This window comes from Phaseolus vulgaris, chromosome 5 (genome assembly GCF_051622355.1).
Source record: "Phaseolus vulgaris cultivar YP4 chromosome 5, ASM5162235v1, whole genome shotgun sequence".
Classification (NCBI taxonomy): Eukaryota; Viridiplantae; Streptophyta; class Magnoliopsida; order Fabales; family Fabaceae; genus Phaseolus; species Phaseolus vulgaris.
The window spans coordinates 10,407,133-10,479,221 of record NC_143502.1 but is presented as its reverse complement, the minus strand read 5'-3'; the positions used below and the strand labels follow the sequence as shown (position 1 = coordinate 10,479,221).

The 72,089-nt window shown below is 32.5% G+C and overlaps 2 protein-coding genes, 2 long non-coding RNA genes and 1 pseudogene across 5 annotated transcripts; all 5 read right to left on the bottom strand.

Annotated features, from left to right (window-relative positions):
* Positions 1-14,569: 14,569 nt before the first annotated feature.
* On the bottom strand, positions 14,570-16,841 carry LOC137835134 (protein LIGHT-DEPENDENT SHORT HYPOCOTYLS 10). The gene is made up of 2 exons (XM_068643491.1): positions 16,047-16,841; positions 14,570-14,859 (listed from the first exon to the last, which is right to left on the bottom strand). The coding sequence occupies exon 1, from the start codon at positions 16,814-16,816 to the stop codon at positions 16,091-16,093; it is 726 nt and encodes a 241-aa protein (XP_068499592.1). The 5' UTR covers positions 16,817-16,841; the 3' UTR covers positions 14,570-14,859; positions 16,047-16,090.
* A 26,482-nt stretch (positions 16,842-43,323) lies between these two features.
* Positions 43,324-44,357, bottom strand: LOC150027476 (uncharacterized). Its single transcript, XM_090302862.1, has 2 exons — positions 43,884-44,357; positions 43,324-43,410 (listed from the first exon to the last, which is right to left on the bottom strand). Exons 1-2 carry the CDS (start codon positions 44,355-44,357, stop codon positions 43,324-43,326), a joined length of 561 nt encoding a protein of 186 aa, XP_090158988.1.
* A 1,107-nt stretch (positions 44,358-45,464) lies between these two features.
* LOC150027475 (uncharacterized) lies at positions 45,465-46,765 on the bottom strand. Its single transcript, XR_016520726.1, has 3 exons — positions 46,608-46,765; positions 46,382-46,456; positions 45,465-45,604 (listed from the first exon to the last, which is right to left on the bottom strand). It is a non-coding gene; the product is annotated as an uncharacterized LOC150027475 (long non-coding RNA).
* Positions 46,766-60,445: 13,680 nt separating this feature from the next.
* Positions 60,446-65,016, bottom strand: LOC137835133 (uncharacterized). Its single transcript, XR_011085019.2, has 4 exons — positions 64,892-65,016; positions 64,704-64,815; positions 60,632-60,733; positions 60,446-60,474 (listed from the first exon to the last, which is right to left on the bottom strand). It is a non-coding gene; the product is annotated as an uncharacterized LOC137835133 (long non-coding RNA).
* On the bottom strand, positions 60,999-63,600 carry LOC150027474 (uncharacterized; annotated as a pseudogene). The gene is made up of 4 exons (XR_016520728.1): positions 62,246-63,600; positions 61,976-62,163; positions 61,518-61,892; positions 60,999-61,424 (listed from the first exon to the last, which is right to left on the bottom strand). The product of XR_016520728.1 is annotated as an uncharacterized LOC150027474 (transcript).
* Positions 65,017-72,089: the final 7,073 nt, after the last annotated feature.

Sequence of the window (72,089 nt, the reverse complement as noted above, 5' to 3'; positions counted from 1 at the left end):
GGTTCACTCAATCCCAGAGCTACATCCAGTCCTCAGTCAAACCACTGAGTATTTCACTATGTAATCAATCACAAATTACAACAAAACACACCACAAAGAGGTGACTTTGAATCCCACAAAGCCTACTCACCCCCTTTGCACCAACACACACCGCAAGCCAGAATCACACTGACTTTACAGGATTTTACAACAACGTTTACAGAATGTAATTTGAACAATTACAAGAAACCCTATGATTAGTTCTTGAATCACAACAAAGCTTAAAAGCAATCTTGCTAAACTTGGAAAAACTTCTTTTCACAAACAGTTGGAAATCTCTCTTTTTGATCTCAAATCAGAGTGTAAAACTTCTCTCTTTCATATATCAAACATTTGAAGGAAGGCTATATTTATAACCTTTGAAAAGCTACCGTTAAAGGCAGATTTGAACAACTGAATCAGTTAAAACAGGTTTTCAAAATACTGTTATGAAAACTTACTTTTAATCGGTTGAAACCAAGATTTAACCAGTTGAATGGTTTCAGCAGTAATACAACTGATTCAAGAAACAGTTTCAAAAACTCCTTTGCCAGCTAAGTGACAAACAATCGATTGTCTCGAAACTTTAATCGGTTGTTTTTTCCTTTGCATGGAAAAACACTTAGTTCTTTAAAATAGATTAAAACAGGCTTTGTGTAGGAAGCAACACTGATCTTACATAAGTTCTAAACACTCTAAACTACACCCAAACCAAAAGCAGCAAGGCTTCAAGCTTCATCTTGAATTTGGAACATCAAAGCTCCTATCTTCAACAATCTCCCCCTATTTGATGGAGACAAATCCTTAGTTGCTTTGAGGAGTTGTGTTTAGAATTTAATCATCACCTGCAGTCACAGATAGAAGCAGAAAAACACAGAATATTCTTTGCCAAAGGTTAGAGCACCATAAAACAGTTTTCACAGCCAAACCAGAGTGAAAAACAAACCATAGGTGCAACAGCAGAAGAACAACCGATTAAAACGTAGGATTAACCGGTTAAATTTATCATAGCAACAAACAAGCTTATATCTAATGCAGTGATTAAAAGCAATTAAAAGTGCAGATTATAAACGATTACATCTCAAAGCACCAACTAATTCTCCCCCTATTTGTCTTATCAAATAGACAAAAGGAAGAAATTAAACAACAACATATAAGAAACAAAGATAAAGCGTTCATGAAAGAAAGCTAGTGCACTTAAAAAGAAGGACTATGGTCCCTGCCAAACTGTAGATTTGAAATCTGGTTTTGTATGACCTCAATCTGTTCATCCAGATTTCCAAAACGTGCATCTAGACGCCGGAAGTTATGATCGAATTGCTGAAATCAGTTTTGGTACATCTCATAGACATTGTTTTGTTGTTCAACAAAGTTATCCATTCGGTTGAGCATAAGTCTTTCAAAGGATGTCATTGAGGTGATTCTTTCTCCCCCAACATCAGTGCTAGGTCCAACATAATCAGTAGCAGCAGGTTCAACAACTTCATCTTCATTATTGATTCCACTTGGGCCAGCTTGGTCACCATCCTTGCTCACCCATCTCCTACCAATATTGGTAAATGCCATTTTGCTTAGGGATCCATTATTGATCTCACTTGAAGGCTTGATTATTTCAGTTAGTTCTCCCTCAACGTCTACCTCAAAAAAATGTAGCAGTTTAGATATCAAAAATTGCATAAGGGTAGTGAAAGTCACTTAACCTTGTAGCTTTTAGCGTATGTTCTTTGATGGTATGGATCCAATTGATCTTCACTTTATTCATGAAGCAATATATCATCAATAAATCCTCTTCTGAAAGAGTGGAGTGATTGCTCCCCCTTGGTGTGATGATCCAAGACACAATGAAAGTTATGAGCCTCTCATCAAGCTTTAGCCCACCAACTGAAAAAATTCCTCACTTTGGAGTGGGGATCCTTGAGACAACTTTTGTAAAACTAGATTTTGTTGAAATCTTCCACTACTCCAAGATTTCCTCTGTTGATTATGATTCTAGAGAACTTCAATCCAGCCACAACAGTCCATACATCATTTGTAATGACCATGTCTACACCTTTCACACGAGACACAAGAGCGTCACCACTAAATTGAAGATTAGTGCAAAATACCTTCACCAAATCTGGATATATGTTTCCAGTAAGCTCAAGGAATCTCTTCAATCTTTGCTCTTTGAGGAGAATTCACACAGTGGACAGATTTTGTTGCTTTGTCCATATGAAGGAGACAAGCTTGGGTGTGTTGATAGTTTTCCTACTTGTTTCAAGTAGAAATTTGTTGATTTTTTCTGATTCTCCTGAGAACCACCCTTCAATCTTTCCACCACTTCTAACAGCCCTAGTTTTCATTATTTTTGCAAATGGAGGAGTTCCAGCCATTGCTCAAATCAGTGAGGGATGTTGGCACGCTGCAGAGAGAGCTTAGAGCAGAGAAAAAGAAGAACAACAGGTTGTTTGAGAAAAACAGCAGGTTAAAATCTTTATTAATATAGCCAGAACCCTTGATCAAAGATGACATAACGTGGGTTGTTTTCAATACTGAAAAACGAATCAAATCATAGCCATAAAGTCGTTTGTGTCAGTCAAAACAAAAAGTGCAGAAAATCACATGTTGATTTGACCAAACTTTAAAGCAGTTTTGATTTCCAAGATTTGAAGGAATCTGAATTGTAAAGAGCAGATACAATAGGTGTAAATTGTATTCAAACAAGCAATTAATGCAATATTGACCAAAAATATCAATGGGTTTGAATAGAAACACAAATTAGATCTCAAAGATTAAATGTAGATTCCCAGTGCTGACAGAGAGCAAATAGTCGGTTGTTTTGAGGAAATAATTGATTAAAATTATGGGACAATAAGGAACAACCAGACATCTTTCAAAAGGGTAAGAAGTACTAAAAACATTCATACATTTGCCTTACCTCAACATTTCTAGAAGCTCATAAGGCCAAGCGAAGGCAAAACATAGAATGATCATGTACTACTTACTTTCCATAGGACATGAGCTTGAGTAAGGTGGAAGTTTTTGAACCATAGACATTGCTTTGATCAGTTTTCAACATAGCATCTGTTATTTTGAAAAGATCCTGCAAAACAGTCTTTATGCATGTACAAGACAAATATGGCAGCAGGATAACAAGTTACACAAAAACTAGTGAAATCAGTGTTATAAATCAGTGCAGAGATATTACAAATCAGTGTGTGCACAAATTATGACAGCAGCAGATATAATCAGAGAAAAGCATCATTTTTAAAGCTATTAAGATAACCAAAACACATATAAACTTCTCCCTGTATATGACCAAAAACATGATTCAAAGGAAAAAAGGTTTAACCATGCATAAGCAAACTTGACAACATTATACAAAGATGTCAGAGGAAATAAAACAATCGGTTGTTTTGAAGAAACAATCAGTTGAAATTCTGTGACAGCAAACAGAAGATAGAAAACCCAAATCCTTCACCAGAATCTAAGAAACACATATACATGTTAAGGCACACATCATTTGGATGATAATAGAGCAAATATTAACCAGAAAACTTTATGGACATACAGAATTGAACTTAAGAAAGATTGTCCAAGCAAAGAAGAAAGATAAGAACATATCTTGTTAAGAACATATGTGCAGATTTGACAAACAATTATACAATCCATAACACCAGTTCTAACACAAGAACCTGCATCCATGAAAGCAAGTTTCAACATATTCTTCATTATGAAAACAAAGTCTCTTGTTGTTTTTCCTTTTAGCAGTCATTCTTCAAGCACAAAAGTAATTCTTGTCTGCCAAGGATACCTACAAGAAAAGATTAAGAAGCAAGATTTGGTCCCCTTATGAATTTGGGTCCATGAGTGTTAGTAGCAACCTTAGGAACCTTCAAAATCTTAGGCACCCATTTTAAAATACCTTTGGGAACATAAACTTTTCTTATTTTACAGAATCTAACAGAGTGACCCTTTTTCATGCAGTAGAAATAACAAAGAACCGGTTGTTTTGTACTTTTAACCGATTATTTTTTCGTAAGGTTTGAAAAAGATTCTAAAAAGCTAAAGTTTTTACTTTGTGAGTTAAAACCCAAACCTGATTTCCCAAAAACACACTGTTGAGAAGCTAAAACATTCTCAAAATTTGATTTCCCTTTAGAAATAATATCAATAGTTTTCACAAGGTATAAAACTTTTTCTTGAAGGGTTTTACAATTTTTACAGCAACTTGAATCACAATTGCAAGAAAAGTTTTTATAAATCAATTCAAGATTATTGAAATCAACATTTGTATTACTCAAATTATTTTCCAAAACTGTGATTTTCTCTTTCAACTTGTTGTTTTCACTTTTCAATCGGTTATTTAAAAGGGCTAATCTTTTAGCTTCTTCATGAGTTTCTTGAAAAACATTTAGAAGTTGAAAATAATTTTCACAATTGTTGGAAGAAGATGCACTTACTTGATTTGATCCAGATTCTTCTTTTGTCATAAGACAAACCTCCTTTCTAGATTTTGAAGAGAAAGATTCAGCAGTAGATTCGTCTTTGTCCATCAAGGCACTCCTTGGATTCTTGTGATACTCTTCAAGGGTATTCCACATTTCTTTGGCAGAACTGCATTTTGAAACCTTGAGCAATTCATTAGAGTCAAGTGGAGATACAATGATGTTCATAGCTACACAATCAAGATGTTATCTTTCAAAAGAAACGGTTTCAGATATAGACATGAGATAGTTATTTGTAATCACATTCTAGATTTTCTTATCTATAGATTCAATAAAGAATTTCATTCTTATGCACCACAGTTCATAATTCATACCACAGAACAAAGGTGGTTTTTTTAAACAAGCACCTTCCCTAAAAGAAAATTTTCAGCCATTAAAAAAGATTTAGGATCAAAACTTGAATAACTTTCAAGAACCTTGATCTGATACCAATTGTTAGGATTGATGGCTAAAACAAGAGGGGGGGTGAATTGTTTCTAAAACGTTTTCACAAATATATGATTAAGAATGAAACTTTATCAATCAAACACAGATAAACAATTAAGAAGGACAGTTAAACAAAGATTCAGAAAACTGTTTCATTATTTTAATCGGTTAAAAACACGATATAACCGGTTGTTTATGTTACAGAGACAAAAGCAGTTTTTAAGGTAGGAATATCAATCGGTTGAAAATACGAAATAACCTGTTCTTTATGACAACATATCAAACAGTTATGAAGAGAAGAGATAGAGAGATTTACACACAAGGTTTATACTGGTTCACCCAATCCCAGAGCTACATCTAGTCCTCAGGCAAACCACTGAGTATTTCACTATGTAATCAATCACAAATTACAACAACACATTACAACAACACACACAACAAAGAGGTGACTTTGAATCCCACAAAACCTACTCACCCCCTTTGCACCACACTGACTTTATGAGAGTGTGTGTTCTTGAGTGGTCAAGATCACCTCTTTGTGGTGTTGTGTGATTGTAATCTATTGTTGGTTACTTAGTGAAATACCCAGTGGTTTTCTGGGGATTGGATGTAGCTCTAGTAAAGAGTGAACCAATATAATTGATTGTGTGATCTTCTCTCTCTCTCTAACTCATTTAAAATCTGGTTGAATTGTGATTTTATTTTTGTTGCCTTAAACAATCGGTTAAAACGCATTTCCAACCGGTTGCTTTTCTGATAACTGATTTAACAATTCTATTTTCTTGGCTGATCTGATTCTTTGATCTGTAAATCAATATCAATCTTCATTCTTAACCAGTATTTGCGAAAAATTTCCCTTAAACAATTCACCCCCCTCTTGTTAAGACCATTAATTCTTACAGGTAAGTCGACCTAGCTCGACGTAAGTGCGACTATCCAAGCTTAGGCGCCTTATGAGGTTAATTTGTTTGACTATTTACTTGATTTAGTACATGGTGAGTCGACCTAGCTCGGCGTATGTGCGACTACCCGAGCATAGGCGCTCTGTGAGATAAATTCGTTTGTTGAGTTAGCTAATTTGGCACATGGTAAGACATCCTAGCTCGGAGTGAGTAGAGTCATCCAAGTATAGGCGCCCTGTGGAGTGGGTTTATTAGATTTAGTTTAGCGTGGGTTTATTAGATTTAGTTTAGCACAAGCTAAGACGACCTAACTCAGAATGAATGGAGCCATTCAAGTTTAGGCACCCTGTGATAAGGAGTTTACTTGATCTGGTATATGGTGAAGATGATCAAGCATGGGATAGGTGTAACTACCAAAATAGGCACCCTATGAAGTAAGACATCATGAAGTGGATGCAATAATCATACCAAGGGCTGCCCAGTAAGGGGGCCGGAGTTATTCGTGAGATTCAAGTTGAAGTGAAGGTTGTCGTAACCTCAAATGCATCACTTACTTAAGGGTAGACCTTCTACCAAGGTAAATAAATTATTACTTTACGCTTAAGTTAGCATAAATTTGTTATACTAGTTGTGTTAGGTATTGAGGCATACATTTGTATAAGTAAGAAGGTCTACAAACGCTAAAAAAAACATCCATAATGTCAAGTAAGTGTGGCAAGCCAATAAATATTACAGTCCATAGCTATTATAAAAGTTAAGTTAGTCCTCTTAGTTGGTCGTCGACCACGATTTTGCCCGAGTCCAGTGCGAAAAGGTCCATGGTAGGATGGACCACTGTTGCCTGTTCCAAGGCAGTTCCAAAGTTGGCCAAGAAGGATCGGGTAGCGTCATCTTTGAGAGACTTAATCATCTTGTTCGAGTCTTCTTCTTTATGAGCCCTTTCTTTCTTTAGGTTCTCTATCTCGCCCAGAAGCTTGTCCTTTTTTTCGGATAGGGCCAATGCCTCTTGGATCTTCTCGGTATAGAGATGCTCAGCTTTTTGGTGCAGACTGTTAAGTCAACTGATCTCCACCTAAAGGTGGTCCATTCCTTGGCGGAGTTCCATGATCTCTTTATTTTTGTGTTCTTCAAACACTTTGTGCCCTTGCGCTTCGTCATCGGCCAGGAAAGTCAAGGAAAATGCTTGGCTGAATAACTTCAAGGAGTCACAACGAAGAGAGTCTTCGTCATGGACTGATAACCTATTTTTGTCTTCGTGGGGGCAGGAAGAAAGTCTTACCATGAGCAAGGACGTCGAAGTCAGCATCCCATAAGATTTTTCTGTGTGAACTTTTAGCCTCACACTCTTGGATGGTAACTACCTCTTGATATGGAACTCAACCATCCGAGTTGGAGTGTTCAGGGAGGGGAGTTGCCTCTCGCCTTTTTCTCTTGAAAACAAGGCCCGAGTTGGTTTGCTCATCCTGATCAGATTGGACAGGAGCAACCTCGGCAGGGGCCTTCCTTTTTGGTGCGAACGAATCGTTGCTCATGCTAGCAGCTTCTTTCATCTTTCTAACGCGTTCAGCCATCTCTGCTTTGCCAATGTTGGACAACATCCTTTTTGCAAAAAAGAAAAGACAACTAAGTGGTTAATGACAGTGATATAGGTACCTTTACAAGGGTAGGAAATGAAGAGTACCAGTATAGACCTTCAAGGCACCGGGGAGATACTTTTTGCTCAGTAGAAAAGAGGTGTCAAAGACAACCTTGAATGATGTGATTCCACTAGCACAATTAGAATGATTCTTGACATTCTTAGGAATCATCTTGAGTTGGTTATGAGATAGACACTTTATCATAGAAATGGATCAAGGTTCTATGAACAAGAACTCACCAAAACTAGTGCCAAAACACAAACTCATATAGAAGTTCCAATTATAGTCAAATTGAACCGAACAAAAAGGCACAAAAGCTAAGCAAACTGAAATAGAATGCTGGAAGTTAAATTGTACCGAACTAAAAGCTGGAAAATGAAGAAGAAAGATGAAGAACAGCAAAGAACAACAAAATAACCGAAGCAACACAATTAAAACTGAAACTGTCGAACCAAAATCAACAAGGAAACAAGCTAAGATAAGGAAATAACAAAAGAAGAAAGGAAGGAGAAGAGAGTGCTCATGAAGATGGATGTATGGTTGGATGATCACGCCACTAGAAGGATGGTTGCTCCTAGATGAGTGTGCTGCCGCCACTTGAGGACACCATGGATCCTTCAAGATAAGACTAGAGAAGAAGGCTCAAAAGCTCTCCAATGATCACTCAAAATTTAAGTATAGTTTCTTTTCTCTAAAATTCAAATCTGCATTTTACAAAGGGAGCACCTCTATTTATAGCCTAAGGTGCTGAAATGCAAGCTACACAAATTCAAATTTCTCCCCTAAACATATTCTAGAACCGGCGCCTATTTACAAGGCATGAGGAAGGTGTGACCTCTTCCTTCACTTTGGCACCTCCTATTCTACTCCTACACCTATCTACTAACGCACCCCCCCCCCTCCTAAAGCTCCTAACTAAAGCCTAAAAGATGCTATAACAAAAGAGGTTTCTAATGTTTCCCTCTAAGCACCTTCAACCAAAGAAATTACAAAAACAGAAAATAAATGTCCCCTAGCTCCTAAAGCTTTGAACATGCTTCTTGTAAGCCTTTGAGGTGGGCTTTGACCTCCATGGGCGTCCTCCATTTGTGCCTCTACCTCTTCTTGATCTTGTTGATTGGCCTCCATGTCCTCTTGAGCTTGATCTCCATCATTGAAGCTTGTCAAAAATTCACATATACCCTAGTCTTTCGGAGATAAATCTTCCAAGCATCAAGCACCTTTGAATTTGGGTTTAGGGGTCCAATATAGGGGAAATCCGTCCAGTAGGGTCCGATCTCCTATTAAAGCTTGAACTTTAACAAATTTACCTTTGAAATTTTTGTATGACGACTGGAAGAGGGTAAGCAAACCTCTTCCGAGGGCACCATTTAAGGACACTCATAGTTTACTACTCGTATGTTTAGCCTCGAAGAAATAAAGAAAAACTTTCATAGTTGGCAAGATGCCAAGCTGTGAACACAAAATAATAAAAGCTCAGATGAATGCCCAGCTATTTGGATGTAGTTGGGAAGGAGCTACATTGAGCTCGGTCAGTAGCTCCTTTTAAAAAATGGATAGGGAAAGACGAAGGAGAACCTTCTTGAAAAAGGTGGCGTAAATGTAGCGAAATGGACCATTAGGGTCCGATGACTCATCACAAAAAATAGGTTCTCCCTCTCTACACTCCACAGTTTTAACACACCCCTCGTATTTTTTACTCATGGTACACCCGTTTTCTCTCAATTCCTTGAGACGTAAATGGGTTGTGTAATAAGAAACCTTTTTTAAAATCTCTTTTTTGGCCCAGGGATACATTGAACCATAATCCATTGCAGATATAGCTAAAACACAAGCATAAACACAAACAAAATACAAGCACAGTTCAGGCCAGGCAGAGAAAGCGAATCAAAGTAAGATTACAGTTTAGGCAATGCAATCGATAAGATGAACAGATTAGTGGAGGAAGATACCTAGTGCGATGGAGGTGTGTGATAGCTCGACGGTGAGAAGAAGTGCGAAGAAAGCTTTCTGAGTAAGAAAAGTTTTGAGAATAAGAAAGGTTGTGTAATGGGTGAAGGAAGAAGAAATGGGTTTTTAATTATTTGAAAGAAGGAGATGAAGCAGCAGTGCTTCCTCGTCGTTGATACACATGCCACATGGACGCTTCAAATTTAGTGTAGTCGGATGTCTCATCAGGAAATGCTTCGGTAATCGCGCCTCACCTACCCCCTGTGAAAGCGTCACGTCAGTTGCTAACACTGGAAAGACTCTTCGCCTAGCCAAGCTTGACTCGAGCTTGGGGGGCTTGTGTATTGGCCAGAAGTGCTCGACTCCAAGCGTTTAGGTCAGCTCGGTCATTGGGCAAGTATGGTCCCAAAGAGTGGGTCGTGAGCTTGGCCCAGATGCTGGTAGACAACTCAAAAAGGATAATTAAAATAGAAAGAATATTCTGATTGTTTATAATACATACGCTAAGTAAATACCAATAAAATTTGTTGGGAATAAAGTAGTTAGCACCCAAGAATAAAGGTACACGAGGACAAAATGTTTTATTGTTGCTAAGCACCCGAGAATAAAGGTGCACGTAAGCAGTATGTTTTTCTGTTATGATTATATGCTTTCTAATGAAATTATATTTTCATTAGTGAAAAATGTTGAAGGGATATCTATAAAAGGAGCTTGAGACCCCAAGTAAAGGTAGTTGTTTCTGAATAGTTATGACTAAAATTGATTTGATATCTTGAATGCTCTCACTAACTTGATAATGTGATCAACAGGTATAGCCCTCTTTGTCCCAACGAAGCAGCATCACGGAGCAACAATTGGAGACAAAGTAGAATAGGAGCTTGCCCATTCAGTCCATTGGAGGTCAACCAGCGTGAACAGTATCTAAAATTAGCGACCATGATTTTAGTCACTTACTGCTATTAGATTCTAAATTAGTCTCTAATTAAAATATGGACTAATTTTATCATTTTAGAGACCAAAAATTTAGTTTCTAAAACCAATTTTTCTTATAGTAAAACGCCTTTTAAAGACAAAACAAAACTTCAGATTATAATCTGAACAATAACTTGAATATAATAATTGACCTTAATAATAATAATAATGTTATCTCAATATACTTATACTTAATATCGAAATACGAAACACTTACAAACATAAAACACTTACAAACAAAGAACACATGCTTATCTTTTCAACACAATTGTAATACATAAGCGAAAGCACGAGGTCTTTGTACCTGAACATGGGCTCTGAAAATGATATTATTAAAGTTCTCGTGTTGCAACATGGAAGCATTCTCCTTAGGAGAATGTTTTGTTTCATGACTCAAATTAAATTATAGAGTAATTACATACAAGTTCTCAAGGTCCTAGCTAGTGAGCATGAAGAAAGAAAGCTTGATTCTTGCTGCATTTTTATGAACACACAACATGACTTCTTTTTTTGGGTTCAAGTCCCCATTACTACGGTAATTATAGCATATTGATTTTTATAATATTAATTAAGCTTTCCAAAATCTTTTCTCATGTTATTTTTATAATTTAAATCTTGATAATCAACTAGTAGCAAAGTATACATGATCAATTTAGCTATTTTTTTTTATGAATAATGAACAAATAGATGTTCAAGCTTATGAATTAACCCTACAAACCTATAAATGTAATTTGAAATTAATCTTCATTGGGGTGAATCTGATTTCTCTAAAACTCTTGTCTTCCGCAAACATATTTGTAATACTACTAGCTACAAGTAGGACGAATATTAATTAACAATTACTACATTAGTAGACAGCTAGATCACCATTTTGATCATCCCCTAGTGATGAGAACTAGCATTATTTCTTTCTATTTTCGATATAAACATACCCAAAGTCTCTTGCATTTGCTATAAAAGAAGTATATTTTTAAAGTAAAACATCACAATAAACCAAGGGCTTTTTTCTATATTTTTTATTTGTTTTGTGCTACTATAGGCTAAGGTTTTTAATTAAAATATTGTGGTTTTAGGACCCACTCTAACTGCATTTTTCGAAATTGCCGCACCACAACGGCACAACACCTAATGGACCTACTTTAATATTAATAGAATTGCAATTAATGCATTAAATCATGGATCGGATCTTTCAACAGAAACCCAAGCTTAAGGTCCCATCAACAACTAATTCACTAGTCATTTGCCAAATTCCTATGCTCATAAAATTTTCTATCATTATATCAAAAACTTCCTCCTATGTAGTATTTCTCTTCATCCCACAAACACAAAAATCACTATCAACTGAACCACAACTAAAGGTTATTGGATTTAAACTTTATATATATATATATATATATATATATATATATATATATATATTGACTCACACGTATATAGGTATAATATCTCCCAAATTCCAAATATATAATATAAAAAACTAGTTCTTAATTTTTATTACAAAAATTATTAAATAACAAATAGATTTAAAAACTATAAATAATTAATCAGTATATTACTAAATATTATTTTAGAGATTAAAATATTATTGACATTTAAAGTAGTTTTATTATTAATAAAAAATTTTAATGTAGTTTCTGAATTTGTATCTAAATTAGTAATCAAATATTTTAATTATTAATTACTTTAGATTTTAAATTAGTTAATATTTAAAACTATACCATGTATAAATTTTTATTAATAATATAAATTATTTTATATATTAATATTTTTTTAGTTTATAAAATGATATTTAATTTAATCAATAATAATTAATTATTTTAGCTTTTAAAATTAATTTTTATTTAATGATTTTATTTTTAACCAAGTGCAAAAGTAAGTTTTGAAAATATAATATAGAAACAATTGGTACTTCTTTGTTTAATCGATTAAGCTTTTGAAATTTACAACAATCAATAAGATGAGTATGTCTACTATAAATAGAAACCTCACTTAAGGCTTACAAATAAGTAGTAAGAGTTTAGAAACTTTAGCAAAATGACAGACCTATATCAATTTCAGTCATGTCACAAAATATATATATAACATTGCAACACGAACACACTATATAATTTATTTTTTTGTCGGCAACACACTATATAATTTGATTACACATTTGCTAATTAGTTATAACTTGTTTAAAGATTGATGTGGAGAAAGTGTTTCATATGACTCATGACTCAATTAAAGACATGGAGTTGATTGAAATCAAAATTGTTAAAATTTGTTTTTTCTTTTTCGATTGGATCATGAACCCACATGTATGTTTGAAAATTTGTTATAAATATGCAAACAGCGTCCACATGCTTGGCTTAGTCATGTATATTCTCTGGACGCTTCTCTACAAATTTATGTTATGTTGTTGCTCTTGGTATGTGCTTATGGGTTGAAAAGGCATATGAGATTTTGTATGTAGGAACTTTGCTGGAATTGGCATGAAATTTATGTAGTTTCATTTGGGTCTGATGTTGATTTCTTTATTCCGTTTTTATATGTGTTGTAATCACTGGTCTGTGCTAAAAGAAGATGAAAGGTATTTGTTTGGCTATTATGCAGGAATATAGGAACTGTTATCTTGTAGCTAAGGAATCCTTGTTGTAAGCAAACCAAGGATTCCGTTTGGTGGTATCGGTATATATGCAGCTGAAACAGTCTTGGGAAGGAACATATTGGCAACTTGAAGGGTTGGCATATAAGTATTCCCTTGTCGGCGACTGAAGGTTCTTTAAGGGTTTGAGTTTTTTGTTTGTGGAGTTCTGCACGGCTGAAATGGAAGCTAGGTTGCTATGCATAAACTGGGGAGAATGAGGAGATAGCTCTGCAGATTTCAGAAAATCGGACTGGGTTGATGGTTCTGCATAATTTAGTGTGGATGTTGATGGTTCAGGGTTATGAAACAAATTGGTTCTGGGACATTCAGGGAGAAATATGAGGCATGATTTTTTGCTAGCATCCTTGAGCCAAGGACAGTAATATTTGATGCAGATTGTGGATACCAGCAGCACCTGTGATCCATGTTTAGCTGGGATAATATTTTGTTTAATATCTGTATGTTTTGATGAGAATTAGTACTAACGTAGAGTTTGTTTAGCAATTTTGGTTACCAAGAATGTAGGTAATCTTACCTCTCTTTTGTATATAGAGTTTTGATAATGTGCTCATTAATTTTGTTTTCTGATAAAAAAAAAACTTGCTTAAGGATTTAGCTAGCCTAATGTCTCATATCCCCACCATTAAAGCTACATGTTATCATAGCAATATTTCAATTTCGAAGATATAAAAAAGTAAATGTGAGTGGACAAACCATATAATTGATAAATAATCATACACATTTAGAATGCATATTTAATTTTTCATGGCTAGAACCATTTATATAGGATTCAGATGTATAGGTTTTCTAGGCAATACACTTTAGGCCTAATCTAGTTTTTGTGCACCTACATAGGTAGGAACCTGAGTGGACATATTTCCTCATTCCAGGGATATTGGTAACAACAGTCTTTGTAACGTATATATAGTTATGTGATTTTTTCTTCCATCGGGTTAAAAAAAGTACCCAGAAATATGCCTAATATAGATATTAGGAGCACGGCAGTATTTAGCATAAATCGATCTATATAATTGAAAGAAATAGTCTTAATGATTTAGTTAAGTAAATGAAAAAACAGGGAGGGATCAAGTCAAAGATATTGATTAATTAAACGGAAGAGGACCAAGAAGGTATCCAATGTTTTTTAAGGTTTACTTGACTTATTGTGGGACATCATCTTACATATTTGTGGTGATACCATGCTTCATGGATTGTGAAATAGTTTAGTCTCTATATATATATCTCTCATTTCCTTTTAGTATCAATGTTCATCTCACTGCTAATTAACCAACTTATTTGAGGTCTGTCTCTTAATTTACTCAAATATACCATTGCTGACCAAAAAATAAAATAAAATAAAATATTCAATATACGTCTTATTATATTGCATAAATACGGAAAAAAATATATATTATGTATGCATTTGTAGATGCAGGTATGATCGCGTGAAAGATTCTATCTGTGCTTACACATATTTAAACACCAGCAAAATCTGCCAAAGTTCCAAGAGAATCAAAGGATACCAGTACCATGCAATATCAAACACCCTACTTGAGAGAAAATTCAAGATTATTTTCATGACTATATATATATATATATGCTTGATAGTGTATATATATAAGTGAATACAATACAGGGATTTACCCCAATGTTAAACTCTTCGTCAACTTCATTCTAAATTCTCATTCGAAATAACAAAATACACTTCTTGACTTATAAAGACCATGGAAGGGTTAATGTTGCAGGGATATGTCTAGATAGTGGATTGTGTTCCAAGACTGCAGCTGAAGTTATATCCAAGACCTAGCCACAGATTCAGGATTTTGAAACAACTTTGGGATCTGAAATCAATTGAAAGTGAAACCCAAAATTAAATTCATGCAATATATATATAGATCAGTTACACAAATCCCTTTAGGGATACAACAAATATATATATATATATATATATATATATATATATATTTCCCTTAAGATAAACAAAATGTAAAAATGCAAGAAGATAGAGAATGTCCATGGTGATTGTCAAATGAGTTTGCAGTGTTAGCAGGTAGTGAAAAGACGATGCGATTTATGTACGAATAATGTCACATACATATAACAGCACGAAAGAAAAGGACATTCGTATGATGGGAAATGAGAAAAGAAGAAACAAAATTCGTTAGAATAAGACAAAACTTTATGAAGGCAAGAGATTTTGGGTTCTAGCTAGTACGCCAATGAAATTTCTAAACCACGAGCAGACAAGACTCTAGAAACAGCATCTAATTTTTCCCACAACCATGGATCTTGAACCTTTTCCCCCAAGATATTTTTATAATCAAGATAATCTGTTCATAAATCTAATTTTAAATTCTCAAATTTCGTATATTGCAGTGCTTACATCGTTTGTGGAAGCCACAACAAGAGAGTACCAACAAGGAAGGAAGTAAGATCGTGCGGAAAAGCAATCTTGTATGCAAGTAAAAACATATTATATCATAATTTATATCACAAAAGACATAATTACGAAATGCAGAAACTATGATAGCATTGTCTTGTTGCATGTGAGAGCCACAAAGAGACAATGGATGATGAGAGTGCATTTACCCATTCTTCTACTGTATGCTCATTCAGTGCAGATGTTCAGAAGAAACAAGAAAGTAAGGTAAAGTACGTATTTACTATTAGTACACAATTTATAACATGTAACTACATATAAGATACATACAATTTAGGGTTTTGAACTCCGTGAATTAGGGTTTAATGTAGAATGAAATGCAGATGAACTTATTATGCTCTTAATAAAACTGTGTGCTGATGGGATATATATGATTGATGAATTTTCTTTTTCGCAGTGCTGAAAATTGAACCAGCAAACATTAACTACAGAGTGTATTATCCAAAAACTATAGCACCCAATTGTTGAATTGTGTCTTTTCTATGCATATAACAATGCGAATGCTTCAAGTACCATCCTTAATTCCCCATGTGAAACACAGCAGCAAGCAAATCTAGAAATTAAACAGTAGTGAGCAAGAAAATTTACCACATGTTCCTCATGAAGGGTAATTTATATATATAAAACTTATATTACTGCAAAGGAAAGTTTGAGGAGGTGTCTCCGTTGGGCTTGATAATATTCCTCTTCTTCTTTTTCTTCTTATAAGGGATTCCTCTAGCTTTAGCTTGAGAATCCCTGACCTCTCTAAGATAGACTCTTATGGCACCACTTGCAAAGGGATTGGTCTCAGGAAGGCCTCCATTTTCTTCATATGCAGCTCTCAACCTTCCAATGAGTGCATCAAGGCTTCCCCAAGCTTGTCTAAGAGGGCAAGTGCAGGGTCCAGGTGGCTCACTTTGCCCAAAAAACAAGCACCCTTGTAAGTGCACTTTGGTTTTCCCAAACTGATCCAAGTAACGAAGGAACTCAAGCACATGGCTGGAACTACACTGAGAAAGTGCCACAGGAGGCCTCTGATTCCTCAAGTACTGTCCAAAAGTGTTCCAATCCCTTCTCTTCTGAGACTCATAGCGACTCAGTGGTAACTGCTGCTGTTGCTGATTCTGATCATCACCCCCTCCAGAGGGTCTTGATGACCCTTCTGCTACCTCCTTTCCCTTGCTGGACATGCCTGCTACTGACAAATCATTTAGTATTTCTTTTTGTGAAGTGTGAAAGGGAAATTTTGGTGGGGAAGAAAAGAAGACAAACAGAAACACACACACAATACAATAGCAGTGGAAGAAATTTTTATAAAACATCATTAGATATATAAAAAATTTGGAGATCACATCAAAGGGGTAGTGAGGGGACATGGCATGGGACCAATGAAAGTGCTTTAGCCCTTCTTTTTCTTCCTTGCCTACATTATTTCTTGCTTTAATGGTACTATTAGTATTAATCATGCTTTATTTTTTCCCTTATTTTTTTATTATTGTGCTTCCATCATCAAAGCAATTATTATTGGGTAATTAGCACTACGGTTAATAACTTGGTGACCATTTAGTCACACTCTAGGTCATCTACATTCAAGGCATTGTTTGCCACGCATTGGCAATTTTTGGAGATTAAAAGTTAAACTCAATGGCTTCCGTAACCTATTCTATAACACATTTTGACATGGTAGGGAGTATGGTATCACATCTCTTTCACTCCCCACAACTTTTTCAATCACGTCGCCTCGTGCATTTTGCTAATATAAGCAAATTAATGGTGTTCATTCAAGAGTTTGAACTCAAACACATCAACCATTCTTTTAGGATATATATTATTTACAGAATCTAATTTTAGTTAGACTTGTAGATAGGGTATTTCACCCTAATAACTCTTTCAATAATAAATTTCAAATAGTCAATTAAAATTATAATTTTTTAGCATAAATTATAAAAAGAATTATAGTTTCGTATGTGGTACTTTCTTTGTAAGACTGAAACTTGCATGTTCTCTGAGTGCTTGCTTAGGGGAAGAAAAAAAAAGAAACAAAATAATGATTTTAAGTGGAAGAATGGTGTTAACTTGAACAATTGTTTATAGTATTCGTCAACCACGCGCTGTCACATAAACGTACGCGCATACAGAGAAGAAGTTCTAGTATATTTTCACTTTCTTTTAATTAGAAAATCGAAGTGTACCTAATTTTGGATTTATCAAAATAGTTTCAAATATTCATGTTAGTATAATATCTCCTTAAAAAATAAGAGTATTTTTTTCAAGATTTAAAAGTGTTTCAGTAAATTACAACTTTGAAATTTGGAAATATTTTCAAAAATGTGTTTTACTAAAGTAGTTCTCAATAGAAAGCGTATTAGTTAATGAGAACGTGACAAGATTTTAACTATAAAATTATTATATATTAATAGTAAAATGAAATTATTTTACTTAAATATAACATTCACATTTTATTCAGATATATATATTGTAAAGAATAAGTTTTTTAATAATCACCTCTCTTAGCACAAACACAGACAGATAAAATAAAAAGATAGGCAGATCCTCTTAGGTTAAAATCTAACCAATCCATCTTTGGAATTAATTATATTTTTTTAGTAAAAACAAATTCAATATTTTAACAACTACGTATGATGTAATCATGTGATCATTCACAGGTGAGATCTCTCAACAAACACTTACATGGAGATATTTTTTATATGAGAGTGAAAAAAATAAGTATTAATTAGTGAAGTTAATCATAAATTATATTGTTCAGATTAAATTAAACACAGAATGTACCTTTTTAAATAATGATGTGACTTTAAGTAATATTTAAATTTAGTCATTATAGGTAGTCAAGATTTGTTCCTCTAACTTTCACATTAAATAATCTCTCACTTGTAATCCCAAAAACACAAATATATTGAAATTTATCTATGGAATCATTTATATATTGATTATTCTCATTAAATAGACTAGATTTTCAAAATATTCCTATATAATTTATTGATTATAGTTGTTATTTCATCAATCAACTTCAATTTAACATATATACAGTTAAAAACATAAATAGATGTATAGGCCAAATATTATATTGTAAGTATTTGTTTTATTTAAGAATTGATAGTGAGCATCATTAGATGAAATTATCTTTAATGATCATACTTATTAAATGTGTATTTCTTAATAATTATTTTTGTGAAGTAAAAATAGATAAATAGTGACTAGAGACTTCTTTTTAATATTTATGACATATAATGTTATTTCTAATTATTTAGTTATTTTTTGAAAAAAATATTTTTAATTATAGTTTGATTATTGACTATTTATTAATTCGTAAAATGACAAAACCATTTTTTAAGTACTTATACAATAATTTATCAATCATACCATTATGAAAAAATACTAAATTTCTTTGATTTCACCGTATCCATAGAACAAACTCAAGTATTTTCTTATTAAGTTATCATTTTCTTTTAATTGTGGAATACAAAATTGATTAAAAATGTGTCTTTGCTTGGCAATGTAAGATATTGTTGGTGCTCACCCATCTATTACACTTATATCATACATAATATGCTATTTTACACATAAAAAAAAAATTAGTTGTTTTTATGTGCTCTCCATGCATAGGGCATCTATTATCTTCTTGAATTTTAGGTAGATTATTTTTAGTGACAACCCTCTTGATAAGAATAAGCCAATCAAAGTGTTTCGAACTTGGAGGTGTATTAGTTTTCATGAGAGGAGGTGAATAAATCATTCATCTCCTCTATGTGTGTAGTTTGGTTCAGTTGCATGCGGTGTAGCGACTTTTGTAGGAGTAACTCCTAGTTTTAGATACAAATTTTATGTTTTTGCTTGAGTCATAAATAGCTTGATCCTGAGTTTTTTTTTCTGTTGGTTTGTATCTAAGTAGCTGAGTTTTGTACAAGGGTTGGAACACCCCTAAAGTTTCCAATTTTATTTATTAATTCATTGCTGATAAAAAAAATCTCCTCTATAATCTTATTATCTAATAACTTATACGTTTTTACTGTAAATTTAGAAGTTTTACTAACTTTTCATACTAATTATCTTCCTTGTCCATGTCTAGGGAGCTCCCCTTAGGTTCCTCCATCATTTTATAGGTATCAGGTTTTTTTCATTCAAATTATTCTCTCTTCCATATAATTTTGTCATTTCCATTGATCATTATTTCAGTAGTCAACTTCACTAAACATTTATGAGTTATTGATTGAATTCTCATACATTATAAGGAATAATTTCATAAGTGGTGTCTCACAAAGCCATTTGTCTCCCCGAAAACTTATCTTTTTCTCATTTCTTACTACTCAAGCTATGTTATCATCAAACCACTCATTATCATTAGTTGGTTTACATACCTCTTTTATATCATTCTACCATCTAGATTCTTTCCTATTACTCATATCCTTCATGTTTCTCCAATTGCCATATTTGGATTCGATTACCTCATTTTCATAATCCTTTTGTTTTTTAACCAAATCTCAATTTTCACTTAATTAACAATGTCACATTAAACAATTTTTAAGTCTTTTTTTATCTCAAGGTCTCTCACATTACGATATCATCCCACTTGCTTGACTCACTATCTTTCGTGTATCACTCCTCCAATTAAAAAAAAAATAGTTTGTGGAATTTAAGTTTAACTAAGTACTTAAAATTATGATTAAAATAATATTTTGTTAGTTAATTGATTTTAAGATTTTTTAAAATTAAAAAAAAAACAAGAACTGTATTTTTCTATTTTAATGGATAAAACATACCTATTATATCCACTTTTTTTCAATCATAAATAAATTAAATATTTTTTCCAATAAAAATCTTGTGAATAGTAATTATTAAGTTTAACCATTAATGAAAATTTATTTTCATTATTAATATTATTTTCAATAACATTTAAGGTTTCACATTACTGATATATATATATATATATATATATATATATATATATTATTAAATACTTTGTATATTATCAAAGTGAAACTCTAAATCTAATTGGTACACAATTTTTTTTATTCAGTGCATATATGCATTTCAAAAACACAAAAGTAAAGAAGTTCATGCAATTTTCAACAATTTATTTAATGGTATAATCCTATGGCCGGAGATTCACATATATAGCCAGCTACGAAGTTGCTAAAATCTTAACCAATTATAATCATACTTTATTAACATCTCCCTCTCTTAAAAAAAACAGTACATTTCCTTAAATAGAGGGCATTTTTCAATGACAATGCATCCATCGTTATAAGAAGTATAAAGAATATCAATAGTTAGAATCAATTGCTAAATTAGTTTTCCTTATGTGCATTAAGTTTAAAATCGATTAATATGTATAAATTGAAAAAAAAAATGTTGATGTTATTACTGTTAACATTTTACTTTTTACTTTTAAATTAATTTTTTGAAAATAACTTGAGTTAAAACATTCCAGCAATCTTAATTTTAAGTAATTTAAAAAAAATTATCTACCACGCGCTAAGATTTCAAATCATCGACCCAGCAAATATTATTTAGTTTCTTAGACTCACGAACTCAAAATTATTTGATTTTGACTCTTGCAGCAGAGAGGATGTGGACACATAATGTTTTAAAATTGGTCAATTGACCTAAAAGCATTTTTTTTCACAATATAGATTATAATAAACTAGCCAGTAATCATTAATTAAAAACTTAGTGAAAGTTAAAAATTCCCATGCCCACTAACAACTGTTTAAGACTAATACCATAATATATATATCTTTCCACCAGCATCACCAAATTGTCCATTCATGTGTCTTAACGATAGCTCCTTCACTGAAGAATTGTATTGCTATATGATTTGTCGCACTTTCACTAGCTAGCACTAATTAATTCACCACTCTAATAAATGAGTCCAATACTAAATAATAATAATATCTATAAGATTGCATCCATGGTGGTTTTGTTGTTTCCCTCGAGTTTTTTCCAGCATCTTTCCTACACTTGGACTTTACATGGAAACGTGTAAACCAACCATAGCATTTGGAAAATACACTTTTCCAACCTGTTTCCATTATTCTAGCAACAAGTCAAATTGTCCAGAGTCTAGTATATATGGTACACACTAGTCCCTGCCTGTGACCATCACGAACCTTCATCTATGTGTTTATTCCTTTCCCTTTTAATCTTTATATTTATCAACTTAATTATTCCATAAATTTCCTTCTCATTACTGGAGAAGAGGCATGTCGATTGAACAAACATTTTTCTTCACTGTGTATCCATGTTTATTGAATAGGGTTTTCAGAAAAAAGGAGTGAAAGGTGTATTTGAATGGTGCAACTTAAGTGTAAACCAGTTCACCTAACTAGCTAGTAACATCAAACACAATACACATATATTACACCAATTATTATATAATTATTAAATAAAAATTAATTTTTTTTAAAATAATTAATTATTATATTCATTAAATTATATACTATTTTAAAGACTAAAAATATTATTAATATCTAAAATAATTTTTATTATTCATAAAATTTATAAATTAGTTTTTAAATTAATATCTAATTTATTTTAGATTTTAAAATTTATAGTTAAGATTGATAACTAATTAGATACCAATTTAAAAATTAGTTTATAAATTTAAAAATTATTTATCAATAATTTTTTAGTTTATAAAATAGTATTTAATTTAATTAATATAATAATTAATTATTTTTTGTCTTTAAAATTAGTTTTTATTTAATGATTTTTTAATAATAAATACTTAATAATTTTATATGAAAAATGGATTAAAGTTTTTTGTTAATAAAAATAAAATGAAATATATATATATATATATATATATGTGTGTGTGGAAAACATAGGATTCCTCAACTCATATACATAGTTATGTACATAAGAAGGGTAAGGGTAAGTATTACAATACAATATGCACTACATTAACCTCAATAAAAAAGGAAACTTACAAAATTTGCTATAACTCTCTTCCCAAAAAAACTCTAGAAGAAATTAATATCCACAAAACAACATCTTATGTGTTGAACTATGAAAGTATGAATGACTTCCAAGCGCACTATGATGGTATGATCATCAAACCTGAGCACCTCCCAAAGTTGTACCAGCCAAATGAAAAACTTGTTAGGTCCCAAAAACAAGATTTCCACCTCAGAGAGCTCTTCATAAAGTCAATCTTTTTATTTTACAATATCCCTTCATGCCAGCTTTTCTTGCTTTAACCCCGATAATTTTAGTGCACTTGTTAATCCATACTCTATTAACATATCCAAAGGCAAAGGCTAGCAGAATATATACTCACAGTAATCACAGTAACAGCAATGAACCAAAATCATGACATATGAAGACATGTTATAGGACTCAAGCACCAGACAAGATAGAAGAAATCAGATTTTTTTATTTAAATTAGTGATCCATACCCATTTTTTTAATTGTGTTATGATAAATATTTCCTTCCCCACTGTTAAACATTATTCTGTTTTTATGTGATTAAATTTCAAATATATTGTTGTCCACATACTCCTCTAATAAGATTTTCCTTTTACTTAAACCTGGATCAATAAACTGGTAAATTTTTTCATAGACAGAGAGGAAGAAACAATATTGATAAACTGAAAACAATAATTCTGTATGAAAGTATACCACCAAGGTATATTTATAGAATACAACAATATTGTATATTCAGTAAACTAAATACAACTTATGAATACTCCTAAATACCCCTGTATGAGGCAAGCATTAGATGGGTTCACATACATATTTAACATCCTTCCTTAAATTTGTGGTGGGATTAATGACTACCATAAGTTTATCTCTTAAATGAGTAAAAGCTGACTTAGAGAGCGGTTTGGTAAGCACATCAGCTACTTGATATCATGCAGGAAGGTGAACCAAAGACACTTTCTTCTTTTGAACATAGTCTCGAACACAATGCATATCCAATTGAAAGTGTTTGGTCCTAGAGTGCATAATTGGGTTAGCACTTAAGAGAACAACTCCCAAATTATCAGAAAAAATCTTAGGCAAAGAAGGGTGAATGTGTAGCTCATTGAGTAAAGCCAGAAGCCATATAATATCTGCTAAAACTGCTACAATACTTCTATACTCAGCTTATGTACTGCTTCGTGACACACCTTTTTGTTTATGAGAACTCCATGATATAATGTTTGAACCAAGGAAAACCGCATAACCTGTCGTTGATTTTCTATCATCCAGATCTGTTCCCCAATCATCATCAGCAAAACCAAGGATGGAGGAATGAGAATTGCGTTTGATAAGAAGGCCATGATTTGTGGTACCAGCAAGGTAGCGAAGAATTCTTTTGACTGTTTTCCAATGATGATCTTGTGGGTTATGCTTGAACTGACATGCTTTGTTCACTACATAAGATAAATCAGGTCGAGTGATGAGAATATATTGTAAAGCTCCTACCACAGATTGATATAGAGTAGCATCTGAAACAGCAGTGGAGCCATCCTATTGAAGGCGAAGAGTAGACAACATAGGGGTTGGTTGAGCTTTTGCAGTGGTCATATCCAAAACCAGATGACAATTTATTACTACAAAACTAGCAACACCATGCAGTTAATATTGAGAAACATTGATTATACTATTCTACATTTATTTTGTTGCCATATTAATGCATGTTAAAGGATAACATCCAATCGGAAAAAGAGAACTTCACTTTTCTTACTTTATGTTTCATCCATACCCATGATTGGACTTGTGTCATAGTAAAAATTTCCTCTGCATATATTTGTGCTTGGTTAAAAATAACCTTGTTTCTAAGCTTCAAAATGCACCAAACCACTGAGACCCATAGGATTTTCCATAATCTGTTGCCTTCTTGATTAAAACATATACAAGAGAATTGTTCAAAATGATGAATCAAGTCATTGTGGTTAACTGAACTAATCCTTATCCAGCTAAAGCACATATTCCATACTTCAATTGATACCTTACATGAAACAAGAATGTGTGAAGTTGACTCCTCCTCCCTTCCACATAAGACACATAGAGTATCCCCCAATATCGCACCCCTTTTATGCGGATTTTGCTTAGTTGCTATCTTATCCGAGAGGGCCCTCCACATGTAAAACTGAGCTGAGGGCATAACCTTTAAATTCCAAAGATATTCAAACACCACCGATACCCCCCCAGATCTCTGATTAACTAACTTATTCTAAGCAGATTTTACCGAGAATGTGTATGATGGAGGATCGTTCCATAACCGTAAGTCCTCTTTATCTGTGCGTAGTGACGCCTGTGATATACTTTCCATAAAATTCTCTACCATAGTTCTTTCCTGCTCAAACCATTCTCTTCTCCAACTAAATTTTCACTCCCACCCTTCTGTAGACCATCTTCCAAAACTACCAATAGTCTTGTCTTTAAGCTCAGAGTTATTATATATTCTTTCATACATTCCTTTGAGTTGACCATTGGCTAGCCACTCATCTTCCCAGAATTTGATCTTCTCCCCGATCCCAATTGTCAAACCATATTTGAATTGAACCAGTTGTCCCCTTGATCTGAAAGGTTGACTTTGGATAAATCATTCCACCATCTAGATTTATACCTAAATGAGTTTGTCGGACTCCACAATCCGTTGTAAATGTGTATAAAAGTATTTATGTTATGTTTGTAAAATTTTATATTGAATTCTAAGTTTTTTGAAAAAAATAGACAGTCTAATATCAAATAGACAATTTAGTTTTAATTGATTAGATAGTTTAGTTTGTGTTTCATGTTGACCGTCTAAGTGTTTTCAGAGTAGACCATATGTAATTTGTTTTTTCTTTTCAGTATTTTCTGATTTGGTGATTAACTAATTTTCAGTATCTCTTTCTCTCTTTTTATATATTGTTCTCAAACAGGTTTGTCGTCCGGTCGTACTAATATATATATATATATATATATATATATATAATTTTTTTTATAGTGTGTTATACATTAATACTGCTTTCATCTCATTAAGTTTGTTATAAAGATTGATTTTTAAATTTTTTGCAACTAAATCGAATTCTAGTAAGTGATGTATTAGAATGAAAAGAAGTTTTCAATTATTTGAAAAACTAAAATTAACTATATCTTGACAGATTAAGAATGCTTTTTAACCATTATAAAGCATGAATGGACTTTTGTATATGAAAAGACGTATATTAAAAAAAATCTTAATTTACTTTCTTTAGTCGATCCATTCGATTTGATTCAGTTCGCATTAGTCAAATATTAAACTAACTTTTAAATACTATGTTCATAAAAAGCAATTATTGCGAAAGGCATGTTCCAGTTATTTAAGTATATATGTATGAGTCCTCTCTAAATAAAGTATATGTATAAGTTGTCAATTTAGGTTAGCATGACCCTTAGACTTCACACCAATGTGTTAGATTGTTAATTAAGTTATGGGCTAAAATATTGTTGATCCAACTCATTATAAGATACAGATCAGCCCATTACCCTACTTTTTCGTTCTTTCTTTTTGGTAAATTAACATGTGCATCACCTTTATATATTAACTGTTCATTTCCCATCTTATTATAATATTTCTATATGTATGTCCTTCATTAAGTTTATATATATATGAGGAGGGACTTTGCTAATTTACACCTTATTTTTTTAGAAAAAAAAAGTAAGATATTAAGTTTTACCTTTTTATATATTAAAAAAAAACACTTATAACTATTATATCTCAGTGAATTACTTAGTCTTTTTTATACAGCATGAGACATCTTTCAAATTTCCTCCTTTACTTAGATTTATTCTTTATTGATAAAAAAATATTCATACAAATTATCTTTTTTTATATACTGTAAAATGTATTAACTTAAAAGAAAATTTGGAACAAAACAACATTATATAATAGAAAGCTTTTGACCAAACAATGAAACAAAACAATCTTGATGAAACTCTTTAAGATAAAAAAATATGAAAGGAAGTTTCATATTCTCAATATACGTAAAATTCTTACAAATATAATTTATTTTTTTTCAAAGTGTAAGTGATACATGATGGAAAATATATTATTTATAGATGGAAAGGTTCAACACTCTACTACCATAAATAAGTAAAAAAAAAATACAATCTTCATGAAAGTGATATATAGGAGTTTTTTTAAAAGTGATATGTAAGAAAGTTACACTTTTCACATATATATTTTGTAACATTTTAGAAATTTTCTCAAAATTATAATTTATTTTCCTAATTTCCTTTTTAAATTGTCTAAGCTTCTTTTTATATTTATTCTTTATTAGACACCAAAATTATTTTTTAGGAAGATATTTGGGTTTCAATATGTGATAAATTGCTATCTTATAGTCATTTTATCATTCAAGGACTCATTTTTTTTAAAAGTATACTTTGATAGGCTCATTCCTTTTGCATATTTGTAATTTTCATCTTCGAATGGAGCAATGAATAATACTGATAGTATTCAATGATTGAAGTGGAGAAATAGTAAGAAGGAGTCTAGTCCTAGAGAGAGCTCAAGAATAAGTTGTATGATCAAAATTGGACAGCATAACATTACTCATTCAAGGTTAAAAATATGAGCTAAAAACAATTATTTATAATTAAAAATTAGGTCAAGAGGGGTAGAAAATGAGAGGGAAATTCAAACTTGAAATCTCACTCACACTTTAGTGCCAAGTTTCCTTCACATGGAACACGTGAATAAGTGTGGAATGCAATGAATTAACCTTAGGCGCACTCTCTCTTCCTCAATGACTAGCCTAAGATTTTCTTTAGGCCTATGGAAGCCATTAGAAATCCTAGGTTAAAAACCCTAATTTTAACCCTAACCTACTTTAGACATAAATACAAGTATAAAAACCCTATTTTACTTGATCCAAATACAAGGCACAAATTATTTAAACAAATACAAATTTAAAAAAAAATTATTCTACTATATACATTTATACAAACTAAAACTTGACTTAATATGATAAGGGTTTAGTCCTACTAAGTTGAATTGAGCCCTACCCTTCTTGTATTCTTCTGAGTATGATTCTAGTTGTTGGCCATTTGCTTAGGGTCTTCCATCATTTGTTTTACCAAATCCACCAAATCCAGAATATGACCTGATAAAATAGTTTGGAGTAGGCCCTTAGTGGTGAATTTGTGATTCATAGTAGTATATCTGTATTGCAAATTCTTCCAACGAGTTATTTAAACTGATTGATCCCCTTCTCCAAATTTTAAAATTTTTGAAATTTCAAAAGTCCAATGAATCCATCAATTTAAAAACAATATTGCATTAAGTCCAACACGTCCATAACATCGAAACAAACCTAAGTCAGGATCTTTTCATTAAAAGTTACCAATCAAAAGAAAATGTAAAGGAATTTTTTTGAAGTTAAAATACTTATATACATTCGTATGATAGTCATAGAAACATGCAATCAACTAGATCACAAGATCATATTATACCTATAAAGATAGAATAGTGGTCAAATAACTAAGAGTAATTTAAAAATAATTATTTTAAACTCTAATATTTTTTATTTTAATATAATAATTAAATATAATTTATTCAAAGAACTATTATACTAAAAAAGAATGAAAGTTGAAGATAAAAAATGAATAACTTAAATTTATTTTTGAAATAATTTAATTCGTCTTTAATAGCATTTTATTGTGATTAAGCCTTATTAGTCCTATGTGTTATGTGTGCAAAGGATACCGAGTCAATTCAACACCTATTCTTTAAATGTACTATAACCAGGAGGATTTGGAAGCTTTGTGATAAGTGGGTTAGAATAAATTTAGTACATAAGAACTCTAGTATGAAACATTTTTAACCCGTTTCTCTATACCAAATTAGACTAAGGCAAGCAACATCACCTAGAAAAACATGTGGGTAGCTATTGTCTAGTCAATCTAGAAGCATAAGAACAATATTTTCTTTAGAAGTTTAGTCTTGAACCACGAGGAGGTTTTCAACGTAGCCCAAGTAAAGGTATGGATCTGGATCACAAATAAGATACTAAAAGCATAATTCTCCTACTCAAATTGGTGTCTCTACCCTTAACAATTTATAACATCTCTAGCACGCTAGAATCTTCTCTTCGGTTATGCAAGGGAGGCTACGTGACTATCTATGAAGGTTTCTATTATGATTTGGGATAATCAATACAATGCCTTGTGTTTTTATTGTGTAACTTAACACTCTTTCTTTTGTATATGCTTTATTGTGGTATAGTGCAAGGTGGCATGACTAAACAACAAAATATGTTAGGAATATAAGGGTAGAGGGGTTGTGCACTCTGTTTATCTTAAAATCCCAAATTTCGTCATCCTACTATGTTTTTCTGCTATGTCACACGGATTATAGTTTCTTGCTTTGTCTTTACATATTTTGTACTTGTCTGCACTAATAATTGTGCATTTATCCATCATATTTGTCATGCCTCTTGCAGTGTGGCTTGGGTATTGTTATGTTGTTTTTTTTTGCAATGTAGGGAAATATGCCAATTGTACAAATATCATACAGGTGTCCTATGGTACATGGGTTTCGTGTTCACTCCTTCTCAACATCTACATTTGAGCTCCTTTGTTCTACTATCATGACTGCACATCTCTACATTGATGGCACAAGTACCAAAAGACGTTAGAAGATGACTATTCATACTAACTCATTAGCACCTACATTTTGACTTCCTCAAGGTAGGCATCTTTCTGCTTTGGACTCTGTCTGTTTAATGGTACAATGAAGGTATAATGTTGAAGGATAGTGAAACAACTAACTTGGTAGCTAAACAAAATGGAAGAGAGGTTGTCATTGATCACCATTAAAATTATCAAAGATACTATGATCTTATATATTTACCCTTCATACTAGAATTTGTGAGTTTTATTTTGATTCATTGATACTCTTGTAGTGAAGCTAAATTTGTTTATCTTTTGACAAGAGACATATCATGGTCTTTTGTTGGGACATGTTTTCTGGGTCGACTAAGTTCCAAACTAATTAGATTATAATTATATTTTCTCCTCTAGTTTTTTTTTCTTTTACTTTTTTATTTTTTGAGTGTGTATACGGGCTGGAGAATCCCTATCATTATTCAATATATTTTTTTATTGTTGATAAAAGAATTGCTAGTAATTACAATTATAATATCAGTAGTGAATATAACTATAACAATCATTATTATTATAGTAATAATGATCAAAGTGAGATAAGTTAATGATAATTTTTGAAGTTTTGAAACATGATAATTAAACATTTTCACTACAAGAAAAAAATTATTTAGTGTTGGGTAAAAGTCCATGCTAACAATTAATCAATAGCATAAGATTTGCATCACATGTGTGTGCGACTAAAAATCATTTACACCAATTTATTAATGTCGCCTTTGAAAAACCGACTCAAACCAACACTAATTTGTAACTTATTTTTAGATTGAATTTTTAATTAAAGTAATTTAATGTTCGCTTAACTCACGCTAATATTTTTTATTTTAATATTTATTTAATTTAGCGTTAGCTTGACCTACGTTAATGTTTTTATTTTAAAATTTATTTAATTTAACGTTCACTTAACTCATACTAATATTTTTTATTTTTAAATTTATTTAATTTAGCGTCTGCTTATCCCACACTAATATTTTTTGTTTTTAAATTTATTTAATTTAGCTTCCGCTTATCCCACGCTAAATATAATTTCTTTTTAAAATTAATTTAAATTGTGTCGGTTTGACCGATGCAAATGAAAGTAATTTTTTAAAAAAATTGTAAAATGCAGCATATTTAACAATATATATAAAAGAAAAAATAAAAAAAAAATGTAGTGGATGAAAGAGATTAGTGTTGATGAAAGAGATAAATGTGAATGAAAGAATTAGGGAAAAAGTGTGGATGAAGGTGATGTCGATGGATGAAGGAGATTAGTAAGTGAATGAAGGAGAAGATTGTAGATAAAGGAGATGAATGTTTATGAGAAAATAAGTGTAAGGAGATTGAGTGTGAATGAGGAGATTTATATAGAAAGTAAGAGAGAGAAATTGTGGGTAAAGAGATTTATCAACTTTAAATTTGGGTCTTTAAATTAAAAATAATCTATGATTCTTGTTTGTTCCACCAAGGCGAACAGATTCATAACATATAAATTAGTGTCGGCTCGACCTACACTAACTTTTTCATTTTAAAATTTATTTAATTTAATGTTCGTTTGACTCATGCTAATGATTTTTTATTTTAAAATGTATTTAGCATCCGCACAATAATATTTTTTATTTTAAAATATATTTAACTTAGCATCTGTTTGGTCCACACTAATATTTTTTTTATTTTAAAATTATTTAATTTAGTATCCGTTTGATCATGGTAATGTTTTTTATTTTAAAATTCATTTAATTTAGCATTTGTTTGATCCATGCTAATTTTTTTAAAATTTTAAAATAATATTTAATTTAGTTTGTGATTGACCCATGTTAATGTTTTTTATATTAAAAAATATTTTATTTGACGTTCGTCTTACACTAATATTTTACGTTCTAAATTTTTTTTAAAACATTCTCACGTCCCATGTTAATGTTCAACATTAAGTGGATTTGTGTGGGTATTTTCTTGTAATGTTTTAGAAGATGCAAATATTTTTAAGAAGTGATGGTTATTTGATGAAAACTTTGAAAAGTTAATAACTACATGAAGTTTTAATATAAATTTAAAGTATTTTAATACAACTCTTCCATTTTAAGTTAACAATTGAGCTTGATTTATTTTCATTCTTAAATAAAAATACCATCCCAGTATATGTTTAGATGAGAATGAAAATAATGAATATCTATTTTTTTTTAATTAAATAAAGAAAATTACGATTAAAAGATTAAACTAAAATTACTACTAGTAGTAGCTCAAGTATCGTAACCAACACCACCATTACTTTTATATAGTCACCGACACCACCAGCACATGATGACAATGACATAGTTATTGTCTGCATTATGAACATGGTTTTAAGTGTATCTTTTAATTTTAGGGATGAACATAAATCATTTTCACTTTCATATAAATGGCGTCCAACACTGTGTTTTATTCCTTTAATTTATTTACATTATCAACCTTTTTATTCTCGTACTTTTTGCTTTGCTATAATGATGCAAGATCATGCATCAACATCAGTATCTTTTTTATTTTGGGCCATTGAGAATCAATTAGTTGAACTTTGATAAGGAAAGAGCACTCTTTTCCCTGGTGTTTTACGTTAATCATTTTTCGCTTTAGGCCTACAAGAATCAAGGTTATTTATCTTCTTTAATTTACCTTGGAATAAGTTGTTTCAAATGATGCTTCTCTCATGCTATTTGTCTTAATCGAATGCTTTCCGCCAAAGATTATGAACAACTATTTATGCCAATCATCATATCAATGAAATATTTCTCCTTCAAAGGACAAAAGTCTTCATCATACATCTTTTTATTTTAATAATCAAAGATTTAGGAGAGAAGATATAATAGTCTCTTTTGTCAAAGTAATTCAACAAACTCTCAAATATATATATCATAATAGTTCAATTTGAGAATCTTTTCCTTAATTCGGTTTCTTTTTTTTCCTTTTCAGACCATTAATATCTTTTCTTGTGGGTGATTTTTTTTCTTAATGCAGTTTAATATTATTAGTTAATTATGTAATCAAGACAATTTGGAATTCTTAGCTATTTGTCTTGTGCTTGGAGTAAAATAAAATTATGCGTATCCCTTTTTCAAAATTCTTAGTAAGATTGCCAAAGGATGATGTGTACTATCTATCGTATTTTTCAAGCAACTCCAAGTTTTTAAAATTTTTCTATAAAGCAAAAAGCATACCAAATTAAAGATTGCATATTTTGACAAGTATATTGCAATGAGCAAATAACTAATCAAGGACATTGACTATATATATAATTTTTGCTTTTGTTTGAAGTCATTAATTGATTCAGTCCTTTTTAATTACGTTTCATTCTTCTTTTACTACAAATTTAGTAAGCTGTCCTATATAATAAAAATGAAAGATGCAAAACAAATCTATGCCTGTGGTGTAAATTGAGAAAATAATCTGATCAGATAATATTTCCTATATATAATTTAAAGTAAATTAAATTTTAAATTATACTAATTTTAGAAGAGTTAAAATCAATTTAGATAGATGAGCTACACTGTTTTGCTTCTTGAATCCTAGAATACCCACAAACCTAATATTTGGAAGGTTTAGGTGAAACTTTGATTTGTTTGTGTTTCGGACTAAGGTATGTATGATTTGGTGGTTTACTTGATGTTTTCTCTTGTGTGTTGATTTAGATGAAGTGGTTTGTGTAAAGTATAAGGATGATTCACTAGTGTAAAAAGAACTATTTTCGACACCACATTTAAGGTGCTTTTATAGTTAGACGATGTCTTTCAAAATGCAGTGGTAGTTTTTGTAATGAAAAGACTCTGAGAGGGCGACTATTGGGTAAATTCGCCTTCTTACAACAAAGCGCTTCATGTAAGAAGAAGGTTGTGAGGTAAGGTCACCCTCTTAGAAGAAAGCGTTTCTTCTAAGAGGACGACTTTACCTCATAGTCGCCTTCTTACACGAAGTGCTTTGTTGTAAGAAGGCAACTATAGCCGCCCTTTTAGAGTCTTTTTTATTACCCTAACTCAGCACGCCAGATACGCTTTCATATTTCTTTTGTTTTTTGGCGCTTTGTTTTCCTCTTCTTCTTTGTGCTTCTTCTTCATTTTCCTTGAGTTAGTGTCCTCTCCATGCCCCTGGGTAAGTTGCTTTTGAGTTCTCTACTTCTTCTTCACCATTGCTTTTTTTTTTTGTTTCTCTTATTTGTTTCTTTTCTGCTAAGCAAGCAAACAAATGCCTCTGCCTCCGTGCGCCAACCCTTCACCTTCGCACGCCGACAAAACCTTTCACACACCGCCAACACCTTCACCACACGCTGCCACTGCGGACTTGGCTACACCCGCAACTCCACTATAGAAGGTTAGTATTTTTAAGGTTTAGGGTTTTAAATTTTTTAATAAATATTTGAATGTATGTGTTGATTACATAATATTATGTGTTCTAACATGAAATCTTATTATTTCAGTGTTTGTAGTGGGAGGGGAAGTGCAAATGCAAAAAAAAAAATCACTTTAATGCACCTTAAGGCATTTAAAGTATATTTGTTTACTCGCTTTAATGTGTCTAATTCATTGTTTATCAATATTAACTTTTACTTTCTATTGAGTTATAGTGTAATAGACAACCATGAAGTTATGAGCAAACACTACCTTTGGCTGCCATAGGATATGTGAGAGATGCTTGGGCCAAATTCCTAAATTTTTATAACTCTAGGATAGTTAATCAATAGTGTAAGAATTAGATAGATAGATAGAAATATAGGTAAATATATATGTTATTAGTGTTTGTAATACATTTTTATCAATATATATAATTTGATTCTCTAAATTTATGTATTTTTCTGGCTGGGTTAAATTGAACAGGTCAATTTATATGAGAATTAACATTAAATAGAATGTACTAAAAAAAATTATCATCTACAAGGACGACTATTTACCATAGCCACCTTCTTAGATGTTCCACAATGGTTTATAAGGGCAGCTAAGGCAAATAACCGCCTTCTTAGATGTTTCGCAATGGTTTATAAGGGTTGCTAAGGCAAATAGCTGGCCTCTTTGTTTGAATCTAAGCCGTCTTCTTTGCTTTGGGACATAAGACTACGCGCTGATCAAAGGCAACTAGAAAGCCACTATTTTATAGTTAAAATAACCGTCATTTTTAACCTTTTCTGCACCAGTGATTGTTGTTCCTTGAGTTGTGTTGGACAACAACATGTTATCTAGGAATTTATTTAGGTTTTAATAATAATAATTCAATGGGTAGATTCCTCATTTCTACAATAAATATTGTGTGTAAGTGAGCTTGGTAGGACACTATTGATTTTACTTTTGAGTTCATGGATTACTAATGTCACAAAATTTTGTATTAAAATTAATGTAATCTAGTTGAGAAAATTAATTTAATCTAATTAAAGAGTAAGCATAATTTAGTGTATCACTATGTCAACACTCATGTATATGCTCTTACAAAAATTTTTAATTATATATCCTAATGCATAATTTTTTCCTATAGTTTGTCTATTTGATATCTCAGCCAAAAAAAATCCTATAAGAGGCAAATGAAGAATATCAATGAGAGTAAGAGCGAATCCAAGAAGATGCCAAGGCCGAGCAGGAGGGGCTACAAGTAGAAGCCCGAACTGAGCAAGAGCTCCTGCAAGATCGTCTGATGGCAGAAATTGAGGCCTCCCGGATAGCTACGGAGGAACATGCGTAAACCAATGAGGAGTTGTGAAAAACCAACAAGGAATTGCGGACGAGCCTGCACCGACATGGTCGACGTTCCACAAGGGATCGATCTTCGAACTTGTCATTGAGAGATGACCCCAAGCCATTCTCGCAGGAAATCATGGATGAGCCCTTGCCACCTCATTATATCACACCTAAAATCGCCTTTTTCTTGGGAGTAGAAGACCCTGAAAATCATCTCACGAAATTCATGGCTCAAATGATCATCTCTGGAGGATTGGATGCCATCTGAAGTAAGATGCTCATGGTTACTTTTACAGGTACAACCCTACAATGGTTTAGTGAAATTTCGGATGGTCACATCACCTTCCCTCAGTTCTCCAGGATGTTTAGAGAACATTTCTCAGCCAACAAGGTCAAACCCTCGAGGTTGTACGACCTTTTCAACGTCAGACAAAGGGAAGGAGAGGCACTGAGAGGTTATCTGAATAGGTCTTTTGCGGTCATGGTAAGGCTTCAAACACAGGATGAAGAGATGATAGTCGCTGCTTTTGTACAAGGGATGTCAACAGGTCCGTTTAATGAACGTGTTGTGAATGTGTTGTCACCCACATTAAGGCGGAAAAGGCCGTACTCAGGAAGAATTGCAGCTCGTGCATGTAAACAAAATGTTTTACTATTGTTAGCACCTGAGAATAAAGGTACATGTAAGTATAATGTTTTATCTATAAAAGGGGCTTCAAACCCCGAGTAAAGGTATGTTTTTTTCTGAATACTTGACACTAAAACTGAATTGATATGTTGAATGTTCTCACTGATTTGATCGTCGGAGTCTGATCAATAGGTAGAGTCCCCTCTGTCCTAGTGTAGCAGCATCTCAGAGCACCAATTGGAGACAAGTCAGAAGAGGAGTTCGCCCATTCAGTCCATCCGAGGTCAACCAACGAGAACATTTATTAATGTTATAAATAAACTACAACAAATGGGACTCAAAACCAATTCCTTTGAATGGCCCAAGAAACTTTAATCATTACACCAGTAAAGTTTTGTTGTCATGCAATGATCATTATTATACTTATTGGTATGATTATCAATATTAATATAATTAATAATATAAAAATTATTAATATTATTCATATATTTATTATCATTCATATTATTAATTTCATTAATATTATTATTATTCAAATTAATAACATTATTATTTATTATAATAATATTATTCATAATACTAATTTTATTATTAATATTAATATTAGTGTTAATATTGCTAATATTATTAATATTATTAAATATTATTTGTATTATTAAATATTTAAAATATTATTAATATTATAAATAACATTAATATTATTAATAGTATTAACATTACTAATAGTATTACTATGATAAATAATATTATAATTATTTTTATTAATATTAATTAAAAAACTAATATAATTAATATTATTTTTATTATTTTTATTAATATTATTCATATTATCAATATCAGTAATATTATTAATAATAATATTATTATTGTTAGTATTATTTTATTAATATTATTAATTTTATAATGTTAAAAGTATGCATACATATTAGTTATGATTATTATTTATAGTTATTATTATTTATTATTATTATTATTATTATTTTTATTATTTATAAATAATATTTATGATTTTTTAATTATTCATATTATAATAATAATTTTAATATTACGTATAATTATTATGATTAATATTATTTATATTATTAAAATTATTAAGATTATTTATATTATCAATATTATTAATATTTTTAATAAATTATTTATATTAATAATTAATAATAATATTGAATTTATTTTGGATATAGATTCGTGAGTAAAATTAGTGGATAATATAAAATTTACATACGAATAGAGATCTGTGGGTAATAATTTGTATGTAAAGCTGAATTTACCTACAGATTCAGATCCGTGTGTAATATCCGTAGGTAATGCTGTATTTACATACGGATTCAGATCAGTAGATAATATCCGTAGGCAATGTTGAATTTGTTTTTGTAAATTTGTTTTTTTTTTTGTAGTGACGTCTATCTAGGAACAAATATTCTACACCTCTCTAGGTAATCAATTATAATCTCCCTTTGAGATTAAAATCTCTCAAAGAATAGAGGAAAATACTCTCTACAAAGAGAATAATGTAAGCTACATAATGAAGAATTTACAAGGTGTATCACAACCCAAATCTTTAGATGCTCAATGAAGCAAATAGAATATGTACAAAGCAAAATTTTCACAAAAACTTGTATTTTTCTTTGAAATCTTTTTAGCATTCTTTTTCATATTTCTTCTTTGTTCTCCAGGTTTTTATATAGTACCCAGAATATGATTGTTGAAGCTTTAATTCCTCGACTCAAATACCAGTTCAAATTTGCATAACTTTCCTTTCTTCATGTAGTAGATGCTCAAAGACAAATTTCACTTTGATGTAATATGTGCATCTTAATCACGTATTTTAACTTTCAAAATGTTTCTTCAATTGTATAAATTTGAACATTGAAGCTTTATCATACTTGAATCTTCATCGTATTGTATTATTCATCATCTTATTCATATTAGACGCTTGAAAAGGAATGTTCTGATATTGAAATTTTAATGTGTTTTGATCACTCGTTGTACTTTGAATTCTTTTTTCTATTTCAATATCTAGATTTGTATCAGCTTGATATTGCTTTATTCATCATTCGGGCAAATCTTGTATTATAACATCATCATTTTCCCATCAGACATTTAATAAGGAAACTTCAACTATGATAATATTCTTCATGTCTTAAACAAATAATATCACATGGTTTTGGATTTTGAACTCTTTCCATAATCAGAATTTTTCAACTTTGAAGGTTGATACTTCTATATCTGAACTTTGTTCAAATCTCAAGTTTCTCTTTCATCACTTTCGTGATAGACACTTGAAATGGAAACTTTGTCTTTGATTCCTTTTGCACGTCTTAAGTATTATAATCGCTTGTGGAAACAATTTGAACATGATTGACAATAATAATCTGCATTAGAAGACTTCGATATGCACAAATCTCATTCTGCACTTCATCTTTTTGCCATGAGTGTGGAGTAGGAAACTCCTGATTTTATCTTTTTGCCATGAGTGTGTAATAGAAAACTCATAATTTTATCTTAATATGTGCCTTGAAGTGTTGAAAATATTTTCTGGAATCATTTGAAATATTAATATCAATAATAATGATCATAGGAATGCATGGGTATCGTTGAAATATAACCTTTGATTTTTGAATTATCTAAGTCTTCTATTTCAGAATTCTACTATTAAAAATATTTTCGAAATACTTTCTAATTATGTACAATATTTAAATGTTGAGAAATATTCATACTTTAACACAAAGATATTTCTCAATATATTTTTCAAAAAAATGTTTTAATAAAAATCAATGTGTTATATTTTGAAAACTTTCTAATTAAGAATTACTTATTCAAAAACTTTCTAATATTGTAATAATCATAATCTTTAAAGCATAGCAATATTCGAAACAATTTGTAATATAAAAAATAATAATTGGAAGATAAAACACTCAATATTTATCTACCAATTTTTGTATAACTATTATGTATTATAGTATACCTTTTGCTTTACCTCATTGCATTACAAGACATATGGCCTGGATAACTTACCCAACATTTCATAGAATAAACTTATTTATATGTTTCATGCTTTATAATAAACATACTAGTTATACATCCCCAACTATCTATACTATATCCCATGACCCCTTCATTAATGTATAAATTTTATTCAATATTTTGGAGCTAGGCTTTATTTGAAATATGAAAAAACTACCTTCTGCTGCTAATCTAATTGTTTCTAATTGATGAAGGGCGGCCTGATGTTGTTGTGCCATAGTAGCACTCTGTTGTTGCAAGGCTGTTGCCATCATCTCTATTGCCCGAGCTAAGTTGGGCATATCTACTGGTGGAGGAGGAGTAGGTGGTCTACGTGCCATCTACTAAGCACATAAAGAATTGGATTAGAAATTACTAAAAATTTTCAACTACATCTTTAAGACAAATTAACTTCAAAGAAATAATCATACGAAACAAGTAAAAAACCAATCAAAACTTATCCCTAAAATGTACTCTAGCTACTTAGAATTAAGATAGAAAATAATCTTGATCTAGTCATGAGTGTGCACCCTCACCACTCTATCAAGATTCTTTTCATTCTTAATACTTTCATCTTTATTCATAACAATTAACTTGACTCGAACACAACAAGATTTCAAGAAAAACAACTTTGTCAAACATCTTATTAGAAACTTTTAACTAAGTCTTGAGGCTAGACGTAACCAAAAATCTACACGCAGAAGAAACAAAATAAACCCACTACCCTCAGGTTATCCTAAGGATGAACCGCTCTGATACCATTAAATGTAACACCCCATAATTCTATTACAATACCGGTTCTACATAATTCTATACAAGCTTACAGTTTTTCAAAATATTCCTAATACATGATTAGGATTTATAGAAATACAAATATTTACATATCCACAACTCAAAATAAAACTCTGTAACCTCTAAGGTTCTCCTGCACCTGTATGGTCATCTGCTCGTGTACATAGTACAGTCATCGCAGTTCAAACACAGCAAGAAAAGCAAGGGTAAGCGACTAAAAATAGAATTTTATAATATACACACTTAAATCCAAAGAGAAAACCAAATTACATGATCAATTTATCAAATTATTCAATTTTCTTCAAATCTCAACAATAAACAATCACATAGATCTCACATGGATCTACACATCCAGAATATTCAACAAACAACGTCTTCCGGAAGACCCGTATTAAGTAAGTCCTACCAGAGACTATCACCTGATCCAAAGATTACCAGCGAATCCAACATAGAGGATCAAGGTAAGTTCAATACAACCCAAGCCGTGCATCTCATATGTCACGGTGTGCATGAACTCCCCCATCAGCTTCTCACCACCTGATATCTTAGTCTATGTGACTTAGATCATCAGTGAAGCTCGGAGATCTCTGTTACCACATAGGCATCAATACTTAATACACAGCAAACATCAGTCCATACATTATCCCAAATGTATGAATTCAATTCCATACCATTCCGTCAATACAATATCATTCCAAACACGATCCACAACATTAAAAAACGTAATTAAAATAAAAAAACAATACTAAAATATTAAACCATCAAAATATAATATTTTTTACAAATTTAAATAACATATAAACAAACAACCCAATATATATAACACACAACATGCCTGCAAGAAAAATTGAATATTGGGACCACGTCCCTTCCGCATTCAGATCTTCTATCCTAGGGTGCTATTAAAAATTAAATTTAGCTTCCCTTACCTCAATTGCTTGTTTTCCAAGCAACTTTTAGAATTTTATTCCCCGCCGTTTGGATAAGCTTCAAGATTTACGGGCCTAATGCAAATTATCCAAACAGAACAAAATTTCAGTATATAGTAGAATAAGTTGAGAGGATTAAACTTCTCAACTAACCCCACCAAGATTGATGACTAAATCCTAAGGAAAAACAGAGAACAAAGGATATTTAGAGTAAAAATGAACTTACTCTGTTTGAAAATCTGATTGGGTAGAAATGTTCCTTAACTCCTCTGCTACAGCGTGGTATGATTAGATTCTAAAATAGATGAGGTATAGAGTGAGAAATTTAGAGAGAAGGTAGAAGGGAGAGATGGAGAGAGAAAGAGAAAGAGGTTTCGTGTGTGTGGGGGCAGGGGTTTGACTTTTTCTTCTTTATCTTTTTTTTTTTTTTGTTTACGCTGTTACATTATCTCCAACTACAAAAATTTTCGTCCTCGAAAATGAACTTACCAAGAAAGAGATTAGGGTATGATGCTCGTATCACCTCTTCAAGTTCCCAAGTGGAGTCTCCAAATATGAGATCCCACAATACTTTCACCATGGGAATACTTCTTCCACGAAGTCGTTTCACTTGTGAATCTATAATTCTGATTGGCTTCACTTCAAATGACAGATTTTCTTTCACCTGGATGGAATCAGACTCTAGAATGTGGCTAGGATCAGGCACATACTTTCGTAGCTGGGATACATGGAAAATATTGTGAATGTTAGCTAAAGGAGGAGGCAAAGCAATTTCATAAGCCACAGGGCCTATTCTCCTGAGAATTTGATAAGGTCCTATGAACTTAGGAGTCAATTTCTTGGATTTGAGTGCTCTTCCTACACCAGTGAACGGTGTAACTCTCAAAAAGACATGCTCACCCGCAGAGAATTCTAAAGGTCTTCTTCTTTGATCTGCATAAGATTTTTGCCTGCTGAGAGATGTTTTCAATCTTTCCTGAATCATTTTGACTTTCTCATTGGTTTGTTGTATTAATTCTGGTCCAATTAACACACTTTCACCATCCTGAAACCAACACAAAGGTGTCCTGCACTTTCTTCCATACAATGCCTCGAAAGGAGCCATTCCTATGCTAGCTTGGTAACTGTTATTGTAAGTGAACTCTACCAATGGTAGAATTTCATCCCAACTGCCCAAATGATCTAACACACAAGTCCTAAGCAAATCCTCTAAGGACTGGATAGTTCTCTCTGATTGTCCATCAGTCTGAGGATGATATGCTGAACTAAGTCTGAGTTTAGTCCCCAAAGCTTCTTGAAGTGTTTGCCAGAATCTGGAGGTGAATCTGGGATCTCTATCTGAAACTATGCTGGAAGGTACACCATGCAATCTGACTATTTCATCTATGTAAATCTGGGCCAACTTCCGCATAGAGATTCTCAAGTCTATAGGTAGGAAGTGTGCCGTCTTTGTTAGCCTGTCCACTATGACCCAAACAGAGTCATGCTTCCTCAAAGTACGTGGTAAGTGGGTAACAAAATCCATTGAGATACTATCCCACTTCCACACTGGAATGTCTAACTGAGTTAACATGCCTCCAGGTCGTTGATGTTCCATCTTTGATTTCTGACAAGTCAAGCAAGCAGCTACAAACTTGGCCACATCATTCTTCATGCCATGCCACCAATAAGACTTCTTGAGATCTTGATACATCTTGGTCATCCCTGGGTGTAAACTGAGTTTGCTTTTATGACCTTCAGATAACACTGTTTGCTTTAGTTCATTATCCTCTGGTATACATATTCTATTTTTGAATCTCAAAATACCATCCACTCCTAAAGAGAAGTCTTTAGCTTTTTCAGTATTTAATAAGCCCATGAAGTTCTTCAATTTTGAATCTTCCAACTGCTTCTCCTTCACCTTCTCCAGAAATTCATTAGTTATAACAAGTGTATTACAACTAATGCAATTTGAAGACATGGAAACCTTCAAATTCATACTCCTGAAATCTTCAATCAATGCTAACTCTCTAATCATAAGCGAAGACATTTGTATCTTTTTACGACTCAACGCATCTGCAACAACATTTGCCTTCCCAGGATGGTATATTAGCTGGAAATCATAGTCTTTTAAAAATTCAATTCATCTCCTCTGCCTCATATTTAACTCCTTCTGATCAAACAAATACTTCAAGCTTTTATGATCACTGAACACATTAAAACTAACTCCGTAAAGAAAATGTCTCCATATTTTTAAAGCAAAGACAACTGCTGCCAATTCTAGATCATGAGTTGGATAATTTCTTTCATGCACCTTTAACTGACGAGAAGCGTAGGCAACAACTTTCTTATTCTGCATTAGAACACAACCCAATCCCTGATAGGAAGCATCACAGAAAACTTCAAAAGACTGATTGGTATCAGGGATTGTCAATATAGGAGCATTAGTCAACCTTCTTTTCAACTCTTCAAAGCTTTTCTCACATTGTTCAGTCCATGCAAAAGGATGATCCTTTCTAGTCAATTGGGTCAAAGGAGCCACTATTTTAGAAAAACCTTCTATAAATCTCCTGTAATATCCTGCTAACCCGACAAAGCTTCTAATTTCAGTAACTGTTTTAGGACGTTCCCACTGAAGTACAACCTCCACTTTAGAAGGATCTACTGATATTCCTTGTGCAGAGATGACATGTCCTAAAAATTGTATTTCTGACATCCAGAAGTCACATTTTGAAAGTTTAGCATATAACTGTTTTTCTCTCAAAATGTTCAGGACGGTTCTAAGATGTTCTGCATGTTCTTCCCTTGTACGAGAATAGATCAAAATATCATCTATGAACACTACCACAAACTTATCAAGAAAAGGTCTGAATATCCGATTCATATAATCCATGAAAATAGCTGGAGCATTAGTCACCCCAAATGGCATAACCAGAAATTCATAGTGACCATACCTTGATCTAAAAGCAGTCTTCTGAACATCTTCCGCTTTCACTGAAATTTGGTGATAACCTGAGCACAAATCTATCTTAGAAAAGACAACTGCCCCATGCAACTGATCCATCAAGTCATCAATTCTAGGAAGAGGATATTTATTCTTTATTGTTAACTTGTTTAATTGTCTGTAATCTATGCATAGACGTGACGAACCATCTTTCTTCTTCACTAATAGCACTGGAGCTCCCCATGGAGAAACACTAGGTCGAATGAATTGCTTCTCCAATAAGTCTTCTAGTTGTTTCTTCAATTCAGCTAACTCCGCTGGTGCCATCCGATATGGAGAAATTGACACAGGGCCTGCTCCGGGAATCAAGTCTATTGCAAACTCTATCTCTCTTTTAGGTGGAAGTCCAGGAATCTCATCAGGAAATACATCCATAAACTCCTGAACTACAAACATATCTTTTTGTACTTTATCAGTAACTATAGAACAAGCCAAGAGCATAAAACATTCTGCACCTTCTTGTATCTCTCTCTCAAACTGATGAGCTGAGATAACCTGCATTCCTTCTAATTTAGGGAAAATTAACTTCTTCCGACCACAATCTATAAGGATATGATTAGCAGACAACCAATCCATTCCCAATATAACCTCCAAATCTTTTAGAGGTATACAAATCATGTTGATCTTGTATCTCTGCCCATCTATAATTACTGGACACTCAGCACACATGGAAGAAGTTACTATAATACCTTCTGTTGGTGTAGATACCACCAACTCAAATTCTAATTCTCGGACTGGCAACTTAAGTTTCTTAGCACAATCAAAAGATATAAAAGAATGGGTTGCCCCAGAATCAAACAATACAGATAATTGTGTTCCAAGGATAGAACAAATACCTCTAACAAGGCTATCAGACTGTGAAGCTTCAACTCCACTAATAGCAAAAACTCTGTCAGCAGCTTTGGGTTTTTGATTACTATTTTGTTGTACTTGCTGCACTCCGCCAGAATTTGGAGCTCCCAATTGGACACGACAGTCTTTTGTTGCATGACCATACCTATGACATCTATCACATGTCACATTTGACACTGGATGAGGGCAAAATCTAACAACATGTGGCCCACCGCATCGAAAACATCTGAAACTAGGTGGTGATTGAGAACTGGGTCTTCCACTGCTATAAGATTGAGGTCTGAAATAAGGTTTCCTTCTATCTTCATATTTAGGCAAGCTTTTAGAAGGTCCTCCCACTTGAGGCTTAGCAAGTCTGCTACTACTTTTCAAACTCTCCACTACTTTTGCTTTCTCCACTAGCGCAGGGAAATCTCTAATGGACATCGGAATCACCACTTCTTTAAGTTCTTGTTTCAATCCAAACTCAAATTTTCTACATCTCCAAGCCTCAGTCATGGTCTGGGTGTAGAATCTAGCTAGGTGTTTGAACCTAGTAGCATATTCAGTGACTGAAAGATTTCCTTGTTCCAGCTGCATGAATTCAATTTCTTTTGCATACCTGACACTATCAGGAAAATACTCCTCCAGGAATCTTACTTTGAAGTTCTCCCAAGTGGCATCTTCTCCTTTGTCTTCCATCATTTGCTTCATGCCTATCCACCAAAACTCAGCTTCTTCAATAAGCATATAGATGGCATAAGATAACTTTCTCTCTTCAGGGCATTGAGTAGCTTCAAAGATTCTTTCTATGTCTCTCACCCACTGGTCTGCTCCATCTGGATTTACCTTGCCATTAAATTTGGGTGGATTGTGTCTCAAAAAATCCTCCAGACTAAAGGTATGGGGTTGTTGATGAAGCTGAGATGCTTCTGCTGCTAATCTAGTTGTTTCTAATTGATGAAGGGCGGCCTGATGTTGTTGTGCCATAGTAGCACTCTGTTGTTGCAAGGCTGTTGCCATCATCTCTATTGCCCGAGCTAAGTTGGGCATATCTACTGGTGGAGGAGGAGTAGGTGGTCTACGTGCCATCTACTAAGCACATAAAGAATTGGATTAGAAATTACTAAAAATTTTCAACTACATCTTTAAGACAAATTAACTTCAAAGAAATAATCATACGAAACAAGTAAAAAACCAATCAAAACTTATCCCTAAAATGTACTCTAGCTACTTAGAATTAAGATAGAAAATAATCTTGATCTAGTCATGAGTGTGCACCCTCACCACTCTATCAAGATTCTTTTCATTCTTAATACTTTCATCTTTATTCATAACAATTAACTTGACTCGAACACAACAAGATTTCAAGAAAAACAACTTTGTCAAACATCTTATTAGAAACTTTTAACTAAGTCTTGAGGCTAGACGTAACCAAAAATCTACACGCAGAAGAAACAAAATAAACCCACTACCCTCAGGTTATCCTAAGGATGAACCGCTCTGATACCATTAAATGTAACACCCCATAATTCTATTACAATACTGGTTCTACATAATTCTATACAAGCTTACAGTTTTTCAAAATATTCCTAATACATGATTAGGATTTATAGAAATACAAATATTTACATATCCACAGCTCAAAATAAAACTCTGTAACCTCTAAGGTTCTCCTGCACCTGTATGGTCATCTGCTCGTGTACATAGTACAGTCATCGCAGTTCAAACACAGCAAGAAAAGCAAGGGTAAGCGACTAAAAATAGAATTTTATAATATACACACTTAAATCCAAAGAGAAAACCAAATTACATGATCAATTTATCAAATTATTCAATTTTCTTCAAATCTCAACAATAAACAATCACATAGATCTCACATGGATCTACACATCCAGAATATTCAACAAACAACGTCTTCCGGAAGACCCGTATTAAGTAAGTCCTACCAGAGACTATCACCTGATCCAAAGATTACCAGCGAATCCAACATAGAGGATCAAGGTAAGTTCAATACAACCCAAGCCGTGCATCTCATATGTCACGGTGTGCATGAACTCCCCCATCAGCTTCTCACCACCTGATATCTTAGTCTATGTGACTTAGATCATCAGTGAAGCTCAGAGATCTCTGTTACCACATAGGCATCAATACTTAATACACAGCAAACATCAGTCCATACATTATCCCAAATGTATGAATTCAATTCCATACCATTCCGTCAATACAATATCATTCCAAACACGATCCACAACATTAAAAAACGTAATTAAAATAAAAAAACAATACTTAAATATTAAACCATCAAAATATAATATTTTTACAAATTTAAATAACATATAAACAAACAACCCAATATATATAACACACAACATGCCTGCAAGAAAAATTGAATATTGGGACCACGTCCCTTCCGCATTCAGATCTTCTATCCTAGGGTGCTATTAAAAATTAAATTTAGCTTCCCTTACCTCAATTGCTTGCTTTCCAAGCAACTTTTAGAATTTTATTCCCCGCCGTTTGGATAAGCTTCAAGATTTACGGGCCTAATGCAAATTATCCAAACAGAACAAAATTTCAGTATATAGTAGAATAAGTTGAGAGGATTAAACTTCTCAACTAACCCCACCAAGATTGATGACTAAATCCTAAGGAAAAACAGAGAACAAAGGATATTTAGAGTAAAAATGAACTTACTCTGTTTGAAAATCTGATCGGGTAGAAATGTTCCTTAACTCCTCTGCTACAGCGTGGTATGATTAGATTCTAAAATAGATAAGGTATAGAGTGAGAAATTTAGAGAGAAGGTAGAAGGGAGAGATGGAGAGAGAAAGAGAAAGAGGTTTCGTGTGTGTGTGGGGGCAGGGTTTTGGCTTTTTCTTCTTTATCTTTTTTTTTTTTGTTTACGCTGTTACAGTAACCAACATTTTTAACTTACCATATGTTATATTTGTGATCTAATTAGTTTGTTAAATAAGATGTGCCTGAAAACTCCACGTGTTTAATTTCTATGGATATAAAAGATATTTAGGAGCTTAAATATGTTTTTATCTATAAATATTGTCTAAATTTTTCATTACTCAAAAATAAATTTTTATTAATTTTGCTTCTTAAAAATTAAAAACAAAGATAAGAAGATGTGGTTGTTAGTTAATAATAATAATATATTTAAATATACTGTATCGTCAGTAAACATGATATGTAATTAACACCATATGTCACAAGATACATGTTATGTCATCACTAATTAGAGATAAGGACCACTTTTTAAAGTTTTAATTTACGTAAGGATTAAAGTTAAAAAATAAAAAAAAGGATTAAAAGTCAAATGAGTTATATTTATAAATATTATATTATATTATATTATATTATATATATATATATATATATATATTCTATTCTTAAATATGAATTAGAGTCACTTTAAACAAACTTTTCAATAAGAAATTTTAGAGAGAAAATGAAAAAAAAAATATTTATCTATAAGCTAAAAATAATTCATATACGAACAAAAATAAAAATTTATAAAATTAATATCAGAAACTTATACAAATTAATTTGTGTATAAAGTTGTCATACAATTTTTTTATGGAGAAAATTGTACTTGTTAATGAAATATAAATCATTGAGTAATGTTTAGGCTTAAAAGATAAAGATATAATTTCAATAAACATTAATGATTAACAAAAAAAATTAGATCACAAATAGAAGTCAATTTTATTAGAATTGAAAACATTTGTTGATTAAACACTTTCTTCTAATGGACTCTTTTTATACATAGGCAAAAATTGAATCCTCAACATTATAATACGTCACTTGAACTATTCACACAATCAATAGATATATTTTCATAAGAAATTTCTTATTTAAATGATGTAAAGAAAAGAAAAGTTTTTGCGTGAGAGGAAGATCTTCCATGTTAATTTTGTTCTTGTTATGAAAAAAGAGATAAAAAAAGCAATTATAGTAACAAATATTGAGTATTACTTAGAAGTTCTAAATTCTATACCTCTTTTATGTGAAGTTTGTCATCATCCTGGAATAACAATCAAAGAAATAATTTTTTTTAACATGTCTAATTCTTTGAGTGTTTTTTCTTGTATCTTGTTAAATTTCTCCAACATTAATCAAAATATCTTATATAATTTATCATTATTTTGGAAAGTTCTCTCGAAAACATGTTCTGAAAAAATTATTGTAGAAAACATTTCATAATATGTATAATACGTTTTGGAAATTTTATTCCAAAAAACCTTTTCGAAAAATATATTTCATGAATTTTGGAAAATATGTTAAGAAAACATTATAAAAAAATATTCTAGAAATATTTTTAAAAAGGGTAAAATAGTCTTTTTCATAACTGATGGGTGTAGGAAAAAAATTGTTGGAATTCTAGAAAAACACCCTAATTCTTTTTGGGATTGTGCAATAATGGAAAAGGGTAAATTCTTTGTGCATCACATATTTCTCCGTGCATTTTTATAGAATCTGCAAAATGATCATTATACCCTTAATGAACAAAGTAACCTATACTCTTCACTTCCTATATAAGAAAAAGACATTATGAATTATAAAACTCATAAGATAAAGAATTACTATATTCAAGTTCTATAATTTATAATGTATTTTTTTTTTAAGAAATTACATTTCTGATTATAGAATTCGAAAACATTTATAAAAATACCTTTCAAATTTTATAATTTGAAATATGTCTTTGTACCGACCAGTCATCAGGCGTCGTTGACCGTTAGTGATGTCAGAGCCATGAAAGCAAGGTCCCACGAGCGGTGTGAGCCAGTATCTCGCGAAGCACGTGCGCCAAGGGACCAAAGAGTGGTCAGACATCGGTCACTAGGATGTACCGACTTGCCACTAAGCAGTGTGGAGAGGTCGAACATCGGGACTCAAACAACAGAGCTGGGCCACGAGAGGTGGATCCCAAACCACACACCAGTTATCAGTAAGGGAGAAGCCCAGGTCACGAGAGTCTATGCGTGTAGAGTGGATGACGCGTGTAGACGTAAAACAAGTACAAAGCCACTGGAAAGATGTGACCTGTAAGGGTCATATTCCAGGGGTGAGCTACATGCATGGCATGTGAACAACTAGGGCACTCCCAAGGCGCCAGAGATCAGGTGCACGAGGAGGCATCCAGGTGGTCACCTTGTCAGAGGTTCCACTCCAGTTAGGGAACCCACGCGTTAGGTTATCTTAAGAGTAGGATAACAACAGTGTTGGGTCCACCCCTCAGAAAACCCATTTTGGGTAAAGAGAAAACCCTAGTTTCAGTCTATATAAAGGAAAGCAACAAACTTATCAAGGTACGTTATTCATTTGCGCCGCTTAACACACACAGAAAGCCTTACGTTAAACAGTTTTGGTCTTTCCTAGCCCTAATATTGACTTCAGCGTCGGAGTGCAAGCGGCCTCTAGGGCGCCCTTTGTTTTTGTATTTTCAGGCATTCATCACAGGAAAGGCACGTGCAAACGCAGAGATTCTAGACGTGAGAGTGACTTAGTCGCACGAACAGTCTAATAAAAAAAATTCAAATTATAAAATCCAAAAGGTATTTTTGGATATGGAAAATACCTTTCAAATTTTACAATTTAGAATATGTTCTTTTAAAACATAATTTAAATTGTAAAATTTATAAGGTATTTTTGAATCCAAAAAATTGTTAGAAAAGATGGCTTTAAACTCGAGGGGGGGTGAATTGTTTAAAGGGGTTTTCGCAAACTTTTCAAAATTAGAATGAACTTATTTCAGAAACCAATTGATTCAGCAATTTAGTTAGCCAAAACAGCAAGTAAAACAGTGATATCAGGAAAAACAATCGGTTGTTTCTTCGAAACAATCGGTTGTTTATACCAGCAAACAACAAACAAACTGAAATTAAAGAGTTAGGGATAGAAAGATTGTACACAGATGTTTATACTGGTTCACTCCAACTAGAGCTACATCCAGTCTTCTCAGAAACCCTGAGGATATCCACTAAGCAATCACCACTTGATCACTTACACCACAACCAAGAGAATGACCTTGAACACCTCAAGAAACACACTCTCCTTGGCCAACACTAAGATTGTTGATCTCGAACACCTCAAGAACACACAACCAATCTCAACAACACACACAAACGAATTGTTCAGCAGTTTACAAAGATTACACTTGTTACAGATGGAAATCTGAAATCAATACAAGTAGAATCCCTATTCAGCACCTTGATCAATCTCTCAACTCTTTAGCAATCTCAAAATACTTTGAAAAACTCTTCTTCTTAAAACTTTGTTTCAAGATTCTTAATATATCAAAACTGTTTTTCAGAATATATCTAAGAATATAGTTTGTTATCAAATCTTAACAAACTCTTAATTGCATTTAAAATAGATTGGTCAAAGCATTTAATGACTGGAGCGTATTCAGTTAAAGCATTTAAAGCTCAGTCAAAGAAAACAGTTTTTCTGTTATGGTTTTAAAACAAACAATCGATTGTTTCATCGAATCAATCGGTTGTTTTGTTACTTAACAAAATACACCATTCAAAAACAGTTTTCAAACTTTCTCAAAACACCTAAGTGTAAACAATCGGTTGTTTCGACAAAACAATCGGTTGTTTCGACAAAACAATCGGTTGTTTCGACAAAACAATCGGTTGTTTCGACAAAACAATCGGTTGTTTCGACAAAACAATCGGTTGTTTCGACAAAACAATCGGTTGTTTCGACAAAACAATCGGTTGTTTCAACTTAGTTTGAAAATCATTTTGCTTTGTTAAAATTGAGATGCTAATTGCTTTGAGATTTAATCTAAGTGTTGGTTACAACATTGAACTACCCCAGAACAAGGCTGAAACCAGCACAGCAGCATCAAGCAAAGCAGAGGCTTCATCATCCTTCAAAGGATTTGGATTCTTCAAAACATTGAACTCCACTTGGTTCAACAATCTCCCCCTATTTGATGAAGACAAATCCCTGATGCTTGTGTTGTTCTTTGATTAAATCTGAGGCAATTCCTGCAATAGAACTTTGAGCAATATATTGAACTGCTGATATTTTGTTAGCATACAGATAAACAATTAAAGCTTAAAACATTCAATATCAGAACCAAATAACATCACTCAAACTGTTTTTAACAATATGAAAAACACAAACTTAAAACAAATTGAAAACACAGCATATATCTCCCCCTATTTGTCTTCACAAATAGACAAAGATAAGAGATAAAATAAGACATTGTTCATATTACATCAGAATAAACCAGCAACAGCAGAAGGAAAGAAATTTTAAAAACCAGAAACGAGAACATCCAAAAACAATCGATTGTTTCTGTGGCCAATCGGTTGTTTTTCTCTCAGTCTTCTTCATCAACAAACTGTAGATCAAAGATTTGATTCTGGACAGCTTCAATTTGTTCGTCCAGTGTCATAAACCTTGTATCCATGTTGTCAAACCTTGTGTTTATTCTCTGAAAGTTACTAACACACAGATCATGAAGGCTCCTTTGATTTTCAGCAAAGGTATCTAGCCTATTCACCATGAGTCTTTCAAAAGGAGACATGGTTTGCATTCTTTCTCCTTGATGTTCAGCATCAGCACTAGGCCCTGCATCTTGAAAATCTCCAGCTGGATCTTCATCCATGTCAGCAGGTTCATCTTGTTCAAGATGAGCAGCACCACTTGATGAGGCACCATGATCACCATCCTTACTTAACCATTTTCCACCTATTTTTGTGAAGCCCATCTTGCTGAGTGATCCATTGTTCAACTCTTAAGTTGATTTGACCAACTCAGAAGTTTCATCTTCAAGATTAACTTCAAAATAGAGTAGAAACTTAGATATTAAAACAACATAGGGATAATGGTAATCGGCTAGCCTCATAGCTTTTTGCATATGTTCCTTGATTATGTGAATCCAATTGATCTTCACTTTCTTGTTGATGCAGAAGATATAAACCAGATCTTCTTCAGTCAATACAGAGTGGTTGCTCCCCGTAGGAGTTAGGATCCAAGTTACAATTAGAGCAAGCAATCTCTCATCAAGCTTCAAGCCTCCAACCGAGCAAGTGCTAACTTGAGATTGATTGTTCTTCAAGCAACTTTTGTAGAACTGAATCTTGTTGAAATCTTCTACCACACCAAGGTTTCCTTTGTTGATTCTTAATCCAGAAAACTTAAGCCCAGCTACTGCAGTCCAAACCTCATGGGTTATCTCCATCTCCACGCCTTTCACATGAGAGACTAAGTTGTTTCCCTCAAACTTCAAGTTGGTGTAGAAGACCCTCACCAAATCTGGATAGATGTTTCCTTTGAGCTCCAGAAACTTTCTGAGTGACTGGTCTTTGAGAAGCTTCCTCACATTGTCAAGTTTTTGACTCTTCAGCCAATTAAAGCACACAACCTTGGGGTTGTTTATCTTCTTGACACTTGTTTCATATCTATACTTCTCAATGAGATCAGTGTCACCAGAAAACCAGCTTTCAAGTCTTCCTTCAGACCTCACAGCTCTGGTTTTGACTCTTTTAGCAGTGGGAGGAGTTGATTCCATGACAGCAGAGACGAAAACATAGGAGAGCACAAAACCCAGATTTTTCAAGAGATAGTACAAGAGATGTTGCAAGAGATGTTGCAATTGGTTGTTCTTGATGAAAGAAATCTGCACCTGATTTTATAGCAGTAAGAGAATCAAATTGAATTTAATTTCATTCAATGGGTACCTGATTTTCAGAGAGAGGACTTGACTCTGTTCTGCACTGAAAATGTCAGAAAAAGCTGAAAAACACATGGTCTTCACATGTGATCTTTGACTAGTCATTAAGGCTCTTGAATTTCCAAGATTTTGGAATATATTCCTTTATGACATTTGTAACTCTTTTCTGAACATGATCAACCTTCAACACAGATCCTTTGACCAAGATTCTCCCTTTGAAAAATATCTGCAACAGCTAGAAATTCAAAAAATCAGTTAAATCAATTTCTTCACAGTGCTGTCAGACTCAAAACAATCGGTTGTTTTTCTGCAGCAGTTAAAAACTTGATTTTTGTAATTATTAACCATAAACAGAAATAGATTAGGGCACATGACATTGATTGAAATACAATTAATCATAAGAAAGAACTTTGAAACTGAAATAGAGAACAAATAAAAGGAAGGTCTTATCCTTGTGTTGTTTCTTCAATGAGCCAATTGCTTGTTGATCAAGAAAGCTTCTTTTCACTGTTTTGACCTTTTGCATATCATTGATTCAGCTTCAATGACTGCCTTTTTCTTCAACAGTTTGATCAGATGGCTCTATTCTTCCTTTTCTCTTCATTTTTCCTGCATAATCAAATACAAGTTGCAAGATTTGGTCCCCTTATAAATTTGGGTCCATTTGGCTTTTCTTTGCTATTAGAAACATCACATCCCTTAGCAATCCATTTCATAAAACCTTTAGGAACATAATATTTTCTAATTTTGCAGAATCTAACAGAGTGACCTTTCTTCATGCAGTAAAAGCATGTAACAACCGGTTGTTTCGTCTTAACAATCGGTTGTTTTTCTGATTTTCTCAAAAAAAAATTTGAAAACCTATCTTGCTTGTTCTGTGGATTGAAGCCTAAACCAGCCTTTCCAAAAACACATCTTTGAGATGCTAGGACATTCTCAAAGTTTGACTTTCCTTTTGAAAGCTTGTCCACAGTTTCAACAAGATAGTGAACCTTTTTCTCAAGATTTTCACAATTTGTGCAATTGAGAGTATCACATTTGCAAGAGGCATTTTTCAAATGATTTTCCAAATTTTCAAAATCACTTTTTGCTTTTCTCAGTTCCTCTTCAAGTGATCTAACTTTCTTTTCAAGCCCATTGTTAAGATCTTTCAATCGGTTGTTTGAAAGAGCCAATCTATTAGCTTCATCGTGAGTTTCTTGAAAAGCTTCAAGCAATTCACTATAGTTTTGTTCATTTAAGGAAGCACATGAACTTACCTCACTTGAACTGCATGAATCATCATCATCATCCTCAACAACTAAGAATATGTTGGCTTTTTCATCTTCACTTGATGAAGAGCTTGATGATGACACTTCATTTTCATCCCAAGCTATATAGGCCCTTTTTGTTTTGCCTTTCTTCTCCTTGTAGCTTGTCTTTTTCTCTTTGCTCTTGTTGGGACAATCAACCTTTATGTGACCTTGCTCACCACAACCAAAACAAGTATAGTTATTTGAATTAAATTCATTTGGTTTCTTGTTTCCATACCTATCCTTGTTGTTGTCTTTGTTGCGGCTTCTCTTGAGGAATTTGCTGAATTTTCTTGACAGCAAACTTAGATTTTCCTCATCACTTGAATCTTGCTTTCCCTTATGTTTGGATGCTTTCAAGGCTATGCTTCTTGTGTGCTTATCTTCATTCTCTTGAACATTGAGTCTATTCATCTCTAGCTCATGTTCCCTAAGCTTTCCAAACAAAGAAGCAACACTTAAAGATGTTAGATCTTTAGATTCGGAAATAGCAGTTACCTTTGGTTGCCAAGCTCTATCAAGACATTTCAAGATCTTGATGTTTAGCTCTTCTTTGTCAAACGTCTTGTCTAGGCTCATAAGGTGATTTATGATGTGTGTAAACCTTTTCTGCACTTCAGCTATGGTTTCACCTTTAAGCATTCTAAACATCTCATACTCTTGGATGAGAGCATGCTTTCTAGCTCTTTTCACCTCATTTGTTCCTTCATGAGTGACTTCCAAAGCATCCCACTTCTCTTTTGATGATTTGCATTGTGAGACCCTGAAAAACTCATCAGAATTTAAGGCAGAGGTTATAATATTTTTGGCAATGCAATCGAATTTGGCCTTTCTACTTTCTGCATCAGTCCATTGAGACCATGGCTTCTCAATGACATAACCATCTTTTTCAAATGTTGGAATAAAAGGACCATTTTCAATTGCATCCCAAATTCCTTTGTCAAGAGATTCCATAAATATTTTCATTCTAACTTTCCAAAACTGGTAATTCAAACCATAAAACAAGGGTGGTCTGTTTATTGAGGCACCTTCCCCAAACGGTAGTCTATCAGCCATTTTGAAAGATTTTAGGATCAACTTGAATGACTTACAAGAACCAAGCTCTTGATGCCAATTGTTAGAAAAGATGGCTTTAAACTAGAGGGGGGGGGGGTGAATTGTTTAAAGGGGTTTTCGCAAACTTTTCAAAATTAGAATGAACTTATTTCATAAACCAATTGATTCAAAACAGCAAGCAAAACAGTGATATCAGGAAAAACAATCGGTTGTTTATACCAGCAAACAACAAACAAACTGAAATTAAAGAGTTAGGGATAGAAAGATTATGTTTATACTGGTTCACTCCAACTAGAGCTACATCCAGTCTTCTCAGAAACCCTGAGGATATCCACTAAGCAATCACCACTTGATCACTTACACCACAACCAAGAGAATGACCTTGAACACCTCAAGAAACACACTCTCCTTGGCCAACACTAAGATTGCTGATCTTGAACACCTCAAGAACACACAACCAATCTCAGCAACACACACAAACGAATTGTTCAGCAGTTTACAAAGATTACACTTGTTACAGATGAATATCTGAAAACAATACAAGCAGAATGATGTGAATGTAACTACAAGAACACATGATTCTTGACATTCTTAGGAACAACTTGAGCTGGATTTGAAAGGCACTCTACTTTAGAATTGGATCAATGTTCTAAATTTAAGAACTCACCAAAACTAAGCACCAACCAAGACTCATAATGAAGTCCATGTATTGTCAAATTGAATCAAAACAAAAGGAAAGAAGAACAAGAATTAAAACTGGACAGAATTAAGAAACTAGCTATTGAACCGAAAAGAAACAAAGAACAAAGCTGGAAAACAGAATGTAAACGATAGAAAATGAAGGAAACACATTAGGAAATGAAACTACCGAATGGAAAATTGAAGAAAGGAAAGAAGACACTTATATGAAGATGCTTGCTGGATTTTGAGGATTGGAAGAAGCCATTCACGCCACTTGGAACCTTGAACCAAGATAAGTGATGGAGTGCCACCACTTGAAGCTCACCATAGCTCACAAGATAAGGCAAAGAAGAGGAAGACTCAAAACTCACAAATTCTCTCCCAAATTGAGTATAGTCTCTCTACTATAAAATTCCAATCTGAATTGTGAAGGACCTAAGCCCTCCTTTTATAGGAGTAAGGGCTGGTCATTTACATAGCTTATTCCCTAAGCTACCCAAAAAACTCCTAAGATCACACCCCCCTTACTAAGCTCACTCCCCAAGCTTCTAGAATTTGCTAAACTAAAGCCTAAAGATGCTTTTAGAAAAGAGGTGTCTCATGTTTCCCTCTAAGCACCTTTCTAAACATTATTCTATATTATTACAATTTAAAAGAAACTATAAAGAGAGATATTTAATATGAAGCCTATTATTTGAGAGTTTGTAGACTTCTTTATCTTTAGGCTTGATCTTCTCTTTGACTTCTTTTAATTTGTGAGAAGACTAGAAGGAAGAACTTCAAATGTGTAGGTGAAAATCCTCTTCCTTCATTAATAAAGTCCTCTCCTAGTGGATATCCATCACAGAATCCCTATTCAGCACCTTGATCAATCTCTCAACTCTTTAGCAATCTCAGAATGCTTCGAAAAACTTCTTAGATGATAAACTTTGTTTCAAGATTCTTAATATATCAAAACTGTTTTTCAGAATATATCTAAGAATATAGTTTGTTATCAAATCTTAACAAACTCTTAATTGCATTTAAAATAGATTGGTCAAAGCATTTAATGACTGGAGCGTATTCAGTTAAAGCATTTAAAGCTCAGTCAAAGAAAACAGTTTTTCTGTTATGGTTTTAAAACAAACAATCAATTGTTTCATCGAATCAATCGGTTGTTTTGTTACTTAACAAAATACACCATTCAAAAACAGTTTTCAAACTTTCTCAAAACACCTAAGTGTAAACAATCGGTTGTTTCGACAAAACAATCGGTTGTTTCAACTTAGTTTGAAAATCATTTTGCTTTGTTAAAATTGAGATGCTAATTGCTTTGAGATTTAATCTAAGTGTTGGTTACAACATTGAACTACCCCAGAACAAGGCTGAAACCAGCACAGCAGCATCAAGCAAAGCAGAGGCTTCATCATCCTTCAAAGGATTTGGATTCTTCAAAACATTGAACTCCACTTGGTTCAACAAAAATATCTTATAGATTCTACAATCCATAATATATTTTTTTAAATATAATGGATTGTGGAATCCAAATTCTACAATTCAAAATATATATTTTTTAAAACATAATTTTAAATTATAGATCCATAAAATATTTTTTGAATCCAAAAAATCTCTTTGGAATTCTATAATCCATAATGCATTTTTTTTAAATATAATATGGATTATAGAATCCAAATTCTACCATTCAATATATATATATTTTTAAAATATAATTTGAATAGTAGAATCTAAGATATTTTTTGGTCGAAAAATATTTTTTTAATTTTACAATGCATAATGTGTTTTTTTTTTATATATATATAATCTGAATTGTAGAATTCAAAAAATATTTTTAGTTTTGAGATTCTACAATCTGAAATGTTTTTCAAAAGCTATTTTTTCATATCAGAAAAATCTTTCAAATTCTACAAAATATATTTTAAAGGATTAAATTATTTTCTCGCTTGACATATGGGATGAATATGGGAACAGAGTTTTTGGGCTAACGTATATTTTATCCATTGGGCCACGTGTGTCCAAGAGATACTTTTGGGCATTGTTATTGGCACCTACAATTGCTATTTAAACTTCCAACTTCTCAAATTTATTTTTTAGAAAAATATCGGTGATAGATGTTTCATCCACACAACTGAAAACAGTGTTCAAAGTGTTAGATTTTTCTAGAGAAACATTAAGTTTCCCTTTCATTTTTTTTGAAAAACAATAATATAACAGAAACAAGTTTTTACTGGTTGATAAAAAAAAGTTTTTACAGTGTTATTTAAAAAAATAGTAACTCAGAAAAAAAGCAAGTGTTGTGTTGATTTGTTTTAAACTTAATGTAACAAAACTTATTTTTGCCGTGTTAAATTTTTTGAAATAATAGTATAATAAAAATAAGTTTTTGCTGTCGTGAATTTAATCTTTACTGAGATATTTTTAACCGAATATTCGATAATATTTTCAATTGAATGATATATGTGAGTTTTATTGTATCATCTCAATTGTTAGATTGACTATTTATTATTAGATAAAAAATTATAACTGATAGTTATAATAAAAAAAAATATTTAAGAGTGTCACAACATAAACATCACAAATTTGTGATTTGATTGTGAGCTTCACCAATAGTAAAAGATAATTAATGTCACCCTTAACATTATAGATATGTATTTTGTATTTTGTTGATGGGAAAGTGTTTTGTCATCCAATAATACATAGCCATTCACAGATAAACCCTTCCCCTTTTTTTTATCTTATTTATCTTATGTTCACTTTATCACCAATACATATATTTAAGTTTAATATTAATCATGGTTGTGGGGAAAATCTAAAATTGAGTAAATTGTGAATTTATGTAAACACTTTCAGTTTGATTGTTACAATTTTACAATTAAAAGAACTTCAAGAAAATAAAGATAAAATTTTAGGATCTTTAAAAAAAGTTAACTTAATGATAAGAGATACAAATAAATATTTTTAGACTCAAACTAAGTATTTAAAATTTATTATATGCCAAATTTGAAGGCATAAAATTGGCACTCAAAACAAAAAGTTAATCATCTATTAGTTATCTTAAACATATTTAAGCACAATTAATTTTTTTTTAAAATATTTAGGTATAATGATAATAATAATAATATGACATCAATGAGTATGATCTCAAAAATATTTATTTTAGTTCCTATCAACATTTTGTTCTCTTTCTCTTTCTTTTGTTTCAATTTTTTTTGTCATTAACTTCTCTAGCTTCTTAAAAAATATTTTGAATGTTCTATTATTTTACACTCTTTGCATCCATTAATTCTTTAAAGGTTAATAAGAATTAAATAATGGAATTACCACTACAAGAAAAATTGGTTTTAACGGGGTTTATTTTACATTACCTAGGGTTAAAACCTCCATTAAGTCATTTACCCAGGGTTGCAATTTCCCTCGCTAAATCATCCATGGGGAACGTGTTCCTCGAGGTTTTTTTAAACCTCAGGAAAAGCCTTTCAGAACCCCTGTTAAATACCAAGAGTTTAAGAACCTCCATAAAATACCATAGGTTTCAAAACCTCCGTAAAATACCACGGGTTTCAAAACCTCCGTAAAATACCACGGGTTTCAAAACCTCCATAAAATACCATAAGTTTTAGAACCTCTGTAAAATATCATGGGTTTCAAAACCTTCGTAAAATATCATAGGTTTCAAAACCTCCGTAAAATATTTCAAAACCTCCGTAAAATACCATAGCACTACAACAATTATTGCTTTAGGCAACAACATAAAACCGTGGTCTAAAGCTTTAAAACCGTGGCCTAAACTTTAGGCAACGGTTTTTTAGCCGTGGTCCAAGTGAGCGTGGCTGTTTGTATTAGGCCACAGTTTTTTATAAAAACAACATTTTTAAAACCGTTGCCTAAAATCTTTATAGCAACCACAATTTTAAAAGCGTTGCTTAAAGTATTGACAAAAACAATATATTTTTTTAAGTTTAGAAGAATTACTCATGTAAAAGTTCATGATAGAAATAATAAGTATTGAAGGATAATGCGTATTAAAATAAAAGTGATCCAACAAAAAATCTCATAAATGTGTTCAAACTACATAATCAAAAAATTTAATGATAACAATCAAGTCTTCAAAATTAAAACTACAAACTAAATTAAAAAAACATAATATATTGTTTCTTTACTACATATCAATAAGTTTATTCTTCTTCAAGATTGTTTTCATAATCTTCATTGCCTTCAACTGCAAAAAATACATAAATATATATAGATTAAATCTAATTCAAACAAAATATTTACGCATAAATTTCTCTATAAAGATATCTCTCAAATTTCACAGTTGACCTCGACAGCAAAACTCCCCCAGCTGTTTTATCTGATAGCTCTTCCATACGAATAAGAACATCCGCCTGAGGCACAACCTTAGTAGGTTCCCATTTGTTTGCAATTGCATTGATCTTCAGAGAGCTCCACTGCGAAAATGAGGGTCTATTGTAAGAGAAAGAAATGGCATTGGTTTTGTGTAGGAAGGGAGTTGGTAGGGTGAGAAACGTTGATGCCATGGATAAGAGACAAGAGACCACACAGCAGTTCAAAACAACAAATAATTTTTAAATAATTTCATTTAAAAAAAAAAAAATAAGACATATTTCTTAGACAGAATAAATGAGATAATTGCTACTTGTATGCAATCTCACTTGTTGTGATCCTTAATCTGAAGTTGTGATTCTAATAAATGTTGCATAAGCCGCTAGCATTGGGTACTGAGTTGGTACTCCAAAGGCAGCCACTGCTGGAGCAAGAGCAGCTCAAACAGACCCAACATGCATGTTCCTGTTCCTCCACTTGCCTATATCTCTTCAAATTTAAATACCTCTGCATCATTAGGGACATAGATTTGCTTAGGACATCAAAACAAGTTCAACAGTATACCACTTCAATAGACCAACTATTGCAGCCCTTTGTTTACTCCTACCATCTTTGGTTAGAACAATTACAATTGAAATACTTACATGAGCATATCTTGAGAGAGCAATTCTTTGATTTAACCATTGGACCGATGCAGCACAGCGTTGCATTACTACTTTACCAGTAGTTTGTTGCCATCCAAGAATCTAAACAATGCCAAAATTAAATATATTATAAGGAATACTCAGGCATGGAAAATCATCCAGAGCTCGGATGCCCAATTTTACTAATTGAACATTTGGGCATTCAATGACAACAACCACCATGGTAGTTGAATCGAGATACAAGTAGTGTATCGGAGAGCTGATTTTTTGAATCGTGTATCGTTTCGTATCGTGAATCGTAAGATTCATAAACATTAAAAAATATAACATATAATTAAATATATAAGATATGTAGAAATGCAAAGATGCAATTAATAACAAAACAACCTCATATTTCATTTTGAGTGTTGTATCTACATATATATATCACACAATTTCAGCAACACAACCTCAAAAAACAGTGTGGTTGCTGCATAAGATTCCTAATAACTAACCATGACTATATGCTACTAAACAAATTTTACATTATAGTCATTCAAAAAATAAGTGTTGTTGTTGCTGCTGCTACTACATAATTAGTGTTGGTTGTTGCTTCTACATACTAAACAACCTCTAACAAAAAATTATTTTATCCTAATCATTCATATTTCATCATCTTCCTCTCCAACATCTACATCACTCAAGTCATCTTCATCTTCTATTAAAACTTCTTCTTGAAAGTCTTCAATTTCTTCCTCATCTTCCACTATGGATTTTCCATTTTTATTGATCTTGATATTTAAATTTCTAGGACCTATATTAACAAAAGAAAAACAAATAAATTTGAATTAGTTATAGTTTGTTGAACTTTAATTTCAAGTTCTAAGTTCTAAATAAAAATAATTACCTCTCTTCCTTTTCTTGCTTGGAGCTCCCTCTTCAACATCAAAACACTCATGTATATCCATCTAAGAGGAATCAATAGGCAAACAAGGATTTTCTTTTTCAGTGATCCATTCATCATCTGACAAACATATGGGATCATAAGTTTCCCCCTTCTCTTCTCTACTCTTTTGTCTCATCTCAAGTTGAAGATTGTACTTCACATACACAAGAGCATTTAATCTTTGTTGTTCCAATCTATTTCTTCTCTTAGTATGCACTTGGTCAAATGTGCTCCAATTCCTTTCACACCATGTTGCACTACATGTGAGACTCAAAATTTTCATGGCAACCTTTTGTAACTCTTTGCCTTCTCCCCCATAACTCTCCCACCAAAGAGCTATCAAAACAAAAATGTATTCAACTATAATGTAATTAAAAGTTTATAAATCATATAAGAATTGTAATGAATAATTTAATTACCAGGTTGTTTCATATTTCTAGTATCTATTGCCATGTCCATTCCAAAAAGCCCTTTAGCTCCCTTAAACTTCTCAAGTTGTTGATCTATAGCGACTCTTGTCCTTGCATCTAAAACCATTCTTTGGAATGTCTCATATAAACTAACCAATACCTCACTATCCGGATTGAAATTTTTGTCATAGTGATATCTAGCACAATGGAAAATAAGTTAATGAGAGCAAAAAATATAGTGTTACTTAGTAGGAGAAATTTAGAAGTAATTTAGCTTACCTAGGATTGAGGTAATAGGCAGCTGCATGGAGAGGCCTATGTAGTTGTAAATTCCACCTAGTGTCAATGATTTTCCAAACTTTTTTATATCGTGTTTCTTGCTTTTGGAAATTTTCAGCAATTTTCTCTTTAGCTCTGTCCATTGCTTCATAAATATATGGCATGGCTGGTTTTGCATCACCATCTACAAGCCTCAACACTTTTACAAGTGGATTTACACATTTAAGGCAATATGTGATAGATCTCCAAAATCTTCCATCACTTAACACTAGATTCATGACTTGTTTGGCCTCACTTTTAGTACCATGTGGACTAGTAGCCCATTCCTCTGAAGCAAACATTGATCTGAGAGCATTTTTTTGTTGCTTAATACAATTTAATGTAAGATAAGCAGTAGCAAAACGTGTGACAGCTGGTCTTGCTAATTCCCTTCCATTAGAATATTTCCTATACAAATTAAGAACCCATGTGTGCCTATATATGTAAGTTGTAACTTTCTTTGCATTGCTAATGGTATTGTAAAATACCGGAAGCTCTCCAATATCCTCAAGAATTAGATCCAGACAATGAGCTGCACATGGGGACCAAAATAATTTGGTTCTTTTTTCCATTAACATCCTTCCAGCTGCCACAAGGTTAGAAGCCCCATCTGTAACTACTTGGACAACATGCTCCTCTCCAATTTCATCCACAATGTTGTCCAACAATTCATACATTTTTTTCCCATCCTTTATCACATCACTAGTGTCAATGGATTTCAAAAAAAAAGTACCACTTGGACTGTTAACAAGAAAATTAGTGAGTGATCTTCCTTTTCCATCAGTCCAACCATCACACATCAATGTGCATCCCCATTTCTCCCAATCACTCTTATATTTTTCTAGACATTTTTGTACCTTATCCACTTCTTTTTTCAGATAGGATACCCTTACCTCATGATAAGAAGGAGGTTTTAAACATTTTCCATAGTCTCCAACCGCCTTTAGCATCTGGATGAAAAGAGGGCTCCTAACAAGATTAAATGGCAATGCATTACCATAAATACAATTGCAAATTTCTTGAACTACATCTTCTCTGTTCTTGTAAGATGCATTGATTGTCATTTGCTGCAGATCATTCTTTCTTACTTCTCCACAGTCCAAGTTCATCTCCTCTTTCTTTTTTCCTTTATCTTCCAGCAGCTTCAAAAATATTGCCTTCACCTCATCTGGAACACTGCAACAGGGGATAACGTCTTTCTTTGTTCCAGCAAGATGATGCTTCATCCTTGCTATTCCACCCCCAACAAGTATGAGAGCAAAACTTACATTTTACTTGTAGTCTATTTGTTGGAAGACTTTCACAGTACTTCCATGTAATGTCTGACTCTCTTTTTGTTTTACTCATCTTGAAGACAGCAGCAAAAAAGCTCCCCTAAACCTCCCCTGTTTCTGCTTCCGACAGTTGTTTTTGTTCGCTGCCGTCGCCGCGAGTTCCGTAGTCGTCGTTGATGTCGTTCGCACCTGCAAGCTCAGTGTCGTTGTTGTTGGAGAGAAGTAGGACGTTGAAGTTCTCGTTCGCAGTCACAGTTGCAGTCGTCGTAGTCACGCAGTCGTCGCTGTCTTAATCGTCGTAATCGCCGTCGCAGTTGTCGTCGTTGCCGTCGCAGTCGTCGTCGTCGTCGCAGTCGTCGCCGTCACAGTTGTCGCCGTTGCGACTTGGTTACTGTGGGTTGAAGAAGAACGTTGGGAAGAAGTACAGAGAAGAATACGTTTGAAGAATGACGTTTGAACTGCTTCGCGGGTAAATTAAAATTAGGGTTTTTATTTATAAAAGCTTTTAATTTAAAATTAGGGCTTTTGTAAAATAATTAAAATTAAAATTAGGATTTTTTAAAAGCAAGTCATGATACGTGCGATTCGCGATTCGTATCACGATACGTGCGATTCGTATCACGATTCGTGCGATACATATACGATACGGGAGCAAAAACGATTATTTTTGCGATTCGTATCGTGGGCACTCGGAATCGTATCGTATCGTACGATTCGTATCGTGAATCGTACGATACTTACTACCATGGCAACCACAGACACATGATTTTCCCTCCCATGACCAAGATTATACGAGAAGTGCAAAATAAGTCAGTCCAAAAATTGTAAATAGAATATTATAGTTTAAAATTTCAAAGCTTATAGAATTTCATAAAATAAATAACTTAAAAAGCAGCAAAATCTTTAAAGGACCATAAAGATTGAGCATTGTAAAAATTTCAAGTTGTTATCACTTGTAATCTTCTTTTGAACATTAACAAATGTAACATTTGCAAGTCTACGCTTCATCTACAATTTCATTATGCTTAATTCCTCTACCCTACACGTCCCAAAAAATGTTTATACTTCTCCAATAACAACATAATGAAATTTATTGGACAATGGAAAGATAATTAAGGTGAAAAGAGAAACAAGTTTGGAATCACCTTGGATACGAATAAATCCCTTTTTAAGAGCATATTTCATTCCCAATACCATTGCACGGTATTCAACAGCATTGTTAGTTGCTACACCCACACCTTCACGTAACCTACAAATCTTTAAAGTAAAAATAGTTAAAGAGATTATAGTTGTATACCAATGATGACTAGATACGGAAACATCAAATGTATACCAAACTTCCATCAATAGCTCGCAGAACAGCCCCAACATCAGATTTTCCAGGATTTCCTTTTGACGCACCATCAAACTCAAGAGTACCAGTCCGTTGCACAAGGATACACAACTGTAAATCAATACATAATTTTAATCCTATTTATCATCTCAACACTTAGATACGTCAAATTATTACAACTAAAAAAATACCACATTTGCTAGTAAAAATACTACATTTGAAGATTTTGATTTCTATTATCTATTGCATTTCTTAAGAATAGAAAAAAAAAGAATTCAAACAGTAAGTAAGTTCTGCTCTTAGTTCAACTACCAATAGACAATGTTTATGTGGAATTTGGAAGTTAGAAACTTGAAATGCAGATAATATTGATTTTAGAAAGAAAAAAAAAAGTTGACTAATGCTTTGTATGTCTCGATAACAGAATAAGAATAATAACAACAATAATAAATAATAAATAGAAAACAAAGAGGACTGACATACCTATTCTTTGTTTCATTATCTTCATTTGCTGTTTGTAACTGAGATCGGAGAACCCCCTGCATTGACACAGAAGTATCCCAAGCATAAACAGTAAGTCTGATTGAATATGAAAAAGCATAAGCACTCAGCAGCTTAATTCTCTTCCTCTCTACCCTTAATTGATACTAAACAAGGGACCAATCATTTTGTTCCTCTGTTCCTTCCCCTCTAACCCAAAGTTTGGTATAAGACGAAGCACGAAGCACGGACCACAACCTCAATCATAAACCATAGCCACAAAGAATGACGAGAACGACGCACTAACGACGAAAATAAACTGATTAGAAAAATTAGGGTTCCAAAATCAATAAATAACAAACACCACATCACCAATCACGGAACATACCTGCGCTTTTTTTTGTAGACAAGCGGTTCTGTGGTGGAGCAAAGGTTGAAGCAAGTTCCATGGTGGAGTAGCAGAACCATGTTCCGTGCTGGACTAGCAGAAGCACATTTCATTGTGGAGCAGTAGAATCAAAGGTCCAGTGATGTGCAATGGGAGTGAGATGGGAGTTGGACGGGAATGAGAGTGAAGAAAAGTGAAAATGGAAATGAAAGGCGGGTTTAGGGTCTACGAGGAAAGGAAAAAATCAAAAACAAAAAGAATTTGAAATAAAATTATAATAGTTTACTAAGGTTTTCAAATAAACCTCTGCCATTTATCGAAGGTTTTCGAATAAACCTCTACAATTTCCCGGCGGTTTTCAAATAAACCTCATTAAATAAACCTTTGATATTTAAAAACTTCCCTTGATTAAATTTATTCTGAAAGTTATATTTAGCATTGATAAATAAAATTATTTTAATATAATATAAATTTATTAAATGAAAATTATGCTATAATTAAAATACTTTAAAGAATTTAGTTATCAAATATATTAAAATTATATTTTTAATTATTTGTTTATAAAAATAAATAAATTATATTTATTTATTGAGATTTGAGAAAATCTAAAATATTTTATTGATTTTTACAATAAATCTTTTAAACTTAATGAAAATTAAAAAAATCTCCATTATTTTGATGAGATTTTAGAATAAATCATTTGAATTTAACGAAGGTTAAAAAAATCTCCGCTATTTGGCAAAAGTTTTAAAATAAACCTTTGGAAATTAACTAAGGTTAAAAAACCCTCCGCTATTTTGTGGAAATTTTAAAATAAACCTTTGGAAATTAACGAATGTTAAAAAAATCTCCGTTATTTTACGGAGGTTTTAAAATAAACCTTTGAAAATTAACGAAGGTTAAAAAAACCTCTGCTATTTTGCTGAGGTTTTAGAATAAACCTTTGAAAATTAACGAAGGTTAAAAAAACCTCCATTATTTTGCTGAGGTTTTAGAATAAACCTTTGGAATTTACCTAAGGTTAGAAAACCTTCATTATTTTCTTGAGGTTTTAGAAAAAACCTCCATTAATTAAATCACTTCCTAGGGTTATATTAACCTTCGCTAAATAACCTCCATTAAAACCTTTTTTTTCTTGTAGTGTACTACAAGGGGAAATTGTTTTAACATTTATTTTTATATTACCAGAAGTTAAAATTTTCTCGAGGTTGTAGTTTCTCCCATTAAATCACTGTAATAAGTTTCATGGGTTTCAAAGCTTCTGAAAAATCCGTGGGTTTCAAAGCCTCTGTAAAATGCCATGGGTTTCAAAACCTTCGTAAAATATCATGGGTTTCAAAAACCTCCATAAAATATCATGGGTTTCAAAACTTTCGTAAAATACCATAGGTTTCTGAACTATGAACATTTGTTTTTATACTCATTTATCATTTAAGCATTAACGTGTGTTTTCAACCACAATTGTTTACATCTATTATATTCATTTAATTGTGTTTGATAAAGTACTTTTTCAATAAATGAAACAAATAAATGGATATAACACTCATCAATTGACAAGTTATACCTATATAACTAAATTTAAATTTATACCAAAATATATTAAGTAGACACATTGAAATTCAAACTTATGCACAATATGAGTTAACAAAACTGGGAGGAAGTAGAAAAAGAATAATACTATTAAAATGAAGTCAGAATTTATCGGTTGATTATATCATTAACTATTTCTTTCTTTTATATTTAGGTTACGAGGAAATTCTCATGAATTCAATTATTTCGGCCACTTCTATTATTGCTGCTAGATTGGATGTAGGACTTGCTTCTATTGGACCTAGGGTTGGTCAAGGCACTACCGCAAGGCAAGCTGTAGAAGGGATTACACGACAACTAGAGGCAAAGGAGAAAATATGGGGTGGTTTATTACTTAGTTTGGCTTTTATGGAAGCTTTAACAATTTACGGGCTGGTTGTAGCATTAACACTTTTGTTTGCTAATCCTTTTGTTTAATCCTAAAAAGAGAGAAATACACATGTGTACTTCCTTTTTCAAATTATATGAATATTTCACTACAAAAGAAATCCTAACATATTGTTCACATAGCAAAAAATAGGACAAATCATTTCCACATTATATTATATTCTTCAACTATCACATATGTTCCTCTTGATGTCCATAATTTGTTCTATTTGTTGGCACACTTCTTTGATCATAAACCTACATTATAAACATGTATCATAATTAGAAATGTAATAAATCTGAAAAATAAAAATAAAACAAGTTATTTTACTTTTTTAAACATTGATGACTTTCTACGGTAAGTGCACTACGTTGCCAAAAGTAATAATTGTCCCTAAGGATGGATATCGATCCCACAAGAAACAATTGAATTATCAAGTACAATGTTTGCTAAATATAAAATAGGACAATAAAAAGTGTGTTGAAAGTGATTGTGTTGGCAATGAGCAATAAGAAAACATACAAAGAATTGGTTGCTTCAAGTTGGAAAAAATAGGGATTAGGTTTCATCTGTCTCACGCATATGTATTTTGATTAGCATATCAACATTATGTTCTTTGATTGAAATTGACGCCCGTATAAAAGTCATTTATATCAATTTCTCGCATATAAAATTCTTAAGAATGTTCCCTAAATATCGATCTCTCGCATAATTATAAGAACAACTTAGAATCAAGCATAGACGTTAATAGAAATTAACATTTCAAGTTTATTCTTAGCACTCAAATATGTTAAGTACTGTTGTTTAGGTCAAAACTCTAAAACTACTTTCCAGTCAAATTTAAGATTATCAATTTGTCACAGAAATTTAGAAGTAAAACAACAATACAAATAATCAATCAAGAACAGAATATTATATCATATTGAATATCACCTCAATACATAAGAGTTCGAGTAGATTACTCCAAATTCCAAAGGGTAGAATTAGCCACGCATATTTTTAGCACCTCTCATTCTCCCAATTGGTTACAATTCACTCAATGGTGTTTTTCTCTCAATTTGGCACACCAGGGTTGTGCCTCTATCCCCCTATTTAACCTAATTTACTAGGGTTAGGTGACTTCGTACGTTGCGCCGATGGGCTAAGTGATAAAACATACAAAAGGTCCAATTTATCGGGTGCGTTCTCGCTTGAGTGAGAGAGGCGACGATTTTCGAAAACAGTCCTTGATCATTCTCTCTCAAGCGAGAATGTCTCGCTTGAGCGAGATACTCCTGTTGCAAAATTGGTTTTGTTGGCGCTTTTCTCTGTTCTAGGACTGTCCAACTTTCTCTTTTTAGCTCAAATCATTCTCCTTTATTCCAAATCTTCAATCTTCCATAGAAACATGCAATTAACACCAAATTTGGGAATAAAATGTTCTTATTCAAATAAAGATCATAAAAATGTAAAAAGGTATAAAGTCATAAATTAGGGATTATTTTATATGTAAATTAACAATTAATACTCATAAGTTCCTATATTTTAATATGAAATATTACTGAAATTAGGCGCTTATCAAACATTACCGATGAAAGATTGAAGATAGTCAACTTAGAAGGCAATTGACCTAGATAACTTTGAACAAAAGAGTTCATCATTGCCTCAAATCTTTTGTCACGTTCTTCAAATTGTTTATTTTGTTCAATCATTGTTATATGCTGTTCTTCCAATTTTGAATTTAATGCAATGACCTATATCAGAATACAATCTATCATGAAAAAGAGTGAAAAAAATCCATACACATTAAAAAAACCAATCTATCAACAAGAGCTACACTACATTTGCTACAATTGTTAATACTATCCAATAATATTTAACTCAACAACGTTTCCAATCCTGGCATGACTATCTAAAGTAAAAAAACACCAAATTGCTACATAAGAAAATGCATGTTCAATAACATGATTCTCTAATTCTCTATAAGAAGAAAAGGATGAATATATCACAGTGCGAGAATTCCAAGTATATTCAAACACTTGATAAGGGCAAGGTCCCAATCCCATCCCTCATACATGACCACAATGTTCTTGACTTCCTAAGGCATGAGCTAGTGAACTTTCAATTGACTATATGCTTGAATATTTTTCCCACAAGTTAAATTTATGAATAAAGCTCACATCCAATTTGGTTGAGTTTTAATCTTCATAAAAATTATGTTTACTTCAATCTCTCTTGCCCCATCATTCATAAATTCTCCATTAGCATATTTATGTGTTGCTACCCATACTTCTCCCCTACTAACTTTTTGACCAAGCTCTTGCTCCTAAAAAATTTACCAAAAAGCATATGAATCATGTATATGATATAACAAAAAATTATTGAAGAATCAAGTTATCATCTTATCTTTCTTCCGTGCAATGCTTTTGTATCCACTAGTATGAGGAATTGTTTGCTTGTTTCTATTATCCTTGTTTTTTTTTTGGAAATTTCCTAAGCATAAATGTAGTAAAACTACTAAATATAAGTAAAGCAACACTTACCTTCTAGACACATTGCAATAATTTCATCTCTATTGCGTGTTCCATCATCTCTTTGTTGCCATAGTTATTTCCTGTACTCATTCTATTTTGTGTAAGTGATTTGAATATATATCTTACATGAGCATTAAATTCAACTTCAAACTTAGCCTTTTTAAAATGATTACACAAGTAAATTCAATGACAATTGCAATATAATATCAATTAAAACATAGGGAAAGTTCATAAATCAATTACTTGAATGGTTTCCTTAAGTATATCTTCTTTGTAATCTTTGGGATTTTTTCTCTAACTTTGATTGTTGATAGGAAATGTATTAACATTTCTTGCAACACGACGAAACAAACTATTCAACAATGCAAGCCATCATCAGTTGGTTGGTTCTCGTTATTTCAATTCACAAGAATCCTCTCATCGAAAAATAAAAATCAAACAATATTCATTGTTAATTGTTTTCTAATTTTGTGCCTTATTATCTGTCAAAATAAATGTAAAATTTATTTTTAATTGAAGAAGACAAAGATAAAAAAAATACCATGTGAGTTTGTAATGTTATTGATTCAAGCTTACAAATGACATCATGATGTGTGTTGAATTTAAGATTGCACATTTTATGAGTTGCACTTTGTTTAGGATTTTTTTGAATTAGCAATTATGGTGAGAAACCCAAAGAAGATTCCTCCTGCACACGAACTTAACCAAGTGGTTAAGTGAGTGTGAAGGTTCACTTCTAGAGGGAAAAGAGAAAAACACAATTATTTGGTGTTGATGATGATGAGGTGCGAAAATAAAAACATATAATGGAAAGAAATAAGATGGAAGAACCCAAGGACATAAAAAGGAATGGAAATGGTGCAAATAAGAAAGGAAAAAGATGAAGAGATGAAGAAAGCTTATGGAAAACGGAGCAAAGAATCACGCCACTTGGAATGGTGGATGGTTCCAAGATTAGTGGTGAGGACCCGCCACTTGAGGTGCACTACACTCAAGATAAGACCAAAGAAATTTAGGAGACAAAACTCACTAATGACTCAAGCAAAGTTTCTTTTCTATTCAATCACAAGAGGAGAGACACCCTATTTATAGATATGAGTGCCTTGGAGAAGAAGTGATACAACCCAATTAGCCAAGCAGATGACCAAGGACACAAGAGACAATTCACATTGTGATCAGTCATCCCAGCATTCAAAACAAGGCCCCACCAAATATCGGAAGGACCTCAGCAAAAGAAGAACTGGCATACCAGAGCATCAAATGTTCTTCCTTCTAATCTTCTTACAAGACAAAAATGTTTGTAAATAAATTGGGCTCACTTTAGGGGTCCAAATAGAAGAATAAACTAGAGTAGGGTGTGTTTAGTAATTTGGGTTTATGCCAAGCCCACCTTTCATGACGAGTGCTTCTAGGTTTAGGGTTTCTTTGACCTACCTTCTAGAAGGCTTCTCACAAATGGCACCCCCTACCCCTCTATCTTGTTCTCCAAGACACTCTCTCCTATAAATAAAGTGTCTTGCCTCATGTATTACACACATTGAATTCGGATAGCAAAGAAACTTTGCATGAGTGTTTTGTGAGACTTGAGAGTTCTCATAGTGGGTCTTATCTTGAGTGTGTGAGCACTTCAAGTGGTGGCTCTTTCACCACTCATGTTGGAGTGTCTCCTTTCTCCATGTGGCATGCTAATCCTTTTTCTGCTAAAAGCTTTCTTCACCCCTTCCTCTTTTTATCTTTCTTTTTGCGTATTCCATTCCATTCCTCTTTATGATATCATGTTTTTCTTTTAATTTTGGTTATCACTTGTCTTTCTTCATCTTATGTTCCTTTCATTTCCGCAATTTACTTTCATCATAATCA

Excerpts from the sequence above, each read along its gene's own strand:
- LOC137835134 (XM_068643491.1), bottom strand. The coding sequence starts at position 16,816 with ATGTCCCCTCACTACCCCTTTGATGTGATCTCCAAATTTTTTATATAT.
- LOC150027476 (XM_090302862.1), bottom strand. The coding sequence starts at position 44,357 with ATGTCCATTAGAGATTTCCCTGCGCTAGTGGAGAAAGCAAAAGTAGTG. Across the intron at positions 43,411-43,883 it reads TCCTTGGAACACAATTATCT|AGAGATAGAGTTTGCAATAG; the intron begins GTATTGTTTGAT and ends TCCACCTAAAAG.